Source organism: Schistocerca piceifrons, chromosome 11, assembly GCF_021461385.2.
Source record: "Schistocerca piceifrons isolate TAMUIC-IGC-003096 chromosome 11, iqSchPice1.1, whole genome shotgun sequence".
Taxonomy (NCBI): Eukaryota; Metazoa; Arthropoda; class Insecta; order Orthoptera; family Acrididae; genus Schistocerca; species Schistocerca piceifrons.
The window spans coordinates 46,518,563-46,590,651 of NC_060148.1; the positions used below are offsets into that span (position 1 = coordinate 46,518,563).

Here is a 72,089-nt window from a genome sequence, read left to right on the forward strand (position 1 = left end):
TTGCTCCGAACATCAATTCACAAGGTGTATATCCAGTTGAGTGGTGGGGCATGTTATTGTATATCTGCTCAAACTCTTCCACATAATTTGCCCACGCAGTTTGCTTATTATGGCAATACGTCCTCATAAATCGATTGAATTCTCTAAAAATCCTCTCAACCAAATTGCCTTGTGGGTGGTAAAATGATGTTAGTATATGTTTCACACCGACTTGAGACAAAGTCTGCTTCCATCGGAGTCCCGTGAATATTTTAGCATTGTCTGTTATGATCGCCTTAGGTGTACCAACATGTGGAAGATAATCCCTTATTAATATTAATACAATTACTTTGGCTGTAGCCGCCTTTATCGGGTACAGCTTTACATATTTCGTACACACATCGAGAAATGCCAACACATATTTAACGCCACCTCTTGAAGTGGGTAACGCTCCACACAGATCGCACGAAATTAATCCTTTTGGTTCTTGTACTAATATAGAGCATAATGGATGCTTAGTCCCTTTTGAATCCGGCTTTGTTTTTTGACAGATTATGCATCTCTTTAAGACCTCATGCACTCTGCGCTTTATGTTGGGAAAATAACAGTACCCACTTATCTTGTCTGCACATTTTGTCGCACCGAAATGTCCCCAGGTTAAATGAGTGAACCATACAAGTTTCTCTATTTGCGCGTCAGGTATACAGACACACCAACGGACTTTGTTTGGCCTTCCACAGCGGAAAAATAATACGCCATTTACCAGCTTGTAATAGTTTGCCATCTGATCCGAAGGTTGCTGTTGTAACCTTTGAATGACACTTCCCCATTGAGCATCCTTTTTCTGTAACTGGGCCATATGCACACACAAATTGACGTAGTACGTCTTAAATGGATTTTCCTGCAGCAGCAATACAGGGAATTCTGAGGAATTATTTACTTCAATCTCTTTTGTTAAACCCTGCGGTGACCTTGATAGAGCGTCAGCAATAATGTTTTGCTGCCCTGAGACATGTACGATCTTAAACTGGTATTGTTGCAGAGCGAGCGTCCATCTAGCCAGCCTGGGGTGTAACAGTTTACACGTTTGTAAAAACGTTAATGATTGGTGATCACAATATACGATAGTCTTCGACCCATATAAATAATAATGAAATTTTTTAAATCCCCAGACGACCGCAAGAGCCTCTAATTCTGTCGTCGTGTACGTTCGTTCCCAGTTGGACAAAACACGACTAGCAAACGCAATAGGACAAAAGGTAAGCTGTCCATTTATCTTGCGTACTTGGAAAAGGCACACTCCAAGACCCACATTTGACGAATCTGTTGACAAGTAGAATTCCTCTTGCATGTCCGGATGGTACAAAAGCGGTGCATTTACTAATTGCTTCTTTATCTCTTCAAATGCTTCTTGACACTCTAATGTCCAGAGCCAGGGCACATCCTTCTTCAGCAAACTATTTAGAGCTGCTGCATTCATGGCCTGATTCGTTATAAATCTTCTAAAAAATGAGGCAAGACCCATAAACCCTTTTAATTGCCTCCTATTTCTCGGTGTTGGAAACTTACTAATCGCAATTAGCTTCTCCTTGGTCGGTAAAATTCCCTTTGCGTCAACTATATGCCCCAGGAACTTGATTCTGTTTAGTGCAAAATGGGATTTCTGTAGGTTAGCAGTTATTCCCATGGTTTTGAACACGTCCAACACCCGACTCAGTAAGGTAATATGCTCCTCCCAGGTCTTCGATGCAATAAGCATATCATCAACAAATACTGTTATCCTGCTTCTTAGTTCTGGGCCTAGAGCATAATCTAGAGCTGCTATAAAGATTCCAGCACTAATGTTGAGTCCGAAAGGAACTACAGTAAATTGGTAACTTCTTCCGGCATAAATGAAAGCTGTATATTTCCTTGATAACTCATCCAGCTTGACCTGCCAATACGAACTCCGCAAATCGATGCTCGTCAAATATTGGACATCCTGGAACTGTTGTATCAGTTCATCTATGTTTTCCGGATGTGTTCTTACTGGAATTATGATTTTATTTATTTCCCTGGCATCGAGTACCAGTCTCACAGTTCCATTTGCTTTTGGCACGACCAACAATGGGGAGCAGTATGGGCTTGTAGAGGGTTCGGTCAAACCCAATTTCAACATGCGATCTATTTCTTTTTGAACTTGAGCCTTTAACCTCCAGGGAACAGGATAGAAAGTTCTACAATACGTTTCGTGTGGCTTAACGTAGAGATGGCATATGTATCCCTTAATAACTCCTGGCCTTTCGTCAAACACGTTTTCATACACTAATAATAATTCTTTGAGCTGCTTCTTCTGCTCTTCAATAATGCAGTCGGATTCATTTAACTTCTCATACACTAATTGACCGAAATCTCCTTTGACTTGGAACTCATTATTCACGTACTGTTTAGAATTTTGTGCAGTCCTGATTACTTGCACACTGTTCCCACTATTATATTTTCTGGTAAGGCTTTCCTTTTTCAACAAGTCCAACTCAATTTCTTGTTTATTTACATTTAACCAAATTTTTCCTGTTTTAAAATCTATTCTGCATCCGTATTGACGTAGGCTGTCGACTCCTATAATGCAGTCTACCACCAAATTTTTCACAACAAGGAATGTGCTTAATATTGCTACATTTCCGACTTCTACACTAAGTAGTGACTGCACTTTTACATTAGCCGATCTAGCCCCAACGGCGCCTATTATTCTGCAATTTTAAACTGGAAAAATTGGTACTCGTCTTATATTTCTGATCTTGTTGAATAGAGCCTCCGAAATAACATTCGTGGTTGCAGCTGTGTCCAAAACCGCCACTATAGGTACAGTCTCCAAAATGACTTGCACTTCGGCTACTGCCACCTGTTCCTTATCCTCGTCTTGGAGTTCTAAGTCCTCGGTCAATTCATCTGCCAGTAATCGTCCATCATTATACGTTAGCATGGGCACACATATCCTGTTGCCCCTCAACCTATTGTTGACCGCTTCTCCGGGGCACGAGTGGGTCCTTACAAGTTTGTTGGATTTTGATTCGCCTGGTGGTTGACATTGTCCGTCACTTCGGTAATTACCGGTTGATTCGTAGATGTCCGTCCCCACTGATGTTGGTTATTTGAATCTATTCCCCCCCAGTTGATTCCACTTTCTATTACTGTTATTGTTCCAGGCTTGCGGTCTGAAATTCCTTTCGTTCCCCCATACGGGATTGTATCGTTTCCCATTCCTGTTGTTCCTTGGATAGCCCCTCGCAAGACTATTGCCGGTATTATTATTGAGATTTTGAGGGGTTTCTCCACTATTTATCGATCTCTGTGCGTTCCCTTGCCTACCATTTGGCGGAGGTTCTATCTCCCTATATTGGAATCTGTTGTTACGGGCTTTCTGGTTGTTCTCTTCTATAATGTCTATATGGTCTAACGTCGTGAGGAACGACTCCAGGTCTTTATCGTTCCCGTAAATTAATTGATTCCGTATACTAGTTGGTAGTCTTGCCTTAAGTATGTTTATTATGTCTGGCAAGGGCATAGGTCTGTCCCAATATCTAGTTTTATTTATATATTTTTCAAAATACTTCCTAAGGCTTCTTTTTGAAAAAGAGAACGGCTCTGGGTAGAGCACCTCCTGCCTTAGGCGTTCCTGTACCCCTTCTGACCAGAATTTTGCTAAAAACGCTTTCTCAAAATCGTCATAGGTCGAGCATACAGAAGTCATGTCCGAGGCCCAGATCGCCCCCGAACCTTGTATATACCCCGTAACGAAACTGATCTTCTGCCACTCCGACCAATTTCTGGGTAGCACTCCTCTAAAACTTCGAATAAAAACAATCGGATGGACCCCCCTTTTATCAGTGTTAAAAATCTGAAATTGCCGATGCTTTATCATTTTTTCTTCGGCATGGCAAAGGCTTTCGTAATCTCCGTCAGATAAAACTTCACGCGAACAACTAGCTCGTGGCAATTTAATATTTGAGTTACTTACACAAGTCGGTATTGTGTACGAATGTGCAGTAACTGGCTCTATAGTCGCTGCCAACTTTTGCTGCTGGCCTGTATTCATTTGTTCTGAGCCTTGTTATGAAACGCGTATCGACTCTGCTATCGTTTGTTTCCAATGCTCGAAATCAGCCCCTAACTGCTGTCGCACTTCCTCAAGTCCTTTCGCAAACAAATTCTCTTCCTGTTTGCCGCATAGACTCTGGAATGCTGCTTTAACATTTTGCTCAACGTTTTCACACATTAGCCTTTTGTTTTCTAATGTGATTTCAGATAATTTACCCGTTAATACATTAATCTGATGGTTTATAACGTCTTGACGTTCTGTCAGATGTTCCACACTTTCCTTTAGGTTCGTCTGCGTACGTGCCAATTCAGGAAGTTGCGCAATTGCACATGACATGGCATCTTGTTTTTGTACTAACTGCGGAACCATTTCCACCTGTTCCCGTATGGTACCTATCTTAATAGCCACATACTCCTTCATTTCTACACGTACGCGGTGAGTAGATTCCTCACATTGAGCTTTCACCAATTCTATTTGTGCAGTTAATTTTCGTTCCGTCTCTTCGGCCTGATCTTTAAGTTCCTTTGTCTTCGCCTCTATCCGCTGCTCTAATTCAGAAAAACTGTCGTGTAACTGCTGCTTAATCTCAGCTTTCAGATTTTCCTGCCCCTCAGTAACTGAGGCTAATTTCGCATTCAAATCATTTTGCCCCTCGGTAACTGAGGCTAACTTCGCATTAATGTCGGTTTTCATATTATTCATGCTCTCGGTTATCATCTGCATCTGTCTCATGATAATTACGAATGGATCTAATCCATGTTGCATACTTGCTGTTACATCTCCAGCCGTGTCTACCGGGTGTTCTATTGCACTATCTGTAGCGATCGGTTCTACAACACTTCTTACTACATCACTATTATCCGTGCTCACAGCTGAAGGCTGTTGCGTGTTGCTCTGCTCTGCTTGACTCATCTTAAACATTGCCCTAGTTAAAACCATATAAATGTTCTACAGTCAATATGTATATATCTCCCTTCACACAACAATACTTCTGTGGCTACTTTCTTATAGTACTTATACAGGTAAATGCAACTAGTGCAGGTCAATCAAACTACGTCTGGTGTGAACACATTTAGTAAATGTTCAAATCTACGTCTACTTCCTCAATACTAGCAAGCTTTAATAAAAAATTATAGATCTGGCCTTTTTTCTGCGCCCAGCGTGCTGCTTTTATTTGTAGATCCACTTAATTTTCCTGTGAGTATTTCTTCTCTTTTCCAAGTTAAGTTATCTCGTCGTAGTTCACATGAAACAGAGAACAAAATTATTTTAACAACATCCAAAAACGTGTCCTGTCACGGATTGGCCATTATAATGAATTCTACTCTACTTTTTAAATGATGAAAGTCTATGTGAATGCAGCTTGCCGCTAACTTGGTGTAATGTTTTGTCTGTACAGAAGTGTATCTGTCGCCTTTATCGCTCTTTCACTTTCACACATAAATCAGTACAATAAAGTCAGGGCTTCGTGTTTTCTAATTAGGCTGATCCGTGAAAAGACAGACAAACAATTATGCTAATGGAGGATTCTGAGTAAATTCTCGAATTCCATTCGCTCTCTCTCTCTCTCTCTCTCTCTCTCTCTCTCTCTCTCTCTCTATCTGTCCTTTATCTGTGTACAGTTTAAATATATTAATTACGTGAAATCAGCCTAGTAGAATCTCTGGTGGAGCCCTTCGTCTTAATATTCAGCGGCTGGCTTGCTAGAAAAGATCTTTGCATTTGTTATTATTATTAAGCGCTGCATTCAGTTGGGAAAAATCGATCGTTTGAACAATTCGTTCAGTTTACGACAGATCTAAAATTTCAGATGTGGACGAAGCCTTTTTGGACGATTTATAAAAACTCAGAGATTGCAAGCTCTCTTCGTCACAGCTGAAACTTCCCAATTAATTACAGGGTCCAGACAATCTTCAATGATTCAGACAGGGAACTCATTCGTCATTCACTCTCGAATAAAATGGTCACAAACCTTATTTCTGAGGCAAATTGTATATTGAATCCATTTCCGTACATGTTCCGTTTTCTGTTGGTTCCAAGTCTCATGTAATTTGCTTTTACAGGTTTTTCTTTCTCTTTACCTATCGTGCTAGCGGCACAAACTTTCCTAACTCGCTTTAGAGCGAAGAAGAGTAAAAAAAAAATCTCTTTTAGCAATCCGACAATCTTCCAACCGATACTTCCGAAGCTCTTCCCTTCTCTCTCTATAATAACCATGGAGCATACATTTCTGTACCTCTGTTGTTCCAAAGAATAAACGTACTAGAAAAATACCTTGGCGTCGACGAGCTGTCGGCGCATATATTACTAGAAAATCTGATCAGATACTTTTCAAACGTAAATACATGTGGATGATTTGGTTGACCATTATTAATTATTGCGTGGTAGAGGGTAATTTTCCGTGGGGAGATTACAGGTGCTGCTCATGCATGGTTGTTTACATCTTTAGGCACTTTTAGTGGAGCTCTGAACAGTCAAAGGGACTGTGTCTGTGATACAATATTACAATATCCACAGACAATATCTGTCTTCAGGAGTTCTGGGAACCGGGGTGATGCAAAGCTTTTTTTGATGTGTGTATATGATTTAATATACAGTTTGGAAGTTAGGAGATGAGGTACTGGCAGAAATAAAGCTTTGAGGACGGGGCGTGAGTCGTGCTTGGGTAGCCCAGGTGGTAGAGCTTGGTAGAGCACTTGCCCACGAAAGGCAAAGATCCTGAGTTCGAGTCTCAGTCCGGCATACAGTTTTACTCTGCCAGGAAGTTTCATATCAGCGCACACTCCGCTGCAGAGTGAAAATCTCATTCTGGAAACATATATTACTTGCCATATCATCCTATTAGAAATATCTTTAAAAACAGTAGTTTTGAGTGCATTTTTGAATGGATATTTTAAATATGTATTTTTATAATGTATTTTGAAAGATATTTTGATTTTTACAGATTTACTTGTATGTTCCTCTCGTGCTGTCATATCTATGTCATTGTTTACTGCTGTACTTTAAACACACTTTAAACACAAGTTTAAGTACTATAGTAGAGCCACATTAATCTTTAGGCCTGTCAGCCAACTTTAAACGTAAATCACCATACTGGAAGCAGAATATGTACTTCATGCGATGTCAGTGTAAGTTTCCTGTATTGCCTCAATTTTTATCTTTTACAGTGTATATTCTGATGATGCTCTTGTTAATCTGAAGAGTGAAACCAGTCAATACAACAAAAAAAGTGTGACTTGTAGCTGTTTTCAAAAATTTAATTTGGATATTGCATAATTAGAAAATCTGCCCAAATGGAAACTCAATATGAGGCCTCTGCAGGTGCTGATAACGCTTCTCACATGATTATGCAGCTTCTCTGTCTCCTTCACAGTGACCACTTAATGTCCTAATCTGTTCATGCCTTTTTTATGTTGTACCAGACCTGGTAACAACACAAAACATAAAAAACAGTAATGCACTCTTATGGCCATTCTACCTGTTGCAGGTGTGTGTGTGTGTGTGTGTGTGTGTGTGTGTGTGTGTGTGTGTGTGTGTTTGTTTGTTTGTTTGTTTGTTTGTTTGTTTGTTTGTTTGTTTGTTTGTTTGTTTTTAAATGCATTAACTGGATGGGCCTACTTTCTTATTTGTTTTGAATTGTAGATCATTTTTGTTGTCTGGAGCCTGGTTTGCACAGGAGAAGATACAGGAGAATGAGCATCTGCCAAGAAATGTTCTGTCTTTTGTAAATGGTACGTAAGTGAACAGCCTTTGATTACATTTGGTTCACAGTTACTTACACTCACACTTGTTCCACTGGTTGAATTGGAGTGAGTGATGGAGTGGTCTGGAAAAAAAAACCAAGTAATGTTGGTGATACAGCACTATATGTATCATATATGCTTCTGGAAGCCAAGTGATCCACACAACAAATGCGAAACAAAAAGAAATATGATAAGTAGATAGTTGCCAAAGCTCTTACAGGTCCAGCTGGGGATGTGAGAATGATGATAAATCCATTACATGCTTCTATCAGGTGAGAACGGAGCCAATAAGTACAAGCTTTCTTGTTTCTTCTTGTTAAAAAGGAAAAGCATAACATAATTCTGCAAAAGTAAACAAGTATGAATGTGTGTCTATTGTGCTGACTAAACTAAAAATGTACAAAATATTTTATCATTCTCTCTGCTTAAGAGCATGGTAGCTGTAATTAAATTGATGATGCCTGTCATTTTAGAGGTTTTTAATGTTAGACCTGAATAAATAAATATCTTTTTCATTGATTATGCAATCTCTCTTCTAACTCATTTGACACGTTTACATACATTTGATGCTTCATTAATCATACTTTCACATTATAATCGTTATAAGTAGTAGCGCGCATGATAATGGGATGTTCGTGCTAGAACACTTGTCTCATTAAATTTAATTTCATGATTCCCATCTCGAAAAACATGCTCAGCTACGGCCGATTTTTTGATGTGTCCTAAGCGACAGTTTCTTTTATGTTCAGCTAAGCGTGTATTTAAACTTCTTTTCGTTGTTCCAATATATACTTGTCCGCAACTGCATGGAATTTTGTATACCCCAGGTGTTGCTAGGGGATGTCGGGCGTCTTTTGCAGTTCTTAAATATTCCTTAATCTTCTTGGTGGGTCTGAAGATTGTTTCGATCCCATACTTGGCCAGAACTTTCCCGACACGGTCCGTAACCTTATTAATAAATGGTAGGAAAACTTTTCCAGTAGGTGACCATTGTTGTTCTGGACATAGCTGATTTTGTTGGCTCTGGCCACCAAGGTTTTAATGACACCTCTTTTTTGCCTAGGATGATGGTTAGATTCCTTGTGAAGGTATCAATCCGTGTGAGTGTTCTTTCTATATACTTTGTGGCCCAGCATCCCATCCACCCGTTTAATTACCGACACATCCAGGAAATTGAGTTGACCATTGCTCTTTTTCTCCATCGTAAACTGTATCTTCGGATTAATGCTGTTCAGGTGCACCAAGAAGACATCCAACTCTTCTTCACCATGAGTCCACACTACAAATGTGTCATCAACATAGCGGTACCATTTAGCACGCTTTTTACTGGCAGTCTGCAGCGTTGGCTGTTCGAAGATCTCCATAAATAAATTGGCAACAGCTGGGCTGGGAGGGCTTCCCTTAGCCACCCTGTCGATCTGTTCATAAAACTAGTTATACTGGAAATAAGTTGTCGTCAGGCAGTGTTTAAATAAAGCCACTATGTCAGTCGTAAAAATATCTGCTATATATGAAATAGCTTCGTTTACAGGCACAATGGTAAACACTACATCGAAGCTCACAAGAATATCACTTGGGCTGATGTTAATCTCCCTCAATTTTTCAATAAAATGCGCCGAGTTGTTAACGTAACTGCCCGTTCTGCCGATGTGTGGTTGCAGCAAGCAGGTGAGATATCTGGCCACCTCTTGTGTCGGAGATCCTATGGCACTCACAATTGGTCTCAACGGGACCTGTGGTTTATGCACCTTTGGGAGTCCAAAAAGTCTTTGTGGATAAGCTTCGTTTTGCAGAGTTGTTTTTTATCATCCAAAGAAAGAGAAGATTGTTTCACCAGTTGATTGGTATTTCTCAATATTTTGGTTGTAGGATCCTTCTGAAGCTTTTTGTACATAGTGGGATCCAAAAGGTCACTAATCTTCTTGTGATAATCTTCGGTGTTCAGCAAAACTGTAGCATTTCCTTTATCAGCTGCAAGTACAATAATGCTCTTACGCGCATTGATCTCCCTCAGTGCCCTCCTTTCCGATTGAGACAAATTGCTGGTAGATGGTTTCGCTTGGCGTAATATTCTGGCTGTTTCAGTCCCGATTTCATCCGTGGAGTGCGATGGTAACAAACGGATCCCTGCCTCCACATTCACTATAATGTCCTCCGTAGGAACCTTTAGTGGCGTGACTGGAAAGTTGCCTCCTTTCGACAGAACTGAATATTCCTCTTTTGTTAATTCTCTCCCAGACATGTTAATCACAGTTCGAGAGTTGCCAGCGACTGATGTTTCACCTCTGCCTTTCTGTAGGCCATCGAATTTCCTCTTTTGCCTATTAGTTGCCATTTCTGCACTGGGGTACATGGTCCTGAACCATAGACAGTCCACCTTATTCCAGTCATAACACTGCATTATGTTACTGATGTATAAATGGAGATGTAAGAGCTTACTGCTAGTTTCCGCTAGTTCTCGCCGCTTATGGTGAATTCGTTCAGATATCGCTGAGACTGCCATCCGTGCTTCTTCACAGAGCAGGCAAGCCACCGACCTCCACACTCTGTTAACTGGCACAGACATTAAACACCTTGTCACCGACTTTAGATTCCACCACCCTTCGACCACTGTCAGTAGATGCTAATGACGGTAGTACGGCAAAATCCAATGAGCTGTGCAGTTTCCACCGTGCTCGTAGCCACTTGTTCTCACATCAGATACCTACAGTGTACCAGGCTGCACTGAATCTGGCAATAGGCAGCGGCCTCACAATTTTGGCCTATCGGTGTAAACACGGATTACTGTCACGATACCGTGAGCAGACTGCCGAGAGACCACCGCCGGAACATTGCGGAGACAGGTATCGGTTCCCGTGTTAGTGCAGGGGCTCTGCGTACGTGGTCGCTAGCCAGCTGTGCGATTGCCGTTCGTGACGAAACGGTGACGCAGTTTTGCGGTGTTCGGCAGCCACTGTACGTGCGGTACCGGGGCCACCCGCTGGGGGAGTCGCGGTCGCCGCTTGTGGGGAAGCTGCTGGCACTGGTGTTCGGACTGCTGTTTCTGGGACTGGCTTTCATGGCGCAGTTCCTCGGTGGCGTGCTGCAGGCCAGCCTCACGATATTCGGCACCGTCGGCGGACCCGTGCTCGGCTTCTTCTCGCTCGGCATGTTCCTGCCCCACGCCAACGAGCCGGTACGTACTCCTCGTCCTGCTGCCTCGCCAGAGACTCTGCTAGAGAGGTCTGGTGTGTAGAACTGGGATGCCCAGGTATACCGGTAGTGAACTCGCTTATCTGTTGTTATTGGCACTGTGATGAAATAACTGAAGTAAAGCAGATGAGACATAGCAAGCCTGACAAACTCCTACAGTGATCTGTTTGTACCATTACCCCTCAGTGTTCTCAGAAGTACATACAAGAGACGACATGAGACCTGTTTTTCTGTCAGTGTTGAAATAAATGATTTTGTTTTATCTGCCATTCAGTGTTAATTCATTATCAGGGTTTGTTGTGGCTTGCACAAGGCATCTACAGATGCGGAAGAGATTTTAGGGTTCAAATTTCGTTGTGTGTACTATATTAAAGGATCTGTAACAGGCAGGTTACTTCTTTTCTCCACATTTCATTCAATCTTTACTGATAATTTACATCTATATTTCTACCATACACATCACTGTGAAGTACGTAACAGATGGTATGTCCCACTGTACCAGTTATTAGGATTTCTTCCCATTGCATTCACGTACGGACTGCAAGAAGAATGATTTTTGAATGCCTCTGTTCATGCAGTAATTATTCTAATCTTACCCTCACAATCCCTATCTGAATTGTCGCATCCTGTACAACACAATGCACCTTGCCTTTATGCTACACGGAAACTTACTTCCAAAACATGTCAGACTGTAACTGGTGCTGCTCGCCAAGGGTCAGTGGGTCCAAAACATCCAAAGATATTGCTTGCTGTAAGTATCAATCACATCGTAAATATAAGCAACTTCTTGCATATTTCATTTATAATTAATTTTTAATTTTTGTAGTTCAGTATCAGCCCGCATCTCGTGGTCGTGCGGTAGCGTTCTCGCTTCCCACACCCGGGTTCCCGGGTTCGATTCCCGGCGGGGTCAGGGATTTTCTCTGCCTCGTGGTGGCTGGGTGTTGTGTGCTGTTCTTAGGTTAGTTAGGTTTAAGTAGTTGTAAGTTCTAGGGGACTGATGACCATAGATGTTAAGTCCCATAGTGCTCAGAGCCAGTTCAGTATCCAATATTAATGCCAACAGTAGTAGTAATTGTGGTGATGGTGAGGAGGAGGAGGGGGAGAATGTTTCTAGTTACATGAATGCACAAAATATGCATGACAGTTTTAAAATTACATTATTTGTGTGAAAATATTTTTCCTTATATAAATTTTTGTTAGTTTGTGTGTGAATGTTACACTAATTTTTTAATGTTGTAATCCAAAAAAATTGTGGAAGATATCTTGTTGTACCATAAAGGAAATTAGGAGTCTATCACATACTTCACTGATACTATTGAGCTGTTCCATTACATACTGAACATCACCAACAAACTGGTTACATACAGCTCTCCCCAAACACGTCATGTCTAAGCTGCTTAATGACTGCAACCTTCATCACTTGAACCTGCTTGCTGTGTTTGAGCCTCGTTCTCCCTCTGCAATTTCTGTCCCCCGTACTTACCGTCCGTTACCAAACTGATGATTCTTTGATGCCTCCAGATGTGTACCACTCATCTGATCTTTTTTCAGGTGTGCCACAATTATTTTCTCTCCATTTTGATTTGGTACCTCTTCCGTAATTATCCAAACAACCCACATGTCTCTTAGCATTCTTCTGTAGCACCCATTTTGAAAATGTTCTATTTTCTTTTTGTCTGTAGTGTTTATTGTTTTTGTCTAACTTCCATATAATGACACATTCCAAACAAATTCTTCCAGAAAAAACTTACTTAAATATGTGTTAGAAATTAAGGTATTTCTCTTTTTCAGAAAAGTTTCCCTTTCCCTCCTTCATCCTCTCTGCCCTCACTGTCACAATCAGTGGCTCCTTTTCATTCTGGTGTCCAGGTGAGCTACTCCTCCTTCTAACATTCCCCAATCTATCCATCTCTGTTCCCTGAGAAAGGAACTAATAGTGCCATAGTGCCAACTGCAATGATTAGCCCTTTTGCTTTAGATCGGTCTATAAAATAATTGTCAATTAGGATGAGCAGTACTCTGATAGATCCTTAAGTGTGAATAAATGAAAGATAAAAGGTATTATAAAAGGAGGGAACCTGATAGCACTCAGTTAAAAAATGGATGATAGCTTGTGTAGGCTTTCATATCACCTGTCCGAAGATAATACTAAGAATGATTATAAAATGAAATCTCGAAACCAGTTGTAGCAAAAGTTCTGAAAAAGCAGGACTTGGGAGGGTCCTGAGAATATGCAATACGTGTGTGAAGGGAAGGAAGGAAGAAAGAAAGAAAGGAAGGAAACATTAGTATTTAATCCAGTCAACATTGAGATCAATAGACGGAGCAGAAGCTCAGGATGTTCAAGGATGTGGAAAAAAATTTGCTATGCCCTTCCAAAGGCATCATCCTGGAGTTTGGCTGGATTCATTTTGAGAAATCATGGAAAACCTAAATGTGGATGACGAGACACAGATTTGAACTGTGGCCCTCCCAGGTAGGAGTCCAGCGTGCTAACCAATGCACCAGCTCGCTTTGTATCTGTAAAGGAATTGACGCATGAGACACCAGTTTTAGCCATGCAAGACTGCTATTCCAGTGTTAAGGTCAACTTACTGACCTGACGGCAGCCATCCGTGAAACTGAGACAGACATTGCGAGAATTGTAACAGCTCAGTATATGTCATATAACAGTTTTAGCTTACCGAACTTGCACATAAACATCTGCACCTTCTGCTGCTTGATAGTTGAATGTGGTGCACTGTTATTAAATGATATCCCAACACTGTGGAACAATGTGTTCGTTTCTCTTCACATTTATTAACACACAGCTCAGTTGATGGTCAGCTTTGTGAACTATAGAATGTCCGTATCTTTGCCGACATCATTAAGCGGCAGCAATCAGTAAAAAGTCCGCCAACACAAATGACACTGTTTTGCACTATTCCATTGTTGTTTCACAGTTGTGGGGCTATACCAATTCCTTCATTTTTGCATCAGCTAGGTTGGTGATTGACATATGTCCAAGTGATTAGCAGTAACATAAAATAAACAGCGTGTTAGGAAACAAAAAAAATTCATGGGTCACGCACGAAAGTGACACAGATGGTGAGCTAGCAGCAAAACCCCCTAATGAAGCTGTTCTCTACGAGTTAATTAGTAATGAAATAATTGGTTGGTTGGGGTCTGATGCAGCTGTATACCATGGGTCATTACCGAGAAGTAACACCTATCCTTGGCAACAGAGCGACGTAATGAAAGTTTATTTCATTATAGTTTAGTTAAGCAATGCTTTAGCAAGGGATGTAAGTTTATTATACGGTTGTGTAATCAAACTAAGATTAAACAATGATTTTGCTCACACATCTTAATCTCGGTATCATAAAGACCACTACTCTTTACAAGTGTACAAAGTATACCGTATGCCAGCTTGTGTTACGAAAAATGGTGAACCCACTGCATGGTTAAGTTCGTTTCCCGTTGCTTCACTTTTAAGGGTAGTAATCAGTGACATTTTTCCTCGTTACTTTTCTTAACAATCGACACGAATTTCCCAAATACTTTGGTATCAGAAATGGCAGTATTAGTCTTGCCCAGATTGCATAAATATCTACAGATGCCCACGAGGCTTTCTCATCCTTCAGTTCTTTCTGCTCACCGTCAACTGAAAGAGCGACGTGAACTTTTCTCAGATGCTTGCAGACTCTTTTGACTATTTTTCATCACCTCTTCCCACTGAGGCCTACTACTACGTGACGGTGTTGCATGGAGCCATAACGGGCCTGGCCACAGGGCTCGCCTTCTCCATGTGGGTCGGCTTCGGCGTCCCCCGGCCGGACGCAGTAAGGCTGCCCACGAGGATGGATGGCTGCGACTTCAACATAACGGCCACACCGCCGCCGCCCACCCAGGACCCAAGGTTGGCCGCAGCATCTCCTCAAACATTTCCGCAGCGTCATAAATTAACACTGTACTTTAGGGTGCTCAGTAGAGTTGTCAGTTCCATTATTCCACACGATACTTCAACGACTGACGCAGTCATCTTCTTCAGTTGACGTGAGATGTATTGTTAAGTGTACCTGCTACCTGGACTCTCACAAAATTCAATTTTCTTCCCTTTTTTCGCACATTATATCACCTTTGCTATCACCTGCATGACATTAAAATATTTAGTTTATAACCTTGAAGGCACACATTCTTTTGATCCCCTTGGGGGAAGGTTTGGGTCATAAGTTGTTAGTTCCACACCTCACGGGTTCCATGCTACAGAGGAAAAACTTTGCTTATTGATATGTAATTTTTAATAGCACATAGAACCTGTTTTGGGGTCTAGATTCTTCTTCATAGATCTCATTTCTTAGTAACAGTATTATGAAAAGGATAGTTGCTACTCACCATATAGCAGATATACTGAGTTGCAGACAGAGCGAGGTGGCGCAGTGGTTAGACACTGGACTCGCATTCGGGAGGACGACGGTTCAATCCCGCGTCTGGCCATCCTGATTTAGGTTTTCCGTGATTTCCCTAAATCACTCCAGGCAAATGCCGGGATGGTTCCTCTGAAAGGGCACGGCCGACTTCCTTCCCCATCCTTCCCTAATCTGATGAGACCAATGACCACGCTGTCTAGTCTCCTTCCCCAAACCAACCAACCAACCGAGTTGCAGACAGGCACCAGAAAATGAGTGTTTGGCCAACAAGACCTCATTGGGCGCGCTTCCCCCCCCCCCCCCCCTTTCACACACACACACACACACACACACACACACACACACACGCACACACACATAGACATGCAAATGGGGCTCACTCATAGATGACAGCAGTCTCTGTCTGATGAGGCCACAAACCAAGTCAGGTCTCAGTAGCCAGAGACTGCAATTATCTTTCTCATAATGTTATTACATTCCACACTGGATTTACCTTTTTTTTTTAAAGAAAGTCATACGAGGGCTGTTCAGAAAGTAAAGTCCAATCAGTTGCAAAAAAGGAAACCACAGTGGAAGCCTGATGAAGTTTTGCACAGATCTGTAGGACAGTGTCTGTAATACACCTGTCGATTGCGCATCACGTCGCTCCCCACATTTCTGAGTGCACAGTGAGCATGTAAAGATGCCCCAATTTGGAAGGGAAGGGGGGGGGGGGGTGCACAGAGATTCCCAAGGATTCCACCTAATGACTTATTTTGTACTAATTGGTCTATTTTGTTGAGTAATGGAGGGAAGTTCCCAGATTATAGTTCCTTACATGGGTGCTGAAAGACATGTTCCCATGTTCTCATAGAATATGACTTTGTTTTTGACTTGGAGATATCTTTTTGTAAAGAATGATGTTAAAATTTGTATCACACCACTATTTATAGCCGAGTTTGACTCCTAGCTCCTGCTGCACTGCTTCACATGTTTGTTTTACTGAGATGACACAATTTTTTCTGAAATACACATTCTCTTGGTGTTCCAGATATTTTGCTAGCTGGTATGTAGTGGGTCTTCTAAAGCCACCGTGTCCTGCTGTATGATTAAAATATGTTTGAATAACTGTTGTAATAAAAAGTCACACGTCTGTCTGTGGACACGATATGTAGAGTTGACTAAAAGAAATTGCAGGGCTCAGGTGCTAGAAATATTTCATTAACATAGTGAACAATAAATAGTTAAGAATAACACTCATCTTAAGTACATTGTTGTACTTGTTGTTCTTGCTTGCTGTCTGGAAAAAAATGGGGTATGATTTTACCAAAAGGGTGTTTGGATCTTGAAAACGTTTCAGAACAATATATCCTTCTCCTTCTTGGTCTCAGTATACTAGCACTATTCATTCATGCAATAAAATAGTCAAAAATGCATTTCTGTCATGTTCTCAGAATTATCTAATCAGGTATAAAATAAAATTCTTAAAAAAAAAAATAAAGAAATAAATAAAATAATAAATTTCAGTTTTTCAGATTTGTTCACACATAAACAATGTGTTTCACATGGGTGCAATGGAGAGAAGTTGCAGTTTTGCCTCCACATGTCTGATCATCAACACAGTTACAAAACGGGTTCCTTTCTCCACAGCTCACTGCCAACTACCTCCAGTTAGAGAAACATAAACCAAAGATATAAGATGGATTGTACAGTATCACTCATATCGGTATTTGTTCACAAATGGAGTGTGTATAATACTTTAATCAAATAGTAATTTAAGTTTTGTTAAGCTTGAATAATCAATTAGTGTTAGATGCAATAAATTTAAAATATTGATAAGACCAAAATTCTCTGCTGATAATTGATAAATGGGAACATAATTTTTCACATATGGTTATCAGTATTTCATCCTGGAAACTCAAAATACAAAGGCATAGGCTTTCAGAAATAAAGGAATATAGTTAAATGTGACATAAGAAACATGGGTCCCCAAACACCAAAATAAATCAATAAATTAAAACTAAGGAAATACACTTTGCTATTGTTACAAAATATTATAATAACAAAAGATATATTACTTTATACATTAGTTCCCGCTGAATCACTATCCGATGTACTCCAGAACTACACAGGTGTAGGCTCATTGTACTGTGCCATTATTACGAACTATGGGCATTCCAGCAAAGCCTTCCTCGTGTAGTGTCATATCATGAGAGCACTGCTGCAGAATTATATCATCTACAAGAAGTGTATTGAAATAGAGGTCAGTTGGATTGGTACACTGAGTGGGCTTTGTAATCAACTCCTGAGATACAGGGGGGTGGGGGGGGGGGGGGAGGTTACATACAAATAATTACTCAATATCTACTGAAATTAGTACGCCTGTATGGAAAATGGCATCCACAGTCTTTCACTCACGTCAACAAAGATAAGCAATGTGGCTTGCAATATTAGAGATGTGATGTGCTTCTCAGAGGGTCAGGTGTATGTAGCATATCTTACATCGAGCAGACTAGTAGAACAATTGAGAACAGGTTCACTGGCACACCCAACTAAAACAGCTTGGCAAATCAGTTGTTGCTGAGCAGTGCCTCTGATATAATCTCAAGATGAAATGCTCTAAGGCCAGTGTCCTCGTGTAAACACAAAGTTTCTGGGACGCTGTAATTAAGGATTCTAGCAATACAAAGAAGTCCAAAAAGTTTAGTAAACTGGAATGGAGATAGCAGTTTAAATAAGGCTGGGCACCTTGCCCACCAGGGGTGGTAAACACTGAAGGCATTTGCATTTCACGGAATATCAGTGCGGTCTCTGAAAAACAAAAGAGGATCACAGTGTGTAACTGGCACTAGGAATCAGTCTCAGCTACGAATAACTGTGCGACGTAGACAGTGTTTCGGTCCAGTTGTAGGCCAGGCAGCAAGTGTGCATAGTGACCCAGCTAGCAGCTCCCAAAGGTGACGACTGTGTCTGTTGTTGAAATATCATACAGGAACGTGCATTTCACAACTCAGCTGATCACCTGGAAGCACAGTGTCAAGAGCTTCACTGTCCACGGTGGTGTCGGCCTGCAGTAGTAGTGGGGCAGTGAGGAGGTTGTGGACAGTGGGTGCCAAAAGTCACCAGAGCAGGCATGGAGCAGCTACTGCCACATCTCGTACACTTTCTACCTTCCATAGCATATAGGACTTATATTCATAAATCTTTTTAATAAAATATTGAGTAACAATTCAGCGATAACTTCAGCCTGGGATAATGTTAGCCACAGATAATGCAGTGTCAACACCACAACCTGCTTTCCTATGTTCTCACCTGGAACTAAAAGAGAAAATTAGTGAAGATCAGCTTTGCACTACCTGTCTTAGTTAAGGCTGTAGATCACGAGTGTGTAAAAAGAGCACCGATGCTATTACACTGAACGATATAAGGATTGGTTCCAGTGTTTATCACCACATGTTCCCATTGCACACCCGGACATGCACAAAATGTGAACATATATTTTGTTATTTATTATTATTATTATTATTATTATTATTATTATTTGTTATTGCTGTTGTTGTGGCCTTCAGTCCAGAGACTGGTTTGATGCAGCTCTCCATGCTACTCTAGCCTGTGCAAGACTCTCCATCTCTGAGTAACTACTGCAACGTACATCCTACTGAATCTGCTTACTCTGTTCATGTCTTGGTCTCCCTGTATGATTTTTAAGCACCCTTCCCTCCCACCCCCACTTCCCTCCAGTACAGAATTGATCACCTGGTATCTCAGAATGTCTCCTATCAACCGATTCCTTCCTCTAGTGCGGTTGTGCCGCCACAACTGTATTTAGTACCTCCTCATTAGTTACACAATCTAGGCATTAAATTTACAACACTCTTCTATAGCACCCCATTTCAGAGGCTTCTAGTCTCTTCATGTGTGAACTCTATCTTCCGAACATGGCTACATACACTGATAAAAATAGCTTCAGAAGTGACTTCCTAAAGCTTAAATTGATACTCAATTTTAACATAATTTCTCTTCTTCAGAAACGCCTTACTTGCCATTGCCAGTCTAAATTTTATGTCCTCTCTACTTCAGTCATCCTAAGTTATTTTGATGCCCAAATAACAAAACTCGTCTACTGTTTCAAGTGTGTCATTTCCTAATTTAATCCCCATAGCATAACTTGGTTTAATTAAAGTATATCCAATTATCCTTGTTTTGCTTTAGTTGATGTTTATCTTATATCCTCCTCCCAAGACACTGTCCATAATTTTCAACTGCACTTCCAAGGCCTTTGCTGCCTCTGAGGGAATTACACTGTCATTGACAGACCTCAGAAGTTTTATTTCTTCTCCTTGAACTTTAATGCCTACTCCAAATATTTCTTAGGTTTCCTTTTCTTCTTGCTCAATGTACAGATTGAATAACATTAGTGATAGGCCTACAATCCTGCCTTACTCACTCAATGACTGATTTCCTCTGTTCCCTTAACTGTTATAACTTCCACATGGTGTAAATAGCCTCTTGCTCCCTGTATTTTACCCCTACTACCTTCAGGATTTAAAAGAGAGCATTCCAGTCAAGGCTCTCAAAAGCTTTCTTAAGTCTACAAATACTGTAAATGTAGGGTTGCCTTTCCTTAATGTATCTTCTAAGATAAGTTGTAGGATCACTATTGCCTCATATTTTGCTGCATTTCTCCAGAGTCTATACAAACTTTCCACCAGGTCAGCTTCTACCAGTTCTTCCATTCTTCTGTAAAGAATTTGTTTTAGTATTTTACAACCATGACTTACTAAACTGATAGTCTGGTAATATTCACACACGTCAGCAACTGCTTTCATTCTAATCAATTCTAACTTCTTGATTATTCTTAACATTTCTGCATATATGAGTACTTCAATACATTTATACTGTTCCTAATAATTTATTGAAAAGCTATTGAAACACTGTGTACCTTCCACCTACAAGCAACTATTAATGAAATACAATGTCTCATAAAACGAGATTAACATAAAATCAGTAAAGAATATGCAGAAAACATTCAAATGTGGCTCATAATAGTGGAATGAAGCATCACCTGAGAATAAAAGGATGGAAGTATGAAAAAATGCACAGTGTATGGGGTAGTTTAGTAAACGGAAAGAGTAGCGTTCAATTAAAATTCCGTATTGGCAGTAGAAATGTTGGAACACGTGAGGCTATACTGACCCTATGACTTATCTTAGAGAATAGATTAAGGAAAGGCAAGCCTGTGTTTGACAAAGTTGATTGGAATACTCTCTTTCAAATTCTGAAGGTGGCAGGAGTAAAATACAGGGAGAGATAGGCTATTTACAATTTGTACAGAAACCAGATTGCAGTTATAAGACTTAAGGGGCATGAAAGGGAAGCAGTGGTTGGGAAGGGACTGTGACAGGGTTGTAGCCTATCCCCAATGTTATTCAATCTGTATATTGAGCAAGCAGTAAAGGAAGCAAAAGAAAAATTTGGAGTAGGAATTAAAATCCATAGAGGAGAAATAAGAACTTTGTGGTTTGCCGATGACATTGTAATTCTGTCAGAGACAGCTAAGAACCTGGAAGAGCAGCTGAACGGAATGGACAGTGCCTGAAAAGGATGATATAAGATGAACATGAACAAAAGCAAAACGAGGATAATGGAATGTACTCGAATTAAATTGGGTGATGCTGAGGGAATTATATTAAGAAATGAGATGCTTAAAGTAGTAAATGAGTTTTGCTATTTGGGGCACAAAATAACTCACAATGGTCAAAGTAGAGAGGATATAAAATGTAGACTGGCAATGGCAAGAAAAGCGTTTTTGAAGAAGAGAAATTTGTTAACATTGGGTATAGATTTAAGTGTCAGGAAGTCGTTTCTGAAAGTATTTGTATGGAGTGTAGAAATGTATGGAAGTGAAATGTGGATGATAAGTAGTTTAGACAAGAAGAGAATAGAAGTTTTCAAAATGTGGTGCTACAGAAGAATGCTCAAGATTAGATGGGTAGATCACATAACTAATGAGGAAGTATTGAATAGGATTGGGGAGAAGAGAAGTTTGTGGCACAACTTGACTAGAAGAAGGGATCGGTTGGTAGGACATGTTCTGAGGCATCAAGGGATCACCAATTTAGTATTGGAGGGCAGGGTGGAGGGTAAAAATCGTAGAGGGAGACCAAGAGATGAATACACTAAACAGATTCAGAAGGATGTAGGTTGCAGTAGGTACTGGGAGATGAAGAAGCTTGCACAGGTTAGAGTAGCACGGAGAGCTGCATCAAACCAGTCTCTGGACTGAAGACCACAAAAAGAACATCGGCAGTTATATCGTGATGTCACACGCACCCCACTCCTGGGATCCACATGTTACACGTATGTACAATACGTATTATCCCCCACATTTCAGCGAGTACTTCTACCTGTACCGCGTGTCGTACCTGTGGGTTGTCGTGCTGGGATCCCTGCTGACACTCGTCGTGGGCGCCGTCGCATCGTGGGTGGCGGGCGTCACCTGCGAGGGGGACCGCAGCGTGCCGCCGCCAGACCCCGACCTCTTCGTGCCGCCAGTCCGGAGGGCGCTGCTCGCGAGGAGAGGGCACAGGGTGAGTGGCAGTGGTAACAGTGGCAGCACTGTCTCCAGCTGAGCGATGCCCTGACAAGTGATTAGGCAGTCAATTTCAGATATAATCTGTTTGGAGACACATTTACTGTTGAATTAAAAGCTGTTTTAGTGGTGGAGTTAATTATGAAGTGTTTCTGAAATAAACCTCTTTCACTTGTATATGAACTATTATGGGAACACACAAACTTTCGTGATTTAAAATCACATCTTCAGGTGTACAAGATAGGAAATGTACAATGAACATTATGATAAACAGATAGCTATCCTAATAACCTATGCTGATGACAACCAATATGAAATACACATCAGTGAAATGTTTAACCCCTGATACAAAAAGGAGTGGGGGACGACATCTCAAAGTAAAGTACTGTTACCCACAACAAGCGGGATGTCGTAATTCAAATTGACAGGTTGAAAACTGAAATATTAAATGTGCACCTACCTACAGTGAAAAGAGCAAAATAACAAAACAAGAAAAGTAAAAGCCCCAGCTAGATGCATTGAACGCCCCTGGTTATGAATCCTCACTTCATAATGGGAAGCTGCAGACAGCAATGCTTCACCCTGCTCAGTGTGCCAGTGTGTTCATGTGTATCATGGAGGGCACTAGCATCACCGTGCACATAGCAGGGAAAGCTACAAACATTTTTATTCAATCAAAATATATTGGGAATGTTTGAGGCCTCTGTTACACAGCATAATCATATAAATTATAAAATATGTCGGCAAAAAAATTGTAAAACCAAATAGACCAGATGTAAGAACATGTAACAACAAGCCCAGGATCAATAACCAAGCAAATATGACACTACATCTTTGAAAGGTAATCAAAGTTAGACAGTATATTGTAACGTCCTAACTCCAGCTGATTGTTAAGGATGTGTTTGGGGTATAGCTTTAGACTCCACATAATTTCAATCTCTTCCTTTAAAGATCTAGTCCTTCACTTCTCTGTGTAAGACCTTTAAATTATTGACTACACCTGTTATGGAGTGGCCAGAATCACATAAGTGGCTACTTAAAGTAGACCTCAAATTTCTCAGACTATCGTGTTCTCGAAACGTAATAGCAGACCCTCTGCCAGTCTGCCACACATACCTGGCAGGACAATTGTCACAACTGATGCGATATATACCAGCAGTGTCGTACTTTTCACAGGCCACATACTATTTATTTACATGTGTTTGACCAAGATTCTGTGGGATAAAGAACACTAGCTTTATCTCTTTTGTCCTTAACTTTATTATTAAACTTAATTTATTTAGTTTTATTATTAAATTATAAAGTGTCTTTCTCGACTGCAGAATCTATTTAGTCTAGTGGCCTAAATGGCTCTCAAGAGACTAATCTTGGCACTTAGTTTTAAAAAAAGTCACATGAGCCATTCTGCTGTGACCCCACTGGGGCCGATGTGACAACTCAGCTTCTATGATGTAGCTACACAACATGCTCTGTGACTAAATGGACGCTGAGAGTCAGACGAATGGCTCCACTATATATGCCGACCATTTGTCAATGGTCGTCTCGCTCACCAGAGAGATTGAGCTTACCGGAAATGCCGTGTGTCGTGTTGGATCGCATATAGCGGTGTCGGGGTGACCAAAAAGCTCAATATTCCTGCAAACAAGGCAACTAAAGGTAAAAGGAGAACTACCAAGAAACTGATAATAAAATGGGAAGAAAGTAAAAGCCTGACATATTATATTTAGACATGGCAGAATGTAGTGATGTACAGTTCCTCCACTTACTGTGATGTCATCCATTACATATACAGGGTATTATAGAAAATTGTTACATATACCTATAGGAGCTAATATTGGTCAAAAACGGAATAAAAGATGTGTCCGGAAACCAGTATCTGTTGAGATATGGCTCAATGTGTCCTCTCATTCCCATATGTGTGTTACATAGAAGTATATGCTACAGGCATGCGCTTACCATGCATTCTGATGCATCCTTCAGTGCTACTTCACAGTGAATCGGCATTCTTTCAGATATACGGAGCACCATTTGGATTGTGTTTTGTGCATTGGTCACGTGCTACTGCAACATCTGGACATTGTTGATGGGTCGGGCATACATCAATGTTGTTAAATATCCCCAGAGCCAGAAATCCAATGGATTCAGATTTGGTCAATGAGGGGACCGTGGTACTGGACCTCCCCAGTCAATCCATTACCCATGAACATTGCAGTGAGATACTGTTACACAATCTGTAGAAAATTGGGTGGTGACCTGTCATGCATAAAACAGTCATCATTCTGTAATGGTAATGTTCTCCATTAGCGCTAATAATTTATTGTACAGAAAACTCAGATATGTGGCACCTGTTTAACTGTTTGGTAAAGTCTATGACCCTAAGAGCCTTTCACTGACAATTCCCACCCGTACATTCATTCTGAAGTGATCCTGATGCCTTATCACTGTGATTGCTCAAGTATTGCATTGGTCCATACATGCATAGTGTAATAATTTACTATGGCATCTCTTGTGAATTCTGCCTCATCTGTAAATAAAATACAGTCTGTGAACTGTGGATTTTCAACAGCTCATATTATAACAGGTATTGATTTTTGGACATATCAAAATAAGTACTTTCCTTCTATTATTCACCAATACTAACTCGTGTAGGAATATATGGCACTACGTTTAAACACCCTGTATATAATGGGTAGGGTGTTTGTTTTGGCATAGAACAACTGAATAGCTCCAAAAAGTGTGAATTGTATGAAAAAAATGTTCCAGATAAAAAGTTAATGTTTTCAAAGTGGACATATATATGTGCTACCCACTAACTTCCATTCCCACCATGCAGTGGTCAATTTTTTATTTTCAAATGGAAATCTTGATTTCATCGCAGATTTGGAGTCTATGTCAAAAAATACCTAGGGTTTACCTGAAACTTTCTTTTCATTTGTGGTAGGTGGGGCAGTATTGAACAGATTTCAGATTCTCTGGCTTTTGCAATTAAGAACTGACTCATTTCATTCTACATTGCATTTGTGATAAAAGTGTAAACTTTCCTCTTCTGAACAGTTGTGCTTGTGTTCAAAACTTGATTGCACAGTAAAATTTTTTCGTTTAGACCTTTGAAAATGTGGAAAAGAAGCTACTTTTACTATAACATGGTGTTCTGTTCCCTACAGCACCAGGATGATGGATTTTAGTGAGACCCCTCAAATCTCAATGTTTTCTTCCACACAATCCTAGTACACGCTTAAAATTTTGCTCATAAAACTAGAACCAGCTACATGTGCTGTTTTTTGTGCATCCAGCTAGTTGTTAATCAAAATAACTTAATTGCTTAATGTATATATGTTTTCTCTACTTTTCTGTCTTTTATGTTACTGTTGAAATTCAACAACTGCATAGTTTATTAAAATTAAAATTTAAAAGAGTCTTGATTTTAACTACTTTTAAGATCACTGACTATGTTTTCAAAAATCTTATACATAATTTATTGTTCTGTAAAGACAGATTTATATGCATCTGTAAATAGCTGCTGCTACAGAGCAGAGGTCAGTTCGTGCACAACCATGTACAGTCACTGGGTTTGTCAGCCAGTATAAAGTCACTTCGGCAAATTCTCAGTTGCACAATTACTTGAATTAGACAAAATATTATTGCTACTTATTAATTTTTTTAAACTCCTTCTGAAAAGCCATTGGCACTGAAATGTGAATTTGTCTCCATTATCCTTTTCTCTCTTTTTTTTTATAAAGTGGTTTCACTGTTGAGTTCTTTAATCATTCAGGAAACTAAACATTCCTAAAAGAAGAATTACAAATTTGGCCATGTACTGGACCAAAATAGGCAGCACATTGCTTTAGTATTCCGCTAGATAATCCATCATGTACCTGAGAGTTCTTAGTCTTCACTTATTTACTCAGTGACTGAATCTCCACCTTTCCAGTATCATAGAGGTGTATTTCAGATAGCAGTCTTTGAAAGCCATTTCCTAAGAGAATTAGATAATTCCCTGGAGAAACTAAGTTTTTATTTAACTTACCCACTATATTCAGAAAGTTACTGTTAACTACTCTACATTGTACTTATTGTTGAAAGTTACTTAAAGTTCACTTATAACTTCCAGCAACTGACTTATGTAGTAGTAGTAGTAGTAGTAGTAGTAGTAGTAGTAGTAGTAGTAGTAGTAGAAGAAGAAGAAGAAGATTTCAGAGTAACCAAACTAACAGAACTGTAACCTTAAAGAAAGGCAAAACTACACTGTACACAAACAGGCTTCAGTGATAGGCCTGGGTGTAGCTTTTCTGGCCTGCTGTGAAGGTATTGTGATGTGGTTGTGCTGCAAATGTCTGCATATCATAGACATTTGCAACCCAACATTTACATTATGCACTGTGTGTCTTGTTTGGAAACAAATTTGTTCAATTTGCTCACAATTCTTGCTGCCAACGTCAATAATGTCCATTTTAGTCCTTGCCCTCAAGCTGGATTTTCAAACAGCTCAGTACTTTCTCAGGTTTCTTTTCTGGCAGTGTTAGCTGTATGTTAACAGTGGTGCAGAGTAGTATGGATCGAGTTGGCCAATACATCTAGTGTGAAGGTTCACTGAATGCAGTGGAAGGAACAATACAGTGATGCTATAATGAAATATTCTCACATGGATGGCAAACCATATCATAATATCTTCATACCAGATCAGAAAAGCTACAACCAGTGGACAGTGTAGTTCTGTGTCTCTGTAAGTTCAATGTCCTGTTTATTAGATTGCTTTGAAATCATTATATTCTCATAAAGTCAGTTGCAGGGAGTTATAAGTGACGTCCAAATAGCTTACCATGACAGTACAATATACAATATTTAACAATTAGGTCCCGAATATAGCAGCTGAATCAAATAAAAGCTTAGTGCACAGCCCAATCCAGATATGAAAAAAATTTGTGTAAAGTGTCAAACTAGATGCAGTTATTCTGTAACAAGCCACTGGATAGCATGGATTTCTCATACCAAAACGCTCAGAAATATTGCTCAACAACCTCTATATCACATTTTATTTAGGTCAAAACAGTAGTGGGCCAAATACTGAACCTTGTGGATCTCCATACTTAGTGTTTTTCTCACTGTGAATTTGGTTTTATTCCTGTATTACAATTTGTTAATGTGGTCTGTTTTCTGTCCTTGAGACAAGACTCTATTCACAATGCAACATTTTATAGTTTCTCTTGTAGAATTAAATGATCTGTGCATCTGAAGGCCTTGGAAAAGTTCCATAAAATATTGACAGTTTAAAGTTTTTCATATTTGGCTCTAGTACAGTCAGTGGGTTGAGCCAGTATATATCTGTGTGCAGTGCTCCAACTCGCTGCAGCTGACACGTGTGGCCGGTGACCTGTCCAATGGTGTGGGACCAGCTGCAGACACCAAGACCCAAGAGGAGCTGCTCAATGGCATAGATGGCCACCACGTCGCCCCAGTGTGATGTCGACAGAGTACAGTGGGGACTGCTGTGAGCTGAAAGGTGAATCCACATGGCATGTGACCATGAATTTTTGTTCCCTGTACTTGAGGGATCATCATAATTTGACCTAAGATAAACAACAGACCTGGTACTGTCACTTATGGGACCCACATTTGATGTTGTACAATTGTCAAGTTTGTTTCGTTCTTGTGTCTAAGTGCACCAGTGTGACCCTCTACTTTCTATTCTGAAGGTTAGATGCCATTTGTAGAAGGCATGATGTCACAGACTGTAGCAAGGTCACAGAGTATACTGAATGGATAATTTTTCTTGTTTACCTGTGTCAGAACTTAATTTGTGAGGTCGTGCTCAGCTATATGTGCATTAGTCCTTTCATCACCACCACCTGGTGCCATATTATATAAATATTTTTGTGGATTTCAACTTTAATAGACAGTTATTCAGTGAAGAATCACAATACTACAAGCATGTAAAAGTCCATGAAAGCAAAATATCAGAGCTATAGGATCTCATGGAAGACCTCATGGAAGAATTACAAAATGTGTGAAAAGAAATATATATATATATATATATATATATATATATATATAAATATAAATGGTATGCAAATAAATGAATACTTGCTTTCCAAATGGTAATGAATCACACCACTTAATACCTCAATGTAATGAACATTTGTTGCCTGCTTTCATAGAAGGAGTAATAACTCCATACACCAAAATTCCAGAGTTTATTTCTTGAGTCATTACTCTTTCCATTCACTGCATTTTCAAAAATGGCATTCCTGTGATGCAACTTCCTTGGGGGTGACAATCTCCCATCCCCTTGCATCAGTAATTACATACAGATATCATGCATTGGACAAACCAATAATATCACTTTTTATCCACTGAAATAAGGCCTTTCCAGCATTTCCATAGTTTTGATATAGTCACGCTATAGGAATGTCATTTTTAAAATGGATTATTTCTCTGTGTGTAACAATCTCCCTTACCTCACAAATAAGACTTTGTATTTCAGACATAATACAGACAGAATTGTATGAGGTAATGGAGCAGGATGAAATGTAAATATGTGGTACAGTGGGCTGTGTCTTCTGCTGTGCACTTCATAATGAACTTCAGAATTAACTGAAATGTGTAATAAGTGTAATCAGTAGAGATGAAATCAGTGAAGATAGGAGGGAGGTCTCGAAAGTTCTCTGCCTCATACTGAAAAACGTGCATTTATGTTTCCAGAATGTTTTTCAACATAATCTTCTTTAACATTAACATATTTCATCCAGTGAAATTTCATCTTTGTAGTGTACCATTGGAAGGGTTCTCTTCCACAGCTGGAGTTGTTTCTGTGTTAGGTGAAAAATGCTGATGAACAAGAGCAACTTTGAATTTTAAGAAGAAATGCAAGTCTGAGTGAAACATGCCAGGGGAATAGGCTGAAGTTTCATCCAACACTTCACAGTGCATATCTAAAAGTAAATTATGTCATGGTTGTCTATTTACTGCCATTAGGGAAACTCTATGATATACAGTCACCGCAAAGAAACTTCTAAACAAACAAAGATTACTGCATAATAGGTGCAAAACAAATAGTAGGGCTATAGATAGATACTGAATGAAATGCATTTGGCTGTCAAGATATCAACTAGTGATGCCTTCAGTGACTACCATAGCAGAATATTGTGAAAATGACATTTCACAAAAACCAAAGAGATTCTGTTCCTGTGTAAAGGCTGTTAATGCACAAAGTTAGCGTCCAGCCCTAGTGAATGAGACAGGAACTGAAATTGAGGGTAGCAGAGCAAAAGCTGAAATGCTTAACTACATTTTCAAATTTCCTTTGCAAAGTAAAACCCAGGAGAATTGCTCCAATTCAGTCCTTGTACCACTGAAAAGATGAATGAAAGAAGTATTGGTGCCAGTGGTGTTAAGAAATGGCTGAGATTGTTAAAGCTGATCAAAGCTCCAGGCCCGATGGTATCCCTGTCAGATTCTATACTGAATTTGGCTGAGTCAGCCCATCTTCTAAGTATAATCTATTGTAGATCCCTCAAACAAAAAACTGTGTCCAATTCATGGAAAAAGTTATAGGTCACACCTATCTACAAGAAAGGTAGTAGAAGTGATCCACAAAAATGTCATCTAATATCCTTCACATCAATTTGTTGTAGAATCTTAGAACATATTCTGAGCTCAAACAAAATGATGTACATTGAATAGAATGACCTCCTCAATGCCAGACAGCATGGTTTTCAAACCAAACTTTCACTTTTCTCACATGACATATTGAAAGCTTTGGATCAAGGAAACCAGGTGGAAGTGATATTTCTTGATTTTTGAAAAGCATTTGACTTAGTACTGCAGCTTTGCTTATTGTCAAAAGTATGATCATATGAGGTATCAAGTGAAATTTGTGACTGGATTGAGGACTTTTTGGTAAGAAGGACACAGCATGCTATCTCGGATGTGGAGTTGTTGTCAGAGGCAGAAGTAATTTTGACTGTGCCCCAAGGAAGTGTGTTGGACCCTCGCTGTTCTTGTTGTATGTTAATGACCTTGCAGACAATATTAATAGTAAAATCAGGATTTTTGCAGATGATGCAGTTATCTATAATGAAGTACTATCTGAAACAAAGTGGGATAAATATTCAGTTAGATCTTAATAAGATTTCAGTGTGATGCAGAGATTGGCAATTTTCTCTACATGTTCAAAAATGTAAAATTTTGCACTCGACAAAATGAAAAAACTCATTATCCTATTACTATAATATCAATGAGCCACAGTTCAGATTGGCCAGCTCATACAAATACCTGGTTGTAACGATTTTTAGGGATATGTAATGGAATGTTCATACAGGCTCATTTGTGGGTAAAACAGCTGTTAGACTTTGATTCATTGGTAAAATACTGTTGAAATGCATTCAGTCTACACAGGAGATAGCTTACAAATCACTTGTGTGGCTGGTTCAAGAATACTGCTCATGTGTGGGACCCATACCAGACAGGATTAACAGGAGATATTGAACATACATTCTGACAGCTATTGAACTATATGAAATAAAATCATTGGAACTTCTGAATGGCTTGCATTAGGATGTTCAAATTACATGGTTGGCTGCAGAGCATGATGGGAATTAGTATGTGGATACACACAGGTCTTTCACCATTTGCACATGAAAATGTCACAGTACAGCATGCCTGAGTGTATAGCACTTGTAAAGGCCTACCATACGAGCAATAACACCCCAGCTGTGGTCCGAAGGAAATTTGCAACCGAGTTCAAGCTGAAGACAACTAGTCCAAGTGTGCTAACAATCAAGAATTTGATTCGCAAATTTGAGAGAATGGGTAGTGTCGTGAAGACAGTGCCGGCAATATCGGTCATCGAAAAAGGCTGAAAACATCGAGGATACGTGTGTTGTGTTTCAAACCGGCCACAGGAAATTGATCAGATGAGCTGCACAACAGGTGGGAACCAACCGGAGAGAATTGTTGTTTAAACATGCGTCTCTTCCCATACAAAATTCAAACCCGTCAGCCATTAAGCCCCAAGGGTATGGAACAGTGGTTGTGTTTCACCAGCACTATTATCCACAGAACTGACAAACAGGACTTCAATCTGAATATTGTTCGGTTTAACGGAAAAGCGCATTTTCATTTAGATGAGTCCGTCAATAAGCAAAATTGGTGCATTTGGGAGGACTGAGAATCTGCATTTCATTATCGAGAAGTCTCTTCACCTTCAGTGGGTGTCTGTTTGGTGTGCAATGCCCAGTCGTGGAATAATCGGTGCCGTATCTCTTGCTGGCACAGTAACTACCTAACAGTATGTGAATGTTTTGTAAAACGATTTTGTCCCCATTATCTAAAATGATCCCTATTTTGTCAGGAGGTGGTTCATGCAAGACAGAGCTTAACCTCATGGAAGCAGGAGAGTGTTTGATGCCCTGGAGGAGCACTTTGGGGACCCCATTCTGGCTCTGGAGTACCCATAGGCCACTGGCATGGGCCTCATTCCTCTCATTCAGGTTCTCTGGATCTGAAAACATGTGACTGCTTTTTGTGGGGCTATATTAAAGACAAGGTGTACACAATAACCCCAAAACCATTGCCGAGCTGGAAAATGCCATTTCGGAGGTCATCAACAGCATCAAAGTTCAGACAATTCAGCAAATCATGTACAATTTTGCTATTCATCTGCGTCACATCATCGCCAATGTTGGCAGACATATCAAACGTGTCATAACCTAAACCCAAATATCTGTAGTGACATTTACATGTTGAATAAAGTGTATGCATGCCATAATTTGTAATTAATTTAACTTTTTTTCATATAGTTCAGTAGTTGTCACCTTGTATACAGAGCAGGGTAGCTTGAATAATCACAGGTTTGTTTAATCCGTGGAAGATTGTCAGAGAGATACTAAAGGACCTGAACTGGAAGACTCTCAAAGATCTGTGTAAAGTATCCCCAGAATGTCTACTGACAGAGTTTCGAGAACCAGCTTTAAATGATTACTCTAGGGATATATTACAATCCCAAATGCATAACTCACACAGGGACTGTGAGGATAAGATTAGAATAATTACTGCGTGCACAGAGGCATTCAATCAATCTTCCTGGACTCCATACATCAATGGAACAGGAAGAAAGTTTAATAACTGGTACAATGTTATGTATCCTCTGCCGTGCACCTCACAGTGGATTGAAGAATATGGATGTAGATGTAGATATGAATTTCAGTTATACATGACTGAACATAATGAAAATAGTATAAAATATGCAATATGCCTTCTCATGGTAAAAGAGATTGAGATTAGGTTTGTATCAGCCTTATTTCTGCAGCAAAGCTCTACCATTTCTCCCTCCCTCCCCTGCAGATTCTCCCCTCCAACAATTCATTGCTGCCTCAGGATTAAGCCCTCGCAATCAAACTGCTCTTTCTGTCACGTTGTGCCATAAATTTCCTTTTTTTCCATAATTTGGTTTTTCCATAATTTGGTTTTCCAGTCTATCCATCTAATCTTCAGAATTCTCCTATAGCACCATGTCTCTTCCCTGAAGTCGATATCATTGACATTAAACTTCTATACAGGGTGGAACTTAAGGGAGATACTTTCAGAACAGACTGACGTAACACTTAAATTTGTATTTGATGTTAATAAATTTCTCTTTTTTGGGAAAACTTATCATCCTATTTACATTTGACATCGTGTCTGCTTTGGTTATTTTGCTGCCCAAATAGCAAAACTCATCTGTAGCTTTCAGTGTCTCATTTCCTAATAAAATATTCCTGACCCCTCCTTTTTTAATTAGGCTACATTGCACTAGCCTTGCTTTACTTTTGTTGGTGTTCACCTTGTAGCCTCTTCTGAAGGCATTATCCACTCCATTCGTCTGATTCTCCTAGTCCTTTGCTGTCTCTGAGACAATTATGATGTTATCAATAAACTTAAATTTTTTGTCTGCTCCCTAAATTTTAATTCCCTGTCCAAAATTGTCTGGTTTCGTTTTCTGTTGCTCAATGTACAAACTGAGTGACTTGGGAGATAGGCTACAACCTGGTCTCATTCCTTTTGTGTCCTTCAGTTCTTGTAACTGCAGTCTGGTTTGCTGCAACCCTGACTCATTCCTCTCACACCTTTTAATTCCTATAACTATACTCTGGTTTCTTTACTGACTGTAAGCTTTTGCATCCTGAATTTTATTCCTGCTGTCTTAGCAACTTCAAAGAGAATATTCTCCTCCAATTTGGCTTGTTTGATTCTTTCCATTCTTCTATAAATAATTTGCCAGTAGTTTGCAGTCATGAATTATTAAACTTATGGTTCAGTATTATCACACCTGTCATTTGCCTTCAAACCTGTCACTTGCCTTTTTTGAAATAGCAGTTATAAAATTTTTCTTTATGTTTGTGGGTATTTCACCTGTATCATATGTCTTGAACACCAGGCAGCATAGTTTTGTCATGGCTGACTCTTCCAAGGAGCTCAGTATTTCTGGGGGAATTTCATCTATTTCCAAGTACCTTGTTTTCACTTACATCTTTCAATGCTCTGTCAGACTCTTCTCACAATGTCATATCTCCCATATCATGTTCATCTACTGCCTCTGTATATTTCTTCCACATTTCAGCCTTCCTTTCTCTGCTAAATATGAGTTTGCCCTCTGAGCTTTTCCAAAGGTTTCTTTAATTTCCCTTTACACAGATTGTATGTTTCCCACAACCACGTAAACTGAATGTTTGAAATCCAATATGTGTGACTGTTTGTTTTCCCTGTTACTGTGTTGCAGGTGCTGATCTGTGGGTTCCCAGCCTGAGACATTCCAGCTTTCTCTACAGAGGCTGCAACAACTTGGTCCATTTATTTTCTAGTTTTGTAAAAAAGGAAAAAATTGTAAACACTCAGTATTCCTCAGTTTGTAATAGCTGTGCTTTTTATTCTCAGTTCTCTTCTGTTCAGCTGAATTGCTGCAAATAATGAAGCACTGCAAAATCAGTTTTATAGGTGCATGAAGCTTCGACAGAAGCAGCCAAAGAGAGTGGGAGAGATTATATGAGGCAGAAAAATGTTGCTAAAGTTAACTGGTGATGCAATACTGTGCAGTGTAGAAACTTTCACAAATGTAACATTTCAGTGGACTTATTAAATATGGGCAATTGCTTACCTGGTAAACTGTGAGCAAAAGTATGACAATAATTATTACAATATTGGAAAAAGTTCTGACCAGGAAATCAATAATCGTGTGATGAAGAACAACACTACAGAAGGGAGGAGGCATTGGATGGTGTAAAGATGGCTGAATAATATTGTTGAATGGCATAGAAAAGATGCCTCCAAAATAAAACTAGTTGCCTATAAAAGGTCACAGATACAAACCAATCAAAAAATTTGCACATGTACGTTTTCCATCATATTTGCTGCACTGTAATTATTTTTCTAGAGCACGTTGCACTTTAGAAGAATCTGTCTTGTCTTGTGTGTATGGGTTCCTTGCCAAAGTAAATTTTTTTAAGGTTAAAACCATTTTGCCATTTCAGCTTTAAAATTTTTTAAAATATAAATGTTTCTTTATTTCGTCATTCACTCACCCACTGTCAGCTGATTTTTGGCACCTGTATTAAATTGAGTAATTCGAAATCAAGCTGCATCTGTACTTCACTCTTTTGAATAATGCATCAGTTTAAATAGAACTCAATACAACACACTGCATTGCTATCTGAACCACTTCCATCACGGCTGAACTTATACAAACACATATTGCATCAATGGCAAAGAAATCAACAAATATGGTATTTCTAATGTGGGTTCAACTTGTACAGTGTAAAAAGAATTTAGTGGTAAACATGTTTTTCATCCATTCATTCACCCATTTTGTTCTGGGTCCACATTAGGGGTATGGAGTGAGTTAAAGTATTCATTAAAAGGTGTGCGTAGAGACATGAAATGTGTCGAACATTGGCTGTTGTGTTATACCTGCTTTTTTCAAGTCATCTTTACTGTCATGATAAGTTCCATTGTCTGTATTCTAGCTTTACTGCTGGTTTTGTAGAGCTCCACAACTTACCTGGTTAATCTGGTTGACTCTATTCTTTTAATATCCCATAGAAGTTTAGTGCATATTTTTACATGTGAAGAAATATTGATCTAATTTAGAATCTCCTTGTTTGCTCCTTCATCCATCCTTTTATTAACAAAATAATTTGTGGTTACTTTCTTCTCTTCTATATTTCCTCAGCGCCTCTTTGCCCATTTTAAATACTTTGTCAGTGAGCTACATCCATACTGTTTTCAAAACTAGTTCCTAGAACAATTTATCCAAATATTTGACTCGAGAAACACTTTAATTGTTTTGTATTTAGTTTCTAGAATTTTGTTTGGCAGAATGTAGTTGGACATTAGCAACATTATTATTTTTTAAAGGAAATTACTGATCTTCTTATCATACTACTAGCTGCTGTTTTTATCTAATAGTTTTGAGTAAATTTGCACAGAACAGTGTCAGCTGTCTACAGAACATTAAAGTTAAAGCACAGTTTAACATATACGGTCATGATATTCATTGCTGTGGGAACTGTTACTGTCTGCAAGCTGGAACAACACTAGTGCACATTGCAGCAAGAAATCCTGCAGGATTATTGCTTTTGGCATTTTATTGTAATGTCTGTGTGGTTTCACCTTCAGCTGCATCTGTGGAGGCATATGTAGTACATTAAATAATGCAGGTATTGCGTTCCAAATAGCTTTCCTACATTACATATTCTCTGATTTGATTGGAACTGTAATGAAAAGAGTTAACATAATTGAGTAGATACTCAACATGGGTGTCTTTCTGCAAAAAGTCAGTTCTTCTGCTGTTTACTAGTACTTTTTGTTCTTAACCCTTTTAGTGTCAAATACGATCTGATCGTGATCCAGATTTTCGGCGAAAAATGCCAGTAACGATCTGATCATGATGCCTTTCTCATTCGCTAGGAAATACTAACAACTTTGCTTTCAAGTGCGGAAAAAATGAATGAGAAAGGCATCACGATCAGATCGTTACTGGCATTTTTCGCCGAAAATCTGGACCACGATCAGATCGTATTTGGCACTAAAAGGGTTAAGACTTTAACCCAAAACATCTCTCAAGTATGTAACAAGAAACATGTCTCCTAAAGCTTGTAATATTGTTATCACATATCCCCACATTAGCTGACAAAAATTAAGTGAATAGTCAACTGTTTCATATTATGAGTAGATACAATACTATTGAGAACTTACAGTATTCAAAATGAATACAAAACATATGTGCAGTCATTTAGTAAGAATCTTGAAATGATTTAATATTGTGACATCAATCACGATGTACATGAGTATAAATGAAAGATTGCAGAAAATGCAAACAAAAGCAATTCAGAGAACTTTTTCACACTCGATGCACATCTTCCTATTGCATTCCATGAATGTTGGCTGAGCACGATTGATGCACTTATGAGACCACCAGTTCCTTTTTTTATGCTGGGTACTTTATACACATCTTCTTCTTTTCCATTCTATCATTTGGTATGCCTCTAAGGTGTCATCAAATAAATTCTCCTGTGTTTGAGATTTAATAGGCATTTGCACCAAAATTCGATTTTTGCTTTTAGTAGAACCATTCCTCTTTCCAAAATATTATGCTGAGCTGTTTTTCTTGCTGTAACAGACTGAATGTTTCTACTTGAAATTATCTTTGCCATAAAATTACTGTGTTTGCTGTGAGTAATTAGCTGTGGTACAATTCAAACAGGCTCTCCTTCCAGTAAAGCAATATCTTTATTGTACCACTCCTGTTTTGTGGTGACCATCAGCTACTACAAAGTCAGAATCGATACTAGAATCATCAAAAATGTTATCTTTTTCCCATTTTCTGCTTCCTCTTCTTTGGTTCAACTGCAGACCCCTTTGTCTTCTTATAAAGTTGCTGCATGCTGAAGCTAAAAATAGCATAAATTCACACACATAATAAAATTCTATAAAGTAAGAATATCCAAAATATCAACTGAAAGCAAAATATGTACTGACTAGAAACATGCAGTGTGTTGGACCTACCTAATTATTATACATAATGTGAAACGTGGTCACAAAGGCACTCAATTTTGCACTAACTTCGAAATGATATGTCTTATTGCTAGGCTGACAAAGTCAAGCTCATTGTTGAATGTTGCCACATGTTTTAGAATGAATGTTTAATATGAATGATGGGTCTGAGAGACCATTGGTTTGGGTTAAGGGTTAAAAAAAACATGCTTCAGCAAATATCTGTAGGCTATAAGGGAAACATAAACAAACTATTCTGTAACGGACTGTTTTATACCTCCCAAGGCCCTTAGGAAACTAAAGAAAGACAAATGTGGTCTCGCCCACCCTTCCTTTTTCTTTCTTAGTTAGTGCTTATTTTTACGGCAGTACATGAAGTTCCCTATTGTAAAAGCTGTTAGAAATCAACATAAATGGTACTGTTTGCACTAGTCTGATACCATATTTGTAAATGTAGCTTTCTGTTGGCTTGGAACACTGCTGTTGCAATATATAACAAAAATGAGTCGGAATGTCACGACTGTATGTGTTAGACCGTAGTTAAACCCGACTAATTATCAGTGTTAGGGCATTTAAAACTCCATTGTTCTGATAACCTGTAAGTGTGATGGTACCACTGCACCTTAGTTTTGAATATTTGGAGATTTCCAGTTCTCTACCTGATGTCTGTTGGCAACCTTCCAAAAACATTTTCACCAGAACAAAAAACTCAGTCCCAAACCCCAGTCAGGATTCATAGTCTACATGAAATGCATTTTTACTTCTAGTATTTTGGCAGTTTGTCCTAAATTCATTATTATTTACCTCAGATAAGGCAAAAGAGTGAACATATGTTTATCTGTTGATGTTGGTTTTTCCACTTTACTCAATATTCTCACTATAGACTAAGTACTTTTTTGACCTCTGCTTCTCTGCGATAGAGCCTCAATTGGTAGTGAGTGTGCTTTGTGGATGTTTCCTAGACTGGCTGCTTCTGCCTGGCGATCCATGACTCATATCAGCCCGCATTGCTGCAGGCTCTGCACTATGATGGGATTTACTGTACACAGTATGTGAATTAATGAATGAGTGAAGATTATGCCACAGGCCAACACTGAGTGAAAATGTGCGAGGCACACTGTTACCAAGCACTCAAATTCCACAGACTGTGTTCATTTTCTACTGGAAAACACAGTAAGTTTTGGACGCAAATTGTGTTCAGAGAATTCTGGCTGTGATGAAAAACAGTGACAACATTGCATTGCAGACTGAAGTATAGAGCTGCAAAAATTAGCCACATGTTTACTACTTTACCTGTATGTGCATCCACTGCCTAGAACCTCTTCTGAATCCTATGTGGTTTTCTTTTTGTATTCCACTAGTTATATAATCCATCCAAAACTGTCATCACTTCATATTTTGGAAAATGTGGCAAAGGGACCAACAGCATCCAAATAAATGTCAGGCCGATTTATTTTTTAGTGTTAAGTATTACATCATCCTCCACAATTTGGCACCATCGACATCACATTCCGCATGTCGTCGTCCCTTGGCCGAACATCTTTCAATATATAGCCCCTCTGTCTTTCATTAAAGTTGCATCCTGTCTCTGGTAATCTGTCTACTAGTTAACACTGTCTTCAGTTCCCACTGAGTGGCTATAGGATTTGCAGGGGGTACACTGATTGCACCACCAGTGAAATAGGTGTGGGTTACAAAACTATCCCCAGTCAAAAATAAACTTTTTCAAGACAGTGGTAAAACCTGCTCAGCACACAGTTAATGCTTTCATGGGCAGTTGTCATAGTTGCTAACGAATCTTCCAACTTGTGTGGTTAACATTTTAGGTCTCGCATTTTGCCCAGAGCTGTGTTTTGACATCTTCAGAGATGCTCCTGCTGCCACTTTGTTTTGCCAAATGAAGAGTTAGGCATTGGAAAGAGATGTAAATACAAATATTTCATATACAGTGATGAAATGTTGTCCACAGCTATATAGAGAAGCCATCAAAGTACATAAATACGTGGATGATTTTAACAGAAAAGAAGCCACGAGACTTAGTGGTATGTGGATTGATAAAAATATTTAATAATGAACATACAGCACTGGAATTGTTACAGATCATAGCCCTCTAGACAACACAACTATTCAACAAAGTTGCCATGCATTTATACACATTTGCACCATCATTGAACCCAGGCATCAAAACCAATTTGGGGGAAAAAAAGTCACACTTTTGCTTCTTAACCTATTTTTGTCACCATGTCTGTCACTGTGAATCACTTCAACAACACATCCTCAATTGACATCTGTGACATATGTTGGCACAGCGGTATCTGTTTCTCTGTAACCCAACTCTTTCACGCAGTACCACACACAGCTGGTGTTGACTGCAGCATCACCGCACGCTTGGTTCATGGATGACATAAAATCAGCTTTAAAACGGTGGGTCAAGAAGCAAAATACTGAATTATTCCAAACTGGCTTTGATGCATGTTTTAAACAATGGCATAGATGCACTGTCACAATTTTAAATACCAGTGTTATGCAGGGACACTTTGGTCAATGATCTGTACTAATTCTGCTGTTCTTTGTCCACTATTAATTTCTTGATGAATCAAGAATCAATAGTTAAGTTTCATCTTTGATGGTGATTATGTCTGTCAATCACATTAAAACACGTACCATGCCCCCTTTTCACAATATTCGTGTCACATGCCTGACCTGAGTCTCAGCAAGACATGGCAGAATCAGAAGCAGCTGTGGAGATATCTGACTCTGCTCTATATGACATGTCAGGGCCAAAAACATTTGTGGACCATGAAAGTACAACCACAAAAAATTTGCCAGCAACTAAAATCTTCTCAATCTTACTGTCTGCTGTCTCGTCTCATTACATTTTGTATGTTACTTCCTAATCCTACTAGCATGTGCCTTTGGCATCTCAAGTAATGTAATTTGTGTCCTAACAAAAATAAATATTCTAATAAAATACAGTCCTCAGTGATGAATGTCTTGTCACAAAATCATGCATGGAACATATCAAGTTCCTATAAAAACAAAAATTACATTAGAAATGCAGAAAACTCTGCCATTTATGTTGCCTCACAACTAGTGTTGTCAGACTCACTCACTACCAACTTTGGTCAATTTTCTACTTGTCCCAGAGCTTAAAAATGAACATAAACAGTCTCGACTGCAAAAAACTTTATTTTTGTAGTTACTGGTTTCTGTCAGTTACTGACCACCTTCTGACCACATATAATGCTGACAGGTGTTGGCAGAGAACAGAGCAGGCATTACAAAATGCATTAATGTCAATTGCGGAGTTTTGTGGAGTCCATACCACCTACCATCAGATAGTAACAGAAGGAAACTAGCAACCACAAAAATAACGGTTCTTGTGGTCGAGACTGTTTATGTACATTTTAAAGTATTAAGGAAAACTACTGTTCAAGAAAATTGTTCTCAAAAATTACTGTCCCAAAGCTATCGCTGTGTTGAAGTTTTGGGTTGAGAAAGGAGAGATGAATTTGAGGTGGGCTTCTGACTTAATAATTTCGATCTCCTTCTGGTAAACAGTTGAAGAGACTTCATTTTGTTCCAGAGTGCAATAGATCTTGAAGATATGCATAGCAGTTCTGGCACATACTGTAGTTGCATACATTCTCAATATTTTGTGATTGTCATGTTTTTTCACTGGACATATGAAAGGCTGAGCAACAGCTTCTTCCCACATGGAGGACTACTCTATATTACAGATACTGAAGGGTACCGGATATTGTACAGAGGAAGTAATGACTGTATCCTAGTCATTTGGTACTATGACAATTAGATTCTTCACAGAGGAAATTAATGAGAAATCCTGATTTGGGGGGAAAATGGCCTCTGTTGGGTTGAAGGTAAGCTATGATGGTCAGGTAGTGAAGCAATGAATGACTTTGAAGTCATGCTAGCTTTCTCACAAAAATAACCTGTGTCAGATGACAGAAACTCTTTCTGCCATAAACTTTTTGGAGACAGGATTTTTTTAACCACTCTAACTGTGGATTAGAGATGTAACAGGGTGGTGAAAATTTGGGTTTCAGCCATGGCTACTGTGATACTGGTTTTCTCTGATGTACTTAATGTGGGTCATCTTCAAGGATCTTAGGGACACATTTAAACATGAAAACCCTTCTTTTAATGGCAGAAAATGAGATGAGTCCCTACTTGAGTGTACTGTGCATGAGTTTGTTTCAAATTAATTAATTCTCAAGAAAAAATTAAAAAAATGGAATATTAAGTTTCATAAATACTGTCACAAATACTGGCAACTTACCCGCTTTTAGCAGTTATTTAAGACTGTCATTACTCTCCGCTATTGCCCCTGACCATCAGTCCTCACTTTCATTCTTCATCACCATCCATTTGACACCCACTACTAAATAAAAGCTGCCTCTTCACTTTGCCACACCTTACAAATTTTCACCCACATCCATTTCTACTGCTGCTGCTTGTCATTTTCTAATGTCGTCTACTTATTTGTGTAGCTATTGGCTTCCATGTGCCTCCCACTAATTCCCAGTTTGCTTGCTGACGATCCTCCCAACATTTGAACAGAATTCTCTTTAAAACTGCAGGTTTCACTCCAACTCCATCTACCAACCTGTTATACTACACTCAGTCTAAAACAGAGCATTGGCTCAACAGAAATGCAGTTACCTCAGCTGGATCTTTGCCTGGAACTGTTAGCTGTTATGTAGTGCTGTTACCAAACCGGGCGGTCTTGTGTTGCCATACTTGTGTTTATGTGAGTTCCATTGAAATGTGAGGACACAAGTGGCTACAACTCACGAGAAAGATCCACTATTTTGTACTTGAAGTCCTAATTATTACTGTAGGCAAATTTGTTGGAAGCTCACTGATTACGCTTATGTGGCCAGGAGTTGGGAGGTATTGTGTAATGCTGAACTCTTTGTTGAAAATGTTTGTTGCAATAGTAAAACAATCACAAGCATATCATTTCATAAAGAGGACTTGTGCAGATTAAGTGAAGTTGTGTGAGGCCAAGAACTTGCCAATACAAGTGGAATGTTTTGGATAAGTGTTAAAATAAGAAAATAAATTTTGGGTAACGTAAATTGTGGGGAATTAATATATGAAAGCTGTACTTTGCTCCATTGGCATATTTGGGGAAAATTTTCTATTGTATCCAATTAATCTTCTCGTATTCCTCTGACGCTGGGTGATCCACGTCATAAGAACTGAGGGCAGCCTTCTTCTGTAACCTTTGAACCAAATGTTGGTTCTCTTGGATTATCTCATGTCCTGTGCCATATGTTTCATTTCTGTATTGGGTTGATGGTGTAGACGTTCCTTTATCAGTGTACAACATTCTTGGTACTGATCTTACATCCTAACAGGCTTCAGGACATTCTAATATGGTTCATAACATACCTCCATCAATTATAGGACCAATGCAGGAGTAGTGGCATGTCGTAATGGTATTTGAAGGATGTATCCTGTTGGTGGAATACCCTGGCTGCTCTTGACAGGCAGTGGTACCTCTGCCATCTAAAGACGGCTCCATATATCTAACATGTCTGTCCTTTGCTCTCCTACTTCTCCACTGGCTGTTCATCTTACATATCTGTAAAAGGACACATCACACTCAAAACTCGTAGTAAATCATTCCCAAAGGTAAATACTTGTGGTGAACCCCTTCTTTTTTTAAAGCTTTCCTTTATCAGATTATTCCACATGGTATTTCTTGCAGGCTGCTATTTATTTTGATAGCATGGCAACCAAAATGTACAGATAAATAAATAAAAAATGAAAAATAAATAATAAAAAAACTCTCATCAAGTATTACATTGAGGTTTTTGAATATCCATTGGTTGGGGAAAGAACACTGATGAGCTCTATAGGGATGTATCAAACAGAAAGGAGTAAGAGCCACTTTAGGAAAAACTTGATTTAAATCATTCCTAATGTAGTTTGGTGATTATTGGCTATGTCTTGTTGTTAAGTTATCCGCACATAAAAATGTAATGTGATAGTGTATGACTGTCTTATTGTAGTGGCACATGGCAACTGGTAATGGAAAATACTTTGACATGCTGGTGCATCCTTAGGCTCCTATTACCCTGTGTGTGTGTGTGTGTGTGTGTGTGTGTGTGTGTGTGTTGTGGAACTGCAGGAGTGGATGTGCAGTGATTGTTGTACTTATGATTAAAAGAAATGTGCTAGCAATTTGTTGTTTTAAGAAGATAAATGTGTTTCCACTTCCGAAATAACTGAGAAGCTGTTTCCTGGTCAGAACTTTGTAATCAGTTTGTATTGGCGTGTGTGTGTGTGTGTGTGTGTGTGTGTGTGTGTGTGTGTGTGGATGAATTCTTCTGCACATGGGTTTCCAGTATTGTTATTGCAATGCGTGTTTGGCAATTGCCAACACACACACACAGACAGACAGACAATACCATATGTAGAAAATGCACTTCTCCATTGAGCTGTTGGTAATTGCCTTTTGTCTGTCATTGATAATTTTGCAGTTCATTGCAGTAGATTACTTGTTAAATGTCTAATTTGCACAAAAAGCTTGTACTCTTTCCAAATGTCTTCCAGCAACAAGAAGTGATGAAGAGAATGTGTGTTCAGTGAAAAAAAATTATATTAGTGTATAATTGAGAGCATTTAGCAGTGTTATAGTGACAAGTGTGGTATACAGAATGTGTTAGTGATGTGGGAAAAGAATAATAAACTTTTTGAGATAATAACTTATAACCTGTGCTGTAAATCTGCAGACCACTTCAACAATAGACTCCTACTCCATTCTTCCTTCCTCATGGTTTTATTATTGTTATTGGTTAATATAACTTAATTTGTTACACAAAAGGTGTCCACTAAACTGCATTTAATGGTCATCACACGGGCTGTATTTTCACATCGTTGGAATGTGCAAAGAAGATGTAAGCAGCAGTTGCAATCTGAAAACAGTGAAAAGATGGCAGGAAGTAGTCTCCATCTACTGAAGGTTCAATATGGTGCATCAGGACCAAAGCTTCCTAGAGCTACTATTCAATGCTGAATACAGTGCTTAATAAGGAACAAGGAAATTATAGGAAAATAATACATTGGGATGAACTGTTACTAAACCTTTTAATATGCTCTGTGATTATGCCCGCTAAATGAAATATAGTGAATCAGCAGGAATGCTGCCATTTTTAACAGTGCTACTACTGACTCAGTTGTACCAGATATTCACTGTTTATCTTGTATTGGTAGCTTAATGTTTACTTGAGTGGATTTCCGTGTTTTGCAGAAAATGTTTCCCTACACCTGTAACAAAGTTGTTGTTATGTTATATCACCACTTGTGCATCCTTATAGCCAATACTGTTACTTGTCAGTAGCTGACAGTAACGTTTAAACCTTGAATGTAGGTAGTCAGGTCAGTTGTGGAGGAAGTGCATTCATTTAATTTTTTGTTTAACTGGTGGCAATTTGCAGTGTCATGTTTTGTGTTAGGTGGAAGCTAATCCACCGACATAAATACAGGAGGTACATAAAGTCCGGGAACACTTTCAATTATTTATTGCACAAAAACCAAACACTGTTAGATATCATACATATGTCATTTTGAAGAGAAACCCTGAAAGTTTTTTTTTTTTTTTTTTTTTTTTTTTTTTTTTTTTTTTTTTTTTTTTTTTTTTTTTCCTTCACTTATACCGCCACAGTGTAGTTTGGTAATTTGCCGATAGTCAGCGCCAGTAGCAGACATGGCGAGTTCAGGTGCGGAGCAAGCTTTCTTGTGTTGGAGTTCGAAATGGCCTCCCAGATCCCCAGATGTCACTCGGTGTGATTTCTTTCTGTGGGACATTAAAGATCTGGTACATGTACCGCCTCTACCACGTGATGTAGGAGATCTCCGGGAGAGAATACTGGAAGTGACTGCCACAGTCGACAATGCAATGCTCAGACGGGTATGGCAGGAATTTGATTACCATATTGACATCTGCCAGCTCGCTCATGGTTCACACATCGAATGTTTGGGGGGGGGGGGGGGAGGGACACTTTCAGATTTCCTCTTCAAAATGCCATATGTATGACATCTCTACAATATTTAGTTCTTGTGCAATAAATAATTCAACATGTTCCCAAACTTTATGTACATCCTGTCTTTTATTCCTTTAAAGAATTTTCCCAGTCAACATACTATTAGTCTGTAGAAATGTCATTGCTCAAACAGCATAATTTCTCTGGATGTAACATACCCCTTTACTTTACTATAAATACTTTGCATTTTAAACACAGTACAAACAGATTTATACAAGCTAATGGAATTGGAAGACTTAGCAATACCTATTACAACAGGAAGTACTTTGTGCCATGCACTTCACACTGACTGCAGAATACGATGTAGCTGTGAAAGTATCACGTTTTTTCCCATAATCAGTAGCTTTTACATATATACATTATTTTAAAACACTCCTTCTGTCAAAAAAGTTTCAGGACGGTTTTTTCTTTCTTTGTTTGTAAAAAGGAAAAATGTTATTTTTACGTTATGTGGTATGTGTATGTCCTTCAAATAAACTTGGACAGGTTGCCATACAAAATCACTAAGTGAAAGGACTGAGCTTAGGAATACACTGTTTGGGTTTTAGTTATGGTCACACAATGAATGCTGATGGTGAGCAATGAGTTAACATTATGTTCTGCTTTATGCTCTGGAAAACCACTTGTGAAAATTGGACAATCCCTCATTTCTGTAAAAGGTTATTACTGAAGAAGAAAGTTGGTGCTACCAGTATAGCCCTCACACCAAGTGTCAAAGTGCTGAATGGCGGAGACCTGGATTACCAGCCTATAAAAAACAAGTAAAATGACAACCTTTGAGAATATAGGAAATGTTGACCACATCCTTTGATAGGGATTATTCGCCATGAGTATGCTCCTACAGTTCAAACAGTGAACCAAACTCTTTACACTGAAGTCTCGAAACATTTACAACAAGTCATTTGATATCACCGCCCTGATTTGTGACATTCTCAGTACTGGTTTTCACTGCATGACAATGCAATACCCCAAAGCTGGGCAGACATTCTGTTATTGCCATCCCACATCAACCGTATTCACCTGACCTTTCACCTCACAGTTTTTTGTTTTTTCCTTGTTTGAGTGAAAGGAAAGCTCCATCAGGATATTGCAGGCATCCAATGGGCTGTGAGAAATGACCTTACAGCAATTGCAGTTGAAAATTTTCCTGCTTGCTTCCAAGACCTCCAGAAGCATTGGCCACTGTGTATAGAGAGCCAAGGGGACTAATTTCGATAGGAGCTAGGATAATTACTCAATAAGTGTAATTTTCTATTTTTTTAAAATACCTGTCCTGGAACTTTTCTGACAAAGGCAGTAAATTCACACCAGAAACCAATGGACTCTGAAGCATCATACTGAACAGATTTGCAAATTATGTGGCAACAAATTCAAACTATGGCAGTTTGTTTCAAAAATACTTTTATAAGCTCACCAGACCCAGAACAACGTGACGTGATAAATCTCAAATTGTTGAACCACTCTTTGTATGGTAAACTTCATTATTGCAGGCAGAATAACGTTTACTGGATGCTGCATTACACTTCCAAGTGACACAGATATGTGGCACTATTTTTTTCAGCACAGTCGCAAAGTGTCTAAACAATGGTCAGAACATTGAACAGTCATTCAGTTCCTCAACAATAGAAATCTGCTCCTAGGCCATGGAACCATGCTGTATGAATGTTGACATTATTGGAAAAGCTCTCCCCCCCCCCCCCCCACCCCCCCCCCCCCCCCCCCCCAGTAGTGTTTTCCATTGCAGATTTAGTCAGAGCCACCGTTAGACTCTGGACTTCAACTACTTTCTTACCTTAAATTTTCTATACCATCAGATGTACACCATTGGTGAATCAAGATACTGATTATTTCAAGTAATCCATTTCAATTTGCACTTTTTCTCATTCATATAGATGACAAGGCTCACAATGCAGAAGAAAAATAATGTTCATTATTGTAAATTTTTAGCCAGCAAAGTTGTATGTAATTCAGAATTCTGTTGATTCTTTAGGCCATGAAAATCTAAATTCCAATCAAGCCATATTTCATTGCATTATGTTCTTTTCTAAATAATAATTCATTCTTACCTACATCTATAAGTAGTTAGACATCACCCAGAAAAGCCAGTCCACAGTTGAATGGACTGGCAAGTGAATGGGCAACTACTATGTTGGAGGTGCCAGCATTTCAAGTTACTGTCAACAGGTTCGTTTCATTTCTCTAGACAGCAAATAATGTCTTGTTTTTCCTCACTGTCTTTGTGGGTGTTCTACCTTGTATACTGAATAATATAAATAGTAATCCATAAATATCACAGACTTATTTTGTAACGATTTTAAGTACAGTATCCTAAAACCATTTTACAAAAGTCCTGTGCCTCACCTCTTCTTCGGAGGTCTTCTGCGAACTTAATAACAGCAGACAACTAGGAATGAAACTTTCTGAAGTTCCAGTGTGCTCTACAATTATTTTACTTCTCTGTGTCAGTTTGAGCTGCCACACTACTGCTGATGGTATCATATTTACAACCTTTTCCAAAGCTGTGTCCCGCTTTTACCCAGGTTTCATCAAGCCAAATGATTTTGTAAAAATTCGTCCCTACTGATTCACTCAGAAAACGGCAGTGCCAGGCTGTAGTATCTTGGTGCTGCATTAATAACATCCAGCCACAAACAGGCATGTAATGGAATCCTAACTTTCTTACAAATTGAGGCAATAACGATTAACTACCCTGAAACAGGTCTGCTGCGACAAGAGATGCAGATAGTTTTATATGCATTGGCTGTTCCTTTCTTGAATAATACACAAACTGTATATTTTATGATGAGAAAGAATACAATTTGCGACTGTCCTCTTGAGGGGCTTCTGCTTCCCAAGCATCACCAATTTAGATGATGGCTAATCTTCTTTTGCTAATGTCTCACTGTCAATTCTTATTATTTGTCATTCACTAATTTTTAGAGCATCAGTAGTTGCTTATCATTTTGTCCAAAGACACGAGAGATGCACATGTGTGCAGCATATTGATGCATTTGAGCTTTGGTGCTGACAGATTACTGTACATAAAATGGATGGAAAGAAGAACAGATGTTTGTTGTTGAGCAACTGAATATCTCCAGACGCCTTTCTTCTTGTATCTATCAAAAAATTCTCCACCCTTGGCCATACTGTGAGAAGATGTGGAGAAAATAATCTCGGAAGGGAACATCGAGGGCAAGAGACCGAGGAGAAGATAATCTCTGGTCTACTTCTTCAGCAGGGCCTAACAGGATGGAGACACTCCGTTTGTGGAGTCATAATGCTCCATGATGAGCATGAAAACTTGTGATGATGAAATAACAAAATAGCACCAGTTGTTATTTCCCGTGATCTATCTAAGACATCTGAGTGTGTAAATCACAACATTCTTGTAGATGATCTGAGGTTTTATGGAATTGATGGCACAGCCAACCAACAGATAATATCATACATAACCAATGGAATGTGAAAAGTTATGCATAGTAAACCAACCAATGCAATCAGGGTAGATTCTTCTAATGAAAGAAATCATAATAGGGTTCCCCAAGGTCCCATCATAGATCTGCCATCATGTAAATTGCCACTCGTCTAACACACAACAAACAGAGTTAGTTCCTTTTGTAGATGACACTAGTTTTGCAATCAATCCAAGCATCTATACAGCAGGGGAAGAAATGAGAAACAATCTTCTTTAATGTATCATTGACTGTTTTCTTCACATGGTCTCGCTCTCAATTTCAAAAGGCACAAATTATGCAGTTCTGCCCTCTTAGGGGTACTAAACCCATGATAACTGTAACAAATTGGGGGGGGGGGGGTGATACATAGGGTGGAACATCAAAATTTTCTTAATGTCTATATTGATAAGACTTACAAGGTAAAAAAAAGGTTTTCGTAAGCCCTAAAACAAGTTAGTTCGGCCACGTAGATATTGGGGAGAGGCAACATATTTTCCATACTTGCATTCAATAATGTCACGTGGAATAAAGTTCTGGTGTAACTTATCCTTGTTTGAGGTTGCCTTTTGCACAAAAAGTGAAGCACAATATTACTATCAAAATTTTCATCAGAGACATGTGACACACGGCAAAGTTAAATTTGAAAACCAACTGAAAAGATTCTCCTCGATAACAACTGTTCTGTATTTCTGTTTGTGTACCAATAATGTGTAAAATGTGATTGGTAGTAATTAGTAATTAACTTCTTTATACTTAAAAAATAATAAAAACACCCAGTAAATAGTCTGGATGTAGCAGCATATTGTAAATTTGTTACTTGAGCGTAAAATGATTCTTTCCACATCATTACAACTTGTTGTGCAAATGATCCAGGGAATACGAAACTACCGTACTGATTCCAAGTTTTTTTTTCTTTTTCATAGTAGTGCAAAAAGTAATAGTAAATGTAGAAGTCCTATTACACTGTACTGTATATATGTGTTATTAAAACTGTCTAAATAACGAACTGCAGAAGGTTTTCAGAAATTACTGCAACCAGTCGCCTTTTATGTAGATGTATTTGGTATTCGTATCTGTGGCTAAGTGTGTTCAGCGATGTTTACGAAAAACAAGATATATGTTTCCAACAGTGCCTCATAAAAGTAATATACATCTAGTGAAAGTTTTAACTTGTGAAATTGTGAAAAACAAGACACAATGGTTTCAAAAATACGTCCTAAAAGAGATATATATATACCTGCAGAAAGATTTATCTCCACAGATACTCAACCACCCACACAATGGGTACAAAAAAGCACTAAATGTATATACCATCTGATGATGAGTTGCTAGGCAGCTCGAAACCGGTCATGGTTAAATAAAATACATCTACATAAAAGGCGACTGGTTGCAGTAATTTCTGAAAACCTTTTCACACCACAGTCGCAGTGTTCCACATCCACAATGGATAAAAGTCTGAACTGCAGAAGGACTGGAATTGGTAAACAGAATAAACCAATTAGGTCAATTGGGGTTACTGATTCCAATATTTGTTACTTTCCCATAGTAGTTCAGAGAGTAATCATTAATGGTGAAACCCTATTACCCAGTGCCCAAACCTGCTGGATAAACTATATAAATAATGAACCATGAAATGGCTGGAATCGGTAAATAGAACTGACCTACATCGTTTAATGCTACTTACTGATGCCAACATTTGTTACTTTATGTGACTGTTCATTACCTGTATACCGACAGCTCTTTCAGGATTTGTGTGTCAGTTTCTTCACATTTCTTGCCACTGTTTTTTTAATGTTTCATATATGTTATGATTTATTTCATTTTCTGTTATTGTGTTACATTTTAGTTTCTCCATGCACAAAAACTCCCACTTTCCCCCAGTAGAATTTTTAGATTCAATAATTATTACATATTAACACTATTTTATAATATAATGACTTCACCACATGCTATACTGTAATAGATTTAAAGGTTATCTGCCTTTTTCTTACTCACATAAATTACGATATTAATTTATTCCAGACATGGATATTACTCTTTTTCTGTTATTTATTTTCGTTACCTTCAGTTCTTTCCAATATAAATCTTGGCTAAGTAATTAATCACCTGTGATTGTACATAATTTTACAGTATGCTACATTCTTTTTTTTTTATCAGTTACTTTTTTGAACAGTTACTTTCAAAGATTACCTCAATGTAGCGTCTTTGCCTTAGATATGACATCACTGTTCAAAGCCGACGGTTGGAATCAGACACTACAATTGATCCTTCAACTGGATGTCGTAACTTATGTGAACTACGTCCCTTACTCTGTCAGTGTAGTCTTGTCTCTCCTGTTGCCGTCTGCTGTGTAGTGACTGTGCACCGCAGCAAACACAACCGAACAGGCAATCCAGACAACAGTTCACTACAATTCGCTTGTACTTACGAACAAGTGTTTACACTAGACAAGCGAAAGAAAGCACTGCCAAACGAGTATTGAGAGAGCGAACAAAAGCGAAGTCTGCGATTTTGTTTCTTTGGTACTAAACTTACATACACAGATACCCGATAGAACCACACCGCAGTGAAATAGTTGCGATGAAAACAGTGATATCTAGACAGGATTGTCGTGTATGTCAACTGCGCTGTTGCTGATGCAGGAAACAAAGCAGCGAAGGAAGAGAAAAATTTCGGTCTGAATTTTTGTGGAAGCGTCAGATATTTGGTGGCAGTTCACTAGTCACTAACTTCATAAGGCCTGCTTCGATATGTATGTTGGTGGATGATTTTCACTGGTTGGTAACACGTATTGAAAGGAAAACTAAAATCAAGACCGTGGCTATAGACTAGAGACCTCGGCTGAAGAGAGAATCGCACTTACGCTCCATGCCAACTGGAAACATTTACACAAGTCTAAAACATTTTATTTCGAATTTCAACAACAGCTGCATCACACAGAGTTCCTGAAATCTGCAGTGGCACATATGCAAAGCACTCGAGGATTATATCAAAGTCGGGAAAATAATTTCAGTAAATATGAACAATGTAAATTTAAAATATAGAAATGACCTGCTATAGTCGATAAAGTATATGTTACTGCTTGCCTGTGGTGGCAACCATTATAAGGTCATTGTCCCTACCCCTGAGTGTGTAAGGTATCAGCTAATTCCCCCTCCCTCCTATATCTCAAACATTATTGCCAAACTTAATTTTAGAAAAAATTTTGATTAGTTTTATTTATAAAATGATTAAAGATAAATAATATTTGGTTCTTGATTCTATTATACTGAACCAAGAACTAGTGAGTCTGTGAGATATGGGTGCTGCTTATTTTTATTCATTTTTTTTTTTACATCTGGTTTCTTCTCAGGCACTACACATTGTAAGTCATGTACAAAGTCTATTCAGGTTCTTTTTGTTTCATTGATATCATAATCAAAAATCTACTTTCAAATGAGTATATCTTGAATGCAGTGTTTCTCAAAAATGTTCAATTGTGTGTGAAATCTTATGAGACTTAACTGCTAAGGTCATCAGTCCCTAAGCTTACACACTACTTAACCTAAATTATCCTAAGGACAAACGCACACACCCATGCCCAAGGGAGGACTCTAATCTTCGCCGGCACCAGCCGCACAGTCCATGACTGCAGTGCAGTGTTTCTTTCAGTGTGTGTGTGTGTGTTGCAGCAGTCTGTGAGATAAAATGAACGGTAAAGTAATTCCCAGTGCATCACAAGTGCCATCAACAACTCCACCTCAGAAAAGAAATGTGCACTGTCCTACCTACTGGTATTTACTTCTTCCACACACTTTGCCCTCAGATAAAATCAACACAGTTAAAATGTGGTTCTTCCTGGTTGGAAATTATTTGATTGCTGGACAACCTTCCATACTAGAAGAAATTAGAAGGCTTCAGCATGCCAATGCTTCATGTCTGAGCACTCCCACTAAATAATAATAATAATAAGATTAAGCGTGGAATATACCAAGGAGACTCATTAAGTACTTTGTGGTTCTGCCTTGCTCTGAACCCACTATCCAACAATCTAAATAATACAAATTATGGATACAATATTACTGGAACATACCAACACAAAATAACACATGTGCTATACATGGATGATCTAAAACTAATGGCAGCAACAACTCAAACAATTACAGAAGTATTCAGCAGTGATATAAATATGGCTTTTGGAATAGACAAATGTATGAAAAATAGCATAGTCAAGGGAAAACACACTAAACAATTAGATTACATATTGGATAACCACAGCGACTGCATAGAAGCGATGGAAAAAACAGATGCCTATAAATATCTAGGATACAGACAAAAAATAGGAATAGATAATACAAATATCAAAGAAGAACTAAAAGAAAAATATAGACAAAGACTAACAAAAATACTGAAAACAGAATTGACAGCAAGAAACAAGACAAAAGCTATAAATACTTATGCTATACCAATATTGAGCTACTCATTTGGAGTAGTGAAATGGAGTAACACAGACCTAGAAGCACTCAATACACTTACACGATCACAATAGCAAAAATATAGAATACATCACATACATTCAGCAACAGAAAGATTCACATTAAGCAGAAAGGAAGGAGGAAGGGGATTTATCGACATAAAAAAACTACATTACGGACAGGTAGACAATTTAAGAAAATTCTGTATAGAATGAGCAGAAACTAGCAAAATACACAAAGCAATCACTCATATAAATACATCGGCTACACCATTGCAATTTCATAACCACTTCTACAACCCTTAAGATCACATAACATCAACAGATACGAAGAAAGTAAATTGGAAACAGACAACACTACATGGCAAGCACCCGTATCATCTAACACAGCCACACATCGATCAAGACGCATCCGACACGTGGCTAAGAAAAGGCAACATATACAGTGAGACAGAAGGATTCATGATTGCAATACAGGATCAAACAATAAACACCAGATATTACAGCAAGCATATTATTAAAGATCCCAATACCACAACAGATAAATGCAGACTTTGCAAACAACAAATAGAAACAGTAGATCACACCACAAGTGGATGTACAATACTAGCAAATACAGAATACCCCAGAAGACATGACAATGTAGCAAAAATAATACATCAACAACTTGCCATACAACATAAACTAATAAAACAACACGTTCCCACATACAAGTATGCACCACAAAATGTACTGGAGAATGATGAATACAAATTATACTGGAACAGAATCATTATAACAGATAAAACACCACCACATAACAAACCTGACATCATACTCACCAATAAAAAGAAGAAATTAACACAACTAATTGAAATATCCATACCCAATACAAAAAATATACAAAAGAAAACAGGAGAAAAAATTGAAAAATACATCCAACTGGCTGAGGAAGTCAAGGACATGTGGCATCAGGATAAAGTTGACATTATACCAATTATACTATCAACTACAGGAGTCATACCACACAATATCCACCAGTACATCAATGCAATACAGCTACATCCAAACTTATATATACAACTACAGAAATCCGTAATTATTGATACATGTTCAATTACCCGAAAGTTCCTAAATGCAATATAACATATACCATACAGTTAAAAGGAAGTCACACTTCATCAAGGTTAGCGTCACTTGCCTTCTTTGACCAGATGTGGCGTCTGAGAGGGGAGAGAAATAATAATAACTTATAGATCACTGCAGTAGCCATTACAATGTTACCAGTGGAAGCTGCTGTGTCAGAGCACAAGAGACCGTGAGCACCCTAACTTTTGACACCTTCTGGATTTATTGTTTCCTTTTATTTCTGAATGCTGTTAAAATGTAATGTATAATCTGAAATACACGGCACTAAGTCTACCGTGCTGTGCTGCATTACTCCTCTAGATTTGGTGGAACTTGCATCAGGATCGTGAGCTTACCTTCACTTGTGCAATTTTAAGGAGCTTCTGCACATGCACAACTGGCGTGATGTAATTGCCTTACGGGCACAGCTATACTCCATACGGCGAGAGAAGAGCTCCGACAGTTGACACGGCCTCGGCGCACTTGCTTCGCGCATCCGCGACGGCCGATCGGATCATGAGCTTTTGTTTACGTTACCGTGGCAACGGCCGAGTGTTGCCGTAGTACTCGCTGGACCACTGCTTTCAGTCAGTTATGCCTCGTGCTACGTTCAGGTTTGTGTGTACACGTGTGCATGGTGCTACATCTGTGAGTCTTGCCGTATAAGTGCAAAAGTGTGTATAAGGGGAAAATGGCTTTTGGGAAAGAAGCTATGCTGAAATCCCAAGCACACTAATTTATATACAGATTGCGTGTTTACTTTGAAAGGGAAAGGGTCATTGGTGGGCCTTTTGTTATCAGTGAGAAAATTGGTTGACTGAAAGGCAGAAGCATTGCACATCTCTGCAGCAACAGTGAAGAGAGTTACAAATGATGAAGAAGCTGCCAATTCAGCTGCGAGCCCTGTTATTGGGACGCCTGGAAACTCCAGGAAGAGATCGTGTTGTGTGATTGAAACAGACAACTTTGTCAAAAGTGCTATCAGGCAACACATATACGCGTACTACAGCAGGAAGGAGAATTCGAAACTTAAAAAGTTGATGGCATCACTGTCTTACTGTGGTTTGTTCGCAGGCAGAACAACAAGTCTCTCCATTGTTCTGAAAAAAAAAAAAAAATGGCTTTCATTGGAAAAGGTTCCAGTACGAAAGGTATTAACGGAATGCGGAGACACTGTAGCACGGAGATGTCGATTCCTGCACGAGATGCTAGCAGTCAATCTGGAAAATGTAATATGGATGGACGAAACGTGGGTCAATGTGTGTCACGCACGTTCTGTCTCATGGACAGACGACGCGCCACGGAACTATGTGTGTACCAACTGGTAAGGGAGGGCGACTAATTATATGCCATGCTGGCTCTATGAACGGTTTTGTGCCCAGTGCTATGATGATGTTTCAGGCAATAAAATCTCTCAGCTACCATGAGGAGATGAATTCAGATACATTCAAAGACTGGTTTGTTACTCGTTTGCTACCAAACGTCAGTTCTGGTAGTGTTTTTGTAATGGACAACGCACGATACCATTTGTACAATTAGATAAGGCACCAACAGCTGTTGCAAGGAGAGGCGGAGTAGTCAGCTGGTTGAAAGATAATAAAACAAGCTTCGAACAAAATATGTGGAAAGCGGAACTTCTGGAAGTAGTCAAATGATACAAGCCACAGAAGACGCATTATGTGATTGATACGTTAGCAGATAACCACGGCTACAAAGTTATTTGTCTTCCACCGTACCACTGCCATTACAACACAACTGAACTCATCTCTGCTCAAATAAAAATAGATGTTGCGGAGCGAAAAAAAACCTTTACACTGGGTGACACAAAGAGGCTGGTAAACGAGGCTGTCATATGAATAACACCAAAAAACTGGAAGAATGTTATGAACCAGGTTTAGGAGATGGGTAGGGTTTGGGAAAGCCACCCAGAACACTGGGTCTGGGGAGACTTACCAGATGGATGAGAAGTTCAATCTACGTTATACTGGGAAGAGAGGGCTGTGTATGTGTAAGGAGATCTTGGCTGCGTCACATTTTAACAACCACCTTACAATTTTTTGACCTCTGATATCTTTTTCTACATCTGGGCAATTTGGGGGGACTGATTTGTTAGGTTTGGAGGCAGTGGCTACATCTTCTTGTAGAAAGACTGAAAGGGAAAGAAGAGGGGTGAAGGAAAAGGACTGGTTAGGTTTAGGAGATGGGTAGGTTTTGCGAAAGGCACCCAAAAACTGTGTCTGGAGAGACCTACCACATGGATGAGAAGAAAGAAGTCTTTCCTTCATCTGGTTCAATGTATGTTGTACTGGGAAGAGAGAGCTGTGTTTAATGCAGAGAACTAGTCGTAATCAAGACTTTAAAATTGCCCATGGACAATATTGTAAATAATTTGACCCAGTTATCAAAAGATAACAACTTTTAATAATGGATTAAAGCACTTGATCCTTCAATTACCAAATGTGGAGCACTGTTACCCACGAAACAAATGACATGTAAAACAAATGACGATCAACTCCCTAATGGCAATAGCTGAAGGATACCACTTTTCTTGTTGTCCATCTTATACACTCTTTTAGAGACACTATTCTTCCATTCAACTTACCCTCCAAGTCCTTTGCCAACAGTGACAGAACTACACTGTCATTGGCAACCCTTAAAGCTGTAATTTCTTATTCATGAACTGTAAAATCATGTCGAAACTTTTCTTGGTGTCCTTGACGGATTGCTCAGTGCACAGATTGAATGACACGGTGAATAGGCTACAACCCTGTCTCAGTCTCTTCTCAGCCACTGTTCTACTTTCGTGCCCTTTGCCTCTTACACTTGCAATTGTAGGTTATGATCCATCTGTCCATTTTATGTCTAACAACATACGAAATCCAGAGTATTTATGGCTGAAAAATACTATCAGGAATTGTATACAGAAGTAGTGAATAGATAGTAAAACATGACCTCAAGAAAGATCAGATAAGATTTAGGAGTAAGGTAAGAACACAAGAAGCAACACTGAATTGTTTTGTAAATGAATGGGAATATTAAAAAAATACACACATCCATTTTTTGACAACATTGAGTTAGGTATGGTTTTGTGTTTTAAGGATGTAGCCTGTAAAGATGTATAAAAATCCCATATGTTCTGATACTTTTTGTATTGTTATGCAGTCATTGTTATCACTTTCACTGAAGAGAATGCCCACAGGTACAAAAGATTGGGGTTCACACAAAATTTAATATTGTCAGCACAATTTTAAGAAGGGCAAATAATCATTATTGCCTCATTCTCATTGATTAATCTCTATTGTCATTGGTGATAAAATGTCAGACAGTCATAATGTTAGTGACAAATGTCAGGGAGTGATGAAGAAAGAAAGAATGTAGTGGAGCTCCCAAAACATGTAGCCATAAAGCGAGCAGAGTGAAAAATGAAGCTTGTATAAAATGGACAGGAAACAGAGTTCAACCAAAACGTCATGGTTCTAACAGCATGTGAGTTCTAACCTGAAATGTAGTATTATTTCAGAATTAAAGTTTGACTACCACAGTGAACATTATAATGTAGAACATGAAGTTCAGCTGGATATGTCATTCTGTTTCCACATGTCAGATGAAAGGCATGACAAGATAACAGAGGGGAGCACAATAGAACAAAAATTGAACAGGATGGAATCATTCAAAGCCTCATAGAAGTAAAACAAGTGGCAAGGAAGAAGCCTAGAAGTGATAAGGAATTTAGGCGGAAGAAACCAAAAATGCAGTCATGCAGCCGTTCACGTTGGACGAGAAAAACACTAACACTTGTAGACACGGTGCACAAAACACGGAGACGGCGACGGCACATGTGAACAGTTGAGTTGTAACAGCACGAAACACAAAACGATGCACACACCCTAAACACTGATGGCGATGATCTCCGGCGCGCGAATGTTCACTGAGCGTGTACGAGTCCGGGGACCTGCCAAGAGAGGAGGTGGAGGAGGAGGAAGGGGAAATGGGAGAGGGGAGAGCAGAGATGCCATGGGCAAAGGAGAGAGGGGGAGGGAGGAAGGGGGAGGGGAAGCCCGGGGGAGAGGGTAGGAGGGAGGGGGGAAAGGAAAGAGAAGGGAAGGGAAAGGGGGGGAGGGAGGGTGCCTAAAGGAATGGACACAGGAGGTGGGGGGGAAGGATCAAAGTTGATAGGAGGGGTAGATGCAGAGGAGGAGGACATCATCAGGCAGGGGGAGCTGGCGGAAGCCACCTTGGGAGAAGGTAAGGAGGGTTGAGAGATGGAGACCGGGTGGGACATGGGAATACAGGCGCGGCAGCGGGCGGGGGTGGGTGAGGATCGGGGAGACGATCGGGTGAGGAGGGTCGAGTTTACGGGAGGTGTACAGGATCCGTATCCTTTCAAGGAAAAGGAGGAGGTGGGGGAAGGGGATGAGATCATACAGGATCCACGTGGGGGAGGGGAGACAGATGCAATAGGTGAGGCGGAGAGCATGGCGTTCAAGGATTTGGAGGGATTTATAAAAGGGAGGGGGGGCGGAGATCCAAGCCGGATGGGCATAACAAAGGATAGGGCAGATGAGGGATTTATAGGTGTGGAGGATGGTGGAGGGGTCCAGACCCCACGTATGGCCGGAGAGGAGCTTGAGGAGACTGAGTCGGGAGAGTGCCTTGGCTTGGATTGTCCGGAGGTGGGGAGTCCAGGAGAGGCGACGGTCGAGGTTGACGCCAAGGTACTTAAGGGTGGGAGTGAGGGCGATAGGACGGCCATAGATGGTGATGTAGAAATCAAGGAGGCGGAAGGAAGGGGTGGTTTTGCCTACAATGATCGCCTGGGTTTTGGAGGGATTGACCTTGAGCAACCACTGGTTGCACCAAGCGGTGAACCGGTCAAGATGGGATTGGAGAAGGTGTTGGGAGCGCTGTAGGGTGGGGGCAAGGGCAAGGAAGGCGGTGTCATCGGCAAACTAGAGAAGGTGGACGGGGGCTGACGGCGGCGGCATGTCCGCCGTGTACAAAAGGTACAGGAGGGGGGAGAGGACGGAGCCTTGGGGCACACCGGCAGAGGGGAAAAAGGTGTAGGAATCTGTGTTATGGACAGTGACATAGGAAGGACGGCGGGAGAGAAAGGAGCCGATTAGACGGACATAGTTGATGGGATGGGCGTAGGTTTGGAGCTCGAAGAGGAGACCGGAATGCCATACGCGGTCATAGGCACGTTCGAGGTCCAGGGAGAGGAAGATTGCGGAGCGACGGGAATTAAGCTGTTCGGAAAGGAGATGAGTGAGGTGAAGGAGAAGGTCGTCGGAAGAGAAGGATGGCCGAAAGCCACACTGTGTGACGGGAAGGAGGCGGTGCTGGCGGAGATGCTGGTGGATGCGGCGGGTGAGGATGGATTCCAGGACCTTGCTGAAGACCGAGGTAAGGCTGATGGGGCGGTAGGAGGAGACAGCGGACGGCGGTTTTCCAGGTTTAAGGAACATGAGGATACGGGAGGTTTTCCACAGGTCGGGGTAGTAACCGGTGGACAGGACTACATTGTAGAGCCTGGCCAGGGTCAGGGTGGAGAGGAAAGAGACAGGAGCTTTACGAAGGTGACGGTAGGTGACACGTTCGTGACCAGGAGCGGTGTTGCGTTTTGTGCAGAGTGTAGCAATGAGATCCTGTGTAGTGATAGGGGCATTGAGTTCCGTGTGTGCAATGTTGTCCAAGTACTGGAAACCAGGAGGGAGGGGAGGGGCAGAGGTGTCAGTTGGATCGCGGATATCCGGGAAGAGGGAGTAATCGAACTGGGGATCATCGGGGATGGAAAATACATCGGAGAGGTAGGAGGCAAAGTGATTGGCCTTACTAAGGGAGTCAGGGAAAGGGTGATCATCATGGAGAAGAGGATAATAGGGGGAGGGTTTAGTTCCGGTAAGGCGACGGAAGGCCGACTAGAACTTGGACGAGTTGATTGGTAGGGTAGCACTTAAACGGGTGCATGTCTGTCGCCAGTCTCGGCATTTCTTAGCCGCGAGCAAATTACGAATGTGTCGCTGGAGTTGCCGGTGGCGTCGTAGTGTGTCCGGGTCACGCGTGCGGAGGAAGGCACGGTAGAGACGACGGGATTCACGGAGGAGGAGGACGGCCTGTGGGGGTAAGGTAGGACGGTGAGAGTGGACGGCGATAGTAGGGACGTGGGCCTCCACGGCCTCAGACAAGGTCTGCTGGAGAAAGGAGGCGGCATGGGTGACATCGTCAGGGTGGTGGTAGGTGAAGGGGTGGCTATCGACCTGGGCGGAGAGGGTATCCCGGTAGGCATTCCAGTTGGCACGAGAATAATCATGGACGTACTTTGGGGGAGGGTCATGATGGGGGTCGGGGCGGGGGCGACGACCGTCTGAAATGGTGAGGAGGACAGGGAGATGGTCGCTACCAATAGGCTCCAGGACATCGACCATTATGCGGCCAAGGAGGTTGGGGGAGGAGAGGATAACATTGGAAGTGGAGTCGGATTCGGGACGGGTGTGCAGGGGGATGGGAATGAGGTCGCCTTGAAGGGAGGAGAGAAACCGATGCCACCGCCGTAACTGGGCAGCGGAACGACTATGGATGTTGAGGTCAGCGGCGATCACGTAGGAGGAGAAGGTACGGTCGACGTGGGAGAGGAAGTCGAAGGGAATAGGGGCGTTGGGGTGGACATAGATGGTGGCGCAGGTAACGGTAAGGCCAGGGAAGAAGAGACTAAGGATCAGGTGTTCGGTGGGGTCGGGAAGGAGAGGTTGGAGCCGAATGGGGATCTGGCGATGGTGCGCAACGGCAACTCTGCCACGCGCAATTGGGAAGGGATTATCGGAGCGGAGGAGGAGGTAGGGCGAAGTGTGGACAGTGTGGTGGGGTTGGAGGAAGGTTTCATTAAGGAGGAAGGCGTCCACGCGATGGGTGGCAAGGGTATGGAGGAAGAGGTTCTTGTTGGCGGGAAGGGAGAGGATGTTGTTGAAAAGGATACGTTACTGGCGCGCCATGACAGGGATTTAAACGAGGGTGTCAAGACGGGAGAAGGTGAAATGGGCCTGGTTGTTAGAGTAGGTGGCGTACATTTTGAGGTGGAAAACGGATCGGGCGGCGAGGGATATCTGTTGGAGGGTGTGTGGGAGCTGAAAAGGATGTACATTCTGCAGGACAATGGTGAGGAATCGGATGAAGTCCTCAGCGATAGGGGGTGGGCGAAGGGAGTTGCCGGGAGGGGTGGGGGCGTCCAGAGGGCGGACAGGAATGGTGAGTTCAGGAGTGGTAGGAGGGGGTCGGGCCTTACACTTCTGGGAGTAGGTGGGATGAGGGTGGTTGCAGGTATTACAGGAGGGGGGGGGCACTGGAGATTGGGGCACTGCCATAAAAAGTGGGCTTACCTACAGTGTGGGCAGGTGGGGGCGTAGCGGCACTCAGATGTTGGGTGCGCATTATATCGCAAGCACCTTTGGCAGCGGAGGGATTGAGGAGGGGAATGGGAGGGGTCAACTTTATAATGCTGTTTAAAAAGGAGGGCACCCTCCTTCAGGAGATGGTCTATGGAGGGGGCGCGCTCAGAAAAAACGCGCATAAGGCGGGTGGGGCTAGCAGCGTTATGGATCCGGCGAACCGCACGCACCTCCAGTTGGGGATGGGCCTGAAGCTCCGCCAACACCTTCTCCTCCGTGATCACTGGACTGAGCCGAGTGATCACGGCGGTGAGAGTCGGCGGGCGACGCGGAGGTTGCGGTTGGCGGGAGGGAGGTGGCAAGGGAGCAGGGGTGAGAGAGGCATTAGGGCCAAAGCGGGTGATAGGGATGCGGGAAAGGAGGTCCGTGTGGAGGGTAGGGCTGGGGGAGGAGATGTGTACCGAATCACGGCGAGGAGTGAGGAGGGAGATGGGGGCACCAGGACAATTCTGGCGAAGGAAGAGGGTGAGGTTCCGGGCTTCAAGGAGGGAGGGATCCGGACGGGAGAGGAGGTAGCTGTAGGAGGAGGAGGTAGAGGAGGAGGAGGAGGAGGGGGCAGGGACGGGTGGGGAGACATCCATGGCATCATGGGTGGGGGAAGGGGGACGAGGCGGAGCCTTTTTTGGAGCAGACGAGACAGGGGTGCCACTGGGGTGCTTGACTGGAATGTGGCGGGGAGTGGCAGGTCCTGGGGCTGGAGTCGGCGCCGGAGATGGTGACGGTGACGGTGAAGGCGAAGGCGACGGCGACGATGACGATGACGGTGGCAGTGGCGGCGGTGATGGCGAAGGTGACGGGGAGAGCTGGGCGTGGACAGTGGCCCGACGGGCCACCACCCGAGCCGGAGCTGCAGTGACAGGCTGGGGGAGTGGGGGGAAAGGATCAGAACGAGAGGAGCGAGAGTAAGAAGCGGGAAAGGAGGCGACAAAGAGAAAGGGTGAAGGGAGAGTGAGGAGTGGTGGGATGGAAGGAGGGGGGTGGGACTGGGCACACCGCATTATAGTGGTGGAGGCGGCGGAAGGGGATGTATAGACGATGGCGGTGGTGGTAGTAGTGACGGTTGTGGTGGGGGCGGACATGACGACAGGAAGAAAAAACGCACAGCACGAAAAGGAAAGGACACAAACTGGGAACAGACGAAGACGCAGACAGATGAAGACTAGGGTCGGACGACCAGGGCGGACGGCGACGGCGACGGTGGCGGCGGCGGCGGCGGCCGCGAGCACCGGCTGGCGGCGGAGGCGGCGGTGGCGAGCACCGGCTGGCGGCGGCGGCGGCGGCGAACAGACGGACGGACGGACAGCAGGCAGCAGCGGAGACGGACAGCGAGCAGGCAGGCGGACGGACGGACGGACGAACGAACGAACGAACAGCTACAACAGTAAGCGGCGGGCAGACGGGCAGACAGACAGACAGACGGACACAATCTTCGAAAGCGGAGATTCCAACCAGAGAGTAGCCCAGGCTTTGGAATCTGGCGCCTTCGAATGAGGGGATCCAACCCTCTGATGAAGGGGGCCCTGGGGAGGGGGGTATTACAATAAACTGAGTTACGTATTGATTTATGTGCGTTTATTGCACTGTATTCAAGAAGGCCATATGCTCACTTAGTAAATTTTAACAGAACGTCAAGAAAATATATTAGGTTTACCAGCAGAGCATTTGCATTCATCCCTCCATAGAATAATGCTAGTGTTCACTGCAATTAGTCTGTGTTTGCTCCGCTATACAGGTACTGCAGAGCAGACGGCGACAGGAGATGGGGGTGAAAGGCTCGCCATGTTTTCCCCGGCAGCGCGCCGCGCTGACATCTGTCGGTGACGCCAAGCAACAGGGCTTTCAACCTACGGCCGATTATTCGATGTCGAAATAAGAAGCTCACCAGGAAATTGTTGGAAATAACAAAAACCTCCTTATCTACTGCAATTGAATATGTTTAGTTTCTTAACAAAAGTGGTAAACTCATCCGTGTCTCTTTTTTATTTACAAAGACTATTTTTCATACTCAGCAATATTTGTGGTGATATGTTGGTTAAAAATGGGAAAGACATAGCTAAGGGTCCCCCCCCTTCGCTTTTACTCTCCTTTCCCCCCCTTTTTGTTTTCCCATCTCCTGTTCAGTTTCCCCCCACCTGCTCTCGACTGTGGTGTCACCTTTGCCGACTTTTTCGTGCTGTGTTCTAGTGACTATTCAGTGTTGTGTTGCGAACAGAAACCATGCTGTCGCTGGGTGTGCGTTTTATATACTTTGCGAACAGAATCCAGACTGTCGCCGTGTTTTTTTTTTTTTAATTGTCTGTTGTTTCCCCTGTCTGCTCCGTATGTATTTTTATTCGCTTCATCATCCCTCTGTTGTTTGTTTTCATTTCCCCATTTTCTTTTCACCTTGTTACTCAATGAGTCCCCGATTTTATCGCCTGTTTTTTATTATTATTTATTCTCCTGCTCTTTGTCAGAAAACCTGTAGGCTGCAGAGCGGCGTCCTAAGCTGCTGCCAGCCCGCCCCCTTCGGGGGGAATTGAAATTCAATAAAGGAAAAAAAAAAAAAAAAGGCTAAGGGTAGTCACTCTCCGGCGGTACACCGCAAGGTTACCGCCCTTCGATAGTGCCATTTTCGCGCTAATCGAAGTGCTAGGGGTTCCAGCCAGCCAGCCAGCCAGCCAGCCAGCCAGCCAGCCAGCAGCAGCAGCAGCAGCAGCAGCAGCAGTTCCCGGTCCCGGCCTGCAGCAGTGGTCCCGCAGCCAGCCAGCCAGCCAGCCAGCCAGCCAGCCCTCCGGTGGCAGCAGCAGTCCAGCCAGCAGCCGTCCAGCCAGCAGCAGTCCAGTCAGCAGCAGCAGCAGCAGCAGCAGCAGCCGCCGCCGCCGCCGCCCCGTCCGCGGCAGCAGCGTCCCTGCCTCTCGCCGTCGCCGTCGCCGTCGCCGTCGCCGTCCGTCGTCTCCCAGTGTATGTCCTGTCCTTTTAGTGCCGTGTTTTTTGTTTCTTCTTCTTGTCATCATGTCCGCCCCCACCACCACCGTCACTACTACCACCACCGCCATCGTGTATACGTCCCCTTCCGCCGCCTCCACCACTATCACTTGGTGTGCCCAGTCCCACCCCCCTCCTTCCATCCCTCCCCTCCTCTCTATCCCTTCGCCCTCGCTCTTTGTCGCCCCCTCTCCCGCATCTTCCTCTCGTTCTGATCCTTTCCCCCCACTCCCCCAGCCTGTCACTGCAGCTCCGGCTAGGGTGGTGGCCCGTCGGGCCACTGCCCACGCCCAGCTCTCCCCGTCGCCATCGCCATCGCCATCGCCATCACCGCCGCCACCGCCACCGCCACCACCGTCATCATCGTCACCATCACCATCACTGCCCCATTCGCCTGCACCATCACAGTCACTATCTCCGGCGCCGACTGCTGCGTCCGTGCCGGGACCTGTCCCTTCCCACCACCTCCCCATCGTTCCCGTCCCTCCTGTCCCCACCCGCCCATCTGCCGCTGTCAAACGCCCTAGTGGCGCCTCCACTTCCTCTGCTCCTAAAAAGGCTCCACCCCGCCCCCCATCCCCACCCCAAAATGCCATGGACGTCTCCCCACCAGGCCCCGCTCCCTCCTCCTCCTCCTCCTCCTCCTCCTCCCCACCCGGTCTCTACAAATATCTCCTGTCCCGTCCCGATCCTTCCTTCCTCGAGGCCCGGAATCTCTCCCTCCTCCTCCGCCAACATTTCCCTGGCGCCCCCATCTCTCTCCTTACTCCCAGACGGGATTCTGTTCTTATCTCCTCCCCCAGCCCAACCCTCCATACTGACATCCTCTCCCGCCTCCCCATCACCCGTTTTGGTCCTCACGCCTCCCTCACCCCTGCTCCCTCCCCATCTCCTACCCGCCAACCCCAACCCCCGCGTCGCCCGCCGACCCACACCACCGTGATCACTCGGCTTAGCCCGTCGATCACGGAGGAGGAGGTGCTGGCAGAGCTGAAGGCCCATCCCACCCTGGAGGTGTGGGCGGTCCGCCGCATTTTCAACGCGACCGGCCCCACCCGCCTTATGCGGGTTTTCTCTGAGGACGCCCCCTCCATTGACCGTCTCCTGAAGGAGGGTGCCCTCCTCTTCAATCAGCGGTACAAGGTCGACCCCTCCCGTTCCCCCCCTCAATCCCTGCGCTGCCAGAGATGTCTGCGCTACAATGCACATCCAACAGCAGAGTGCCGCGAGGCCCCCACCTGCCCGCATTGTCGGCAAGTGCACTTCCTCCGGCAGTGCCCCAACCTCCAATCCCCTCCCTCCTGTAATACCTGCAGCCTCCCCCACCCCAACTACTCCCAAAAGTGTAAAGCCCGACCCCCTCCCACCACTCCTGAACTCACCGTACCTGTCCGTCCCCTGGACGCCCCCACCCCTCCTGGCAATTCCCTTCGTCCCCCCCCCCACTGCTGAGAACATCATCAGGTTCCTCACCATTGTCCTCCAAAACGTCCATCCCTTTCAGCGCCCCCACACCTTACAACAGATCTCCCTCGCCGCCCGATCCATATTCCACCTTAAAATGTACGCCACCTTTTCCAATAACCAGGCCCATTTCACCTTCTCCCGCCTTGACACCCTCGTATAAGTCCTTATCATGGCGCGACAGCATCGTATCCTTTTCAACAATATCCGCTCCCTTCCCGCCAACAAGAACCTCTTCCTGCACACCCTTGCTACCCACCGTGTGGATGCCTTCCTCCTCAATGAAACCTTCCTCCAACCCCACCACTCCATCCACACCTCCCCCTATCTCCTCCACCGCTCCGATAATCCCCTCCCAGTTGCGCGTGGCGGAGTTGCCATTGGCCACCACCGCCAGATCCCCGTTCGGCTCCAACCTCTCCTTCCCAACCCCACCGAACACCTGATCCATAGTCTCTTCTTCCCCGGCCTTACCATTACCTGTGCCACCATCTATGTCCGCCCCAACGCCCCTCTTCCTTTCGACTTCCTCTCCCACATCGACCGTACCTTCTCCTCCTATGTGATCGCCGCCGACCTCAACATCCATAGTCGCTCCGCTGCCCAGTTACGGCGGTGGCATCGGTTCCTCTCCTCCCTTCAAGGCGACCTCATCCCCATCCCCCAGCACACCCGTCCCGAATCCAACTCCACTCCCGATGTTAATCTCTCCTCCCCCAACCTCCTTGGTCGCATTACGGTGGATGTCCTGGAGCCTATTGGTAGCGACCATCTCCCTGTCCTCCTCACCGTTTCAGACGGCCGTCGCCCCCGCCCCGACCCTCGTCATGACCCTCCCCCTAAGTACATCCATGACTATTCCCGTGCCAACTGGAATGCCTACCGGGATACCCTCTCCACTCAGGTCGATAGCCACCCTCTCGCCTCCCGCCGTCCCGATGATGTCACCCATGCCGCCTCCTTTCTCCAGCAGACCTTGTCTGAGGCCGTGGAGGCCCACGTCCCTACTGTTGCCATCCACCCCCACCGTCCTACCTTACCGCCACAGGCCGTCCTCCTCCTCCGTGAATCCCGTCGTCTCTACCGTGCCTTCCTCCGCACGCGTGACCCAGACACCCTACGACGCCACCGGCAACTACAGCGACACATTCGAAATTTGCTCGCGGCCCAGAAACGCCGGTACTGGCGACAGACATGCACCCGTTTAAATGCTACCCTCCCTGTAAACTCGTCCAAGTTCTGGACCGCCTTCCGTCGCCTTACCGGAACTAAACCCTCCCCCTACTATCCTCTTCTCCACGATGATCACCCCTTCCCTGATGCCCTTAGTAAGGCCAATCACTTTGCCTCCTACCTGTCCGATGTGTTTTCCATCCCTGATGATCCCCAGTTCGATTACTCCCTCTTCCCAGATATCCGCGATCGAACTGACACCTCTGTCCCTCCCCTCGCTCCTGGTTTCCAGTACTTGGACAACATTCCACACACGGATCTTAATGCCCCCATCACCACACAGGATCTCATCACTACACTCCGCACCAAACGCAACACCGCTCCTGGTCACGATCGTGTCACCTACCGTCACCTTCGTGAAGCTCCTGTCTCTTTTCTCTCCACCCTGGCCAGGCTCTACAATGTAGTCCTGTCCACCGGTTACTACCCCGACCTGTGGAAAACCTCCCGTATCCTCATGTTCCTCAAACCTGGCAAACCGCCGTCCGCCGTCTCCTCCTACCGTCCCATCAGCCTTACCTCGGTCTTCAGCAAGGTCCTGGAATCTATCCTCACCCGCCGCATCCACCAGCATCTCCGCCAGCACCGCCTCCTCCCCGTTAGCCAGTGTGGCTTTCGGCCGTCCTTCTCTTCCGACGATCTTCTCCTTCACCTCACTCATCTCCTTTCCGAACAGCTCAATTCCCGTCGCTCTGCAATCTTCCTCTCTCTTGACCTCGAACGCGCATATGACCGCGTATGGCATTCCGGTCTCCTCTTCAAGCTCCAAACCTTCGCCCTTCCCATTAACTACGTTCGTCTGATCGGTTCCTTTCTCTCCCGCCGTCCTTCCCATGTCACCATCCATAACACCGATTCCTACACCTTTTTCCCCTCCGCCGGTGTGCCCCAAGGCTCTGTCCTCTCCCCCCTTCTGTATTTGTTGTACACGGCGGACATGCCGCCGCCGTCACCCCCCCCGTCCACCTTCTCCAGTTTGCCGATGACACCGCCTTCCTTGCCCTTGCCCCCACCCTGCGACGCTCCCAACACCTTCTCCAATCCCATCTTGACCGGTTCACCGCTTGGTGCAACCAGTGGTTGCTCAAGGTCAATCCTTCCAAAACCCAGGCGATCATTGTAGGCAAAACCATTCCCTCCTTCCGCCTCCTTGATTTCTATCTCACTGTTTATGGCCGTCCCATTGCTCTCACCCCCACCCTTAAGTACCTTGGCGTCACCCTCGACCGTCGCCTCTCCTGGACTCCCCATCTCCAGACAATCCAAGCCAAGGCACGTTCCCGACTCCATCTCCTCAAGCTCCTTTCCGGCCGAACGTGGGGTCTGGACCCCTCCACCATCCTCCACACCTATAAGTCCCTCATCCGCCCTATCCTCTGTTACGCCCATCCAGCCTGGATCTCCGCCCCCCCTTCCTTTTATAAATCCCTCCAAATCCTTGAACGCCATGCTCTCCGCCTTGCCTATCGCATCCGTCTCCCTTCCCCCACGCGGATCCTGTATGACCTTATCCCCTTCCCCCACCTCCTCCTCTTCCTCGAAAGGATACGAATCCTATACACCTCCCGTAAACTCGATCCTCCTCACCCGCTCGTCTCCCCGATCCTCTCCCACCCCCGCCCGCTGCCGCGCCTGTACTCCCATGTCCCACCCGGTCTCCATCTCTCCACCCTCCTTACCCTCTCCCAAGGTGGTTTCCGCCAGCTCCCTCTCCCTGATGATGTCCTCGTCCCCTCCATCTACCCCTCCTATCAACTTTGACCCTGCCCCCCCTCCCTCCTGGTGTCCTTTCCCTTCGACACCCTCCCTCCTTTCTCTTCCCTTCCCTTCTCTTTCCTTTTCCCCCATCCCCTCCCTCCACCCCTCTTCTTCCGGGCTTCCCCTCCCCCTTCCTCTCTCCCCCCTCTTTCCCCTGCCCGTGGCGTCCCTGCTCTCCCCTCTCGCTTTCCCACTCCCCCTCCTCCTCCTCCTCCTCCTCTCTTGGCAGGTCCCCGGACTCGCACACGCCTCGTGAACTTTCGCGCGCCGGAGATCATCGCCCTCGTTTTAGTGTCTGTGCCGTCGTGTCTGTGCCTCAGTGTTTTTCGCCGTCCACGCTCCTTCGTTCACGTGTGTCATCTACCTCGTCAGTGTTTGTGCCCAGTGCCGACGGTTTTTCTTGTTTGTTTCGTCAAGTGTGAACGGCTTCATGTTTTTTAACTATTGTATCTCCTGTTTTTTAAACCGCCATTCTGTTACTTGTCTGTCTCCCTTTCTTTTTTATTGTACTGCTTATGGCTGAAGAGCGGAGTACACTGTTCCGCTGCCAGCCCACCTTGTATGGGGTGTCCAAATTACAATAAATAAAGAAAGGAAAAAAAAAAAAATAAAAAATAGCTAAGGGTACACGAATACAGTTCTATTAGTTTCAACCTGTTTTAATTTTTGGAGGGTTTGTGCCGATAGGTGCGAACCGGCAATTGGATTGACGATGTTGAAAGTCGTAAAGTGGTGAGGCATGTTAATCAAAATTACGTGTCTTCCTAGCTACCATGCATGGTAAGCTGCATCGAGCCAGTAGCTGAACTGAAGACACTTAAATATTTAAACTGATTTTCCTAAATATTTAAATTGATTTATCGATTTTGATTTCCTGTTCTTCCGCTGTATTTTTGTGGACACGCTGGCATAATTTGTTTTTACAAATGATATTCTGAGGCTGAGTTTCAGTGCTATTTTTTAATGATTTAACTACTTTAGTAGTTTCTTGAACGTTCTTGACTAGGAGCATAATATCAGCAACAAATCCCAAGCAGTTTAAGCTTTTATCAGTTTTCACTCTTCCAGTTCTTATGTTCTTTGCGTTATCCTTGTACCATTCTCTCATTACATATTCCAGTGCTCAGTCGAACAGTAATGGTAATAGGCCTGTTTTTATGAGGAATGTTTCAGAATTTTTTTCTCTAAGCCTTATTTTCAATTTAGCGTTGTTTAGAGTAAGTTCTACTACTTTAACTGATTTTGGATAGTCTTAGATTTCTTACAATTTTTAAAACTGGAGTTCCATGGGGACATTGGATGGCTTCTTAAAGTTTACAAAAGTTATTGCCATAGATTTGTTCTGTCTCCTACAGCACACCATAATCAACTTTAAACTAATGTTCTGCTCTTCACAAATTCTCCATTGTCGGAAACCTTCTAGATTTCCTCGTAACTCCTGTTTTAGTTGTACCTAAAACTTTAAGTCGACAAACATTTTCAGCTACAAGAAGCACATTAGGCCGTAGGAGCAATACGTAAATTACAATTCAAGGCAACAATGACAAATATATTTAGCAATTCGGAAAGTATATTCGTTTTGAAACGTCAACTTGCACGATGGCCAGAGGTATTGGACTACCTTAGTGGTCATGGTTATTGTTTATGACAATGCTGTGTACAAATTATCCAGGTAATAACCACTTTAAAACAAATGAAAAGGCATTTGTGATAAGATTGTATAGAAAAACCGTCTCTAATTCGTGATTAATGAGTTAGCTTCGTAAAATAGAGGTATGAACCTGGGCATCCATGATGCCCTTTTGCCTATAATAGCTAAAAGTATCTTTTGCATCAAAATTTTCAAAAAATAGTAAGTCATAGCACTAAATTGGTATGCAGTGCCAAATAGAACTATTTCTAGTGATACCACATTCAGCTGTGTACAATTAGTACATGTTCACAAAATATTTGTTGTCTTGAGAAATAATATATTATAGTCTTCTTCTCGTAACATTGGCCGATTTAGAAAGAGATTGTAAAAATTTTTACGTATATAACAACCTTTGAAGTTTGAAGGTATCACAGATTTTTAGAAAATGGAGTGAACGATTATCCAAGACATGTACAGAAACCAGACTGCAGTTGCAAGAGTCACAGAATGTGAAAGGAAAGCAGTGGCTAAGGGGGAAATGTGGGTTGTAGTGTACCACTGGTGTTATTCAGTCTGTACACTGAGTAAGGAGAAAAGGAAATCAAGGAGTAATTTGTGAGCGAAATTTAAGTTCTGGGACAAACAACAAAGGCATTAAGGTTTTCTAATGATATTGTAATTCTCTCAGACACAGCAAAAGGCTATGAAGAGCAGTTGAACGGAATGAACAGTATTATGGCAAAAAAAAAAGCATTTCTTGTTGCTGAATAATGCAGCTAGCTACGAATACTTCCGAAATGTTACAAAATAACTTCACGTACTGAGACACTATATTGACGTCAGCCATTTGGACCAGAAGAAAATTTGTGCCAGACCAGGATTCGAACCCAGATTTGTCGCTTACCACAAGCGCTCGCCTTAAGAACTACAACTACCTGAGCACACTTCCAGTATCAATCGAAACTTACACGTGTCACATAGTCACAACCCTTATACTTGCACAATTCGTGATTCCCACACGGGGAAAACCTTTAAGACAGAAAAATAGCTACTGACCTCGACGAAATTGTCCACTTGGGACTGAAATTGGTAGACGTTATGTACATGTACAGCCAACCAAATGGTCACAACTGCAGAAAAATTGGTCGACTTATTCAAGGGAAAGAGCTCCACAAATTGAGCAAGTCAGTAAAGAGTTGGTCTACCACTGGTCCTTATATTAGCAGTTATTTGGCTTGGCATTGATTGATAGATTTGTTAGATGTCCTCTTGAGGGATGTCTAGCCATATACTGTCCAGTTGGCGCTTTAGCTCATCAAAATCCTGAGCTGGTCAGATGGCCTTACCAATAATGTTACATACGTTTTCAGATGGGAGCGAACCTGCGGCCTCACTGTCCAAGGAAGGGTTTTCAAGCATGAAGACAAGCAGTAGAAACTATCGCTATGTCCAGATGTGCATTATCTTGCTGAAATGTAAGCCAAGGATGCCTTTCCATAGAGT

General features: G+C 42.0%; 1 protein-coding gene across 1 annotated transcript; it reads left to right on the top strand.

Moving 5' to 3' along the window:
• The first annotated feature begins 7,669 nt into the window (after positions 1–7,669).
• LOC124720318 (putative sodium-dependent multivitamin transporter) lies at positions 7,670–34,471 on the top strand. Its single transcript, XM_047245623.1, has 6 exons — positions 7,670–7,788; positions 10,751–10,975; positions 14,742–14,893; positions 21,778–21,973; positions 27,308–27,475; positions 33,731–34,471. The coding sequence occupies exons 1-5, from the start codon at positions 7,786–7,788 to the stop codon at positions 27,434–27,436; spliced, it is 705 nt and encodes a 234-aa protein (XP_047101579.1). The 5' UTR covers positions 7,670–7,785; the 3' UTR covers positions 27,437–27,475; positions 33,731–34,471.
• Positions 34,472–72,089: the final 37,618 nt, after the last annotated feature.

Excerpts from the sequence above, each read along its gene's own strand:
- LOC124720318 (XM_047245623.1), top strand. Across the intron at positions 10,976-14,741 it reads TGCCCCACGCCAACGAGCCG|GGAGCCATAACGGGCCTGGC; the intron begins GTACGTACTCCT and ends ACGGTGTTGCAT. Across the intron at positions 21,974-27,307 it reads TCGCGAGGAGAGGGCACAGG|TGCTCCAACTCGCTGCAGCT; the intron begins GTGAGTGGCAGT and ends ATCTGTGTGCAG.